At 36.7% G+C, this 60,948-nt stretch overlaps 6 protein-coding genes across 7 annotated transcripts; 5 read left to right on the top strand and 1 right to left on the bottom strand.

Annotated features, from left to right (window-relative positions):
* Window positions 1-309: 309 nt before the first annotated feature.
* Crk (Crk proto-oncogene, adaptor protein) lies at window positions 310-6,419 on the top strand. 2 transcript variants are annotated; one of them, XM_090165510.1, is made up of 8 exons: window positions 310-556; window positions 1,857-2,036; window positions 2,116-2,392; window positions 3,479-3,529; window positions 3,684-3,812; window positions 4,269-4,487; window positions 4,607-4,684; window positions 4,810-6,419. In XM_090165510.1, the coding sequence occupies exons 2-8, from the start codon at window positions 2,002-2,004 to the stop codon at window positions 4,945-4,947; spliced, it is 927 nt and encodes a 308-aa protein (XP_090021636.1). In that variant the 5' UTR covers window positions 310-556; window positions 1,857-2,001; the 3' UTR covers window positions 4,948-6,419. The 2 variants fall into 2 exon arrangements, with proteins under 2 accessions (XP_090021636.1, XP_090021635.1); XM_090165509.1 differs by having other exon boundaries at window positions 1,854-2,036.
* A 5,512-nt stretch (window positions 6,420-11,931) lies between these two features.
* LOC149957308 (thyrotroph embryonic factor-like) lies at window positions 11,932-15,110 on the bottom strand. Its single transcript, XM_090164778.1, has 3 exons — window positions 14,787-15,110; window positions 13,001-13,414; window positions 11,932-12,938 (listed from the first exon to the last, which is right to left on the bottom strand). The coding sequence occupies exons 1-3, from the start codon at window positions 14,881-14,883 to the stop codon at window positions 12,496-12,498; spliced, it is 954 nt and encodes a 317-aa protein (XP_090020904.1). The 5' UTR covers window positions 14,884-15,110; the 3' UTR covers window positions 11,932-12,495.
* A 13,093-nt stretch (window positions 15,111-28,203) lies between these two features.
* On the top strand, window positions 28,204-29,856 carry LOC149957307 (uncharacterized). The gene has a single exon (XM_090166962.1). It carries the CDS (start codon window positions 28,204-28,206, stop codon window positions 29,854-29,856), a length of 1,653 nt encoding a protein of 550 aa, XP_090023088.1.
* Window positions 29,857-29,946: 90 nt separating this feature from the next.
* Window positions 29,947-34,788, top strand: LOC149957306 (uncharacterized). The gene is made up of 2 exons (XM_090166961.1): window positions 29,947-33,531; window positions 34,396-34,788. Exons 1-2 carry the CDS (start codon window positions 29,947-29,949, stop codon window positions 34,786-34,788), a joined length of 3,978 nt encoding a protein of 1,325 aa, XP_090023087.1.
* A 7,557-nt stretch (window positions 34,789-42,345) lies between these two features.
* Window positions 42,346-50,012, top strand: LOC149957305 (uncharacterized). The gene is made up of 6 exons (XM_090164777.1): window positions 42,346-42,377; window positions 42,437-42,648; window positions 44,200-44,298; window positions 47,474-47,552; window positions 49,544-49,657; window positions 49,746-50,012. Exons 1-6 carry the CDS (start codon window positions 42,362-42,364, stop codon window positions 49,994-49,996), a joined length of 771 nt encoding a protein of 256 aa, XP_090020903.1. The 5' UTR covers window positions 42,346-42,361; the 3' UTR covers window positions 49,997-50,012.
* A 3,880-nt stretch (window positions 50,013-53,892) lies between these two features.
* CHMP2B (Charged multivesicular body protein 2b) lies at window positions 53,893-55,555 on the top strand. Its single transcript, XM_090164776.1, has 4 exons — window positions 53,893-53,935; window positions 54,002-54,338; window positions 54,811-55,067; window positions 55,155-55,555. The coding sequence occupies exons 2-4, from the start codon at window positions 54,188-54,190 to the stop codon at window positions 55,374-55,376; spliced, it is 630 nt and encodes a 209-aa protein (XP_090020902.1). The 5' UTR covers window positions 53,893-53,935; window positions 54,002-54,187; the 3' UTR covers window positions 55,377-55,555.
* Window positions 55,556-60,948: the final 5,393 nt, after the last annotated feature.

Here is a 60,948-nt window from a genome sequence, read left to right as displayed (position 1 = left end):
ATCTCACAGACAAACAGGCTAGTAACAGCTCGCGGGGAGTTCTCAGTACTTAGCCCCGTATTATTTTATATTGTCATTGGCGTGGTCCAATTACGATTTCTATGCTAAGGGCCTTTGTATAGAAATCGTAATAAATTATAATTATAAAAATTATTTTCCATTCTTAATTTTATTTCTTAAACATAAATTAACTATTTATATCTAATTAAACTAAAAAATGTTTTTGGAAAATGTTCCATGAAGTTTTATAATGGGATAGCCGATGGCATGGTTGCACTTTTTAGGAACTAGTTACGATTTCAACGCCTTCTGATGGCCAGAGAATGAGTTTCAGTGAGTAATATCAGTAATAAATGTTTTACGCAATCTCTGTTCCCTTCTTCAATGGAAATAGGCCGCAACGCCTAGCCTAGCCTAGCCTAGGCTTAATGGGATCGATGTGATCCTCCTGGACCTTATCTACCAATTTAATTCAGTATCTCTGGACTACTATTATATTAACTACTTTGTTTCATATCCCACGAATATTTTAACCTAAATGGTAAAATTTCAACAGGTAAATTGTTTTTTTCAGCTTATAGAATGTTGGTACCATTACCATATAAGCTTACATCTGTGATAACATTGATTAATGAGCCCATTTTGTCAAATTGATGGGATTTGTGCATTTTTAATTAGACGAAAAATGTTTCAAATGATCATTTAAAGGCAATAAGCATGTTATCAAAGAATCGTTTTAACACTATTTAGAGTTGCTTGTATTCAACTAGTATGCAAGTTTTGAATTTAATCTTCATTTCTACCTATTCCACAAAAACAAGTAGCAAAGCCACTAACACTGACAATTCTTTCGAGGCTGAAAGATTGACTTGTATGTAATTTAGGTATTGGTATACTACTTGCAATTATTTATTTTAACCCTGCTTAATAAGCCAATAGAACAGCTGGGCTAACCTTAAATTTAAAAAAAAATTACCAAATGAAACCAATTATTTTAAATGAAATATGCATAGAACGATGTGTTTTTGAAAATGATTGGCTGATAGAATAAGGGTAGTAAATTTTAGTGGAATTAAATTCTCTGTGACTGGTACTTACAAATTGTTAGAGCAATTGAAGCCTTTAGTAAAAATTGCTACTGAAAGCTGGAAAATTTCTTAATTTAAAATTTTGGTTGGGCATAATTGGTTAAAACAATTTTAAAAGTCTAATTAATGGCAAAATCATGCTTCAAACTACTAATTTATCTCGCCATTACCCAGACCCTAGGTAGGAGTGGTTAGAAGTCTTTGAAGTATCGTAGCCAGGGAAGGTTAGATTAAGTAAACTAGGTAGCAAAGCAAGCTGTATGGTTAGTTTTTATCAATTGATTTCCCATGAAATTAACAGCCTCTTTTTGTGATACAAGGTGTTGCAATTCCACTTAAACCAGCCTGTGATTCCCGTGGCTTGCGGGTCTATTGTAAGATTGAAAATGATTTTGCATTTGAGAAAGGAACTGAAATTTCTTTTTTTGAGATATTTAAACCAAAAGAAATCTTTGATTTTAATAACCAAAGTGTGCTTTAGGAGGAAAGTAGCTTCTGCGTGAAGTTCTTTGGTCCGAAAAATTTGGTTTCCAAAGTTTTAAATTGTGGCTAAAATTACTAAATAACCATTTAATTGATTTTTTGAAATTTTCCGTGGTTGTAAATTAGAAAACCTTCTAATACTGTAGAAGCAACGCTTAACGCAAATGAAAATGCGTACTTACATAAATTATGAAATAATTTTACAATAATTTCATTAATTTTAAAGCATTAAGTCTTATATTTTAATCAATTTTATTTTAAATTTTTTTTCTAATTTCTTAGTAGCATATCGTATTGTTCAACATGTGTCAGTGACTTAATTTTACACGAGATTCACTTAATACCTTGCTATCAGATGACAACCAAAAAAAGCCTTTCCTTGTTACATATTTATTGTTAAAGAAAGCCAAAACAAAATAAAAAATTCACAATGGCAGCAAATTTTGATCCATATGACCGGCACAGGTAAGAGATTTGAAGCGCTTTTCCAATTTATAAAAGCATCTATTCTAAGTAATGTATATTGCAATTTTATGTTTTTCAGCTGGTTTTTTGGACCTCTAACTCGCCAAGAAGCAACGGATATGTTGATGTGCGAAAATGAAGCTGGAGTATTTCTCGTTCGAAACAGCACAACAATTCAAGGGGACTTAGTACTTTGCGTTCGTGAAGATAACAAAGTCAGCCATTATATCATCAACCGAATTCAACAAGCGGAACAGACTAGGTTCAGGATTGGTGATCAAATGTTTCCTGATATTCCTTCTCTTCTTAGTTTCTACAAACTACATTATCTTGACACAACACCGCTTATAAAGCCTGTAAGTCATTATTATGTACACTAATTTTTCCTTTAATGAAAGTATTTTTCCCAAAGTAAATACCAAAAGAGTATTTATTGTCAATTTAAGACCTAGGATAAAAGGGATGGTTGAGATCCGTTTAGATTACTAATTTTTTTTGTCCTACTGCTATAAAACAATGCATAAATGATCAGATAGGCTAATACCCAAACTACCTTAAATCATTGAATAACAGCGAGTCATCTTGTAATGCAAAGAAGGGTGCCACACAATTAAACATCTCTTAATTCTCTATTATTGTTAACCTCAGTAAGGTTTTATGGAAAAGGGAAAATTAAGAACTCCAGGTCTATGGTGCTTTTGATCGAGAAGTACTCCACTTGGTCCAAACGTTTTTGCCCAGGAGTGTAATGAATAGGGTCGGTTGTTTCTGGAGGACAAACCTGAATTTGCTAACTCTCAATTGGCTTTCCTAATCTTTATATGATAGATTTTTTAGGTTTCTGAAAAAGTAATGAGTTTTTTGGCTTTGGAAATGAGAGGTATATTTCCTCTGGACTTCTACAATTTAATAATAGTCAGCTAGGCTAATACCCAAGGCACCAAGTCATTGAGCCACTTTTAATGCCTCTAAACAGGAAAGTTGTTGAAATTAGAAAGCTAAACAGCAAAATTAAAATACTTGGCACCTGAATGAGGGATTTTGTTGTACTGCTTAGATGCAATACAACTTAGGAAAGTTTTGCCCTTTGGGACACATTTCATTAACAAATCTTTATTTGCATGACAAGGGGTTTCTGAGTGGCTAGCAATTTATCTTGGCATTAGAGGCCCAAGTTTGATCCCATTTTGTGTCAAAATGCAAAACCTAGGAACCACTTTTCATTGGTTGAAGAATGACCTAAGACTAATTATGAATGTTATGTTTTTTTCCTGAAAACTAAACATTTAACCTCCTAGTATTTGACCAAAGCTAATCTAAAGAAGTCATTTGGCGCACAGTATATTAAATCCTTTCAATGTCTGAAGTACATAAATTTTAATGGTGTATTTTTAACTCAAAATTTATAATTTTTCCCTAACACGTTAACAACTTTTTTCTAGGCTAAAAAGAAATTTGAAAAAGTTCGAGCAAAATATGATTTCGATGGAAGTGTAAGTACTTATATTAAATTATTTTATTTTAAATGGGGTTCAAAATCCAGATGGTGTAATTGAGTAATGCTTTAAGTCAATTATTTGATCCCTTACCTCTAACAAAAAGTGGTTCAACAGAATATTAGAATAAATATTATTATTTCTCATCTAGGATGCTGATGACTTGCCTTTTAAGAAGGGAGACATTTTAATCGTAATAGCCAAAGATGAAGATCAGTGGTGGACAGCAAAAAATAGCTTGGGTCAAACTGGATCTATACCTGTACCTTATGTTGAAAGGGTTAGGCTTTTCTGTATTCTTTTATTAGTTAATGCAACTATTATCCATAGTTTGATAGCTTTTCATTGCCGAGATTTTAAACTGTTATTTGCGCTAGTTTGGTATATTTTTAAATATCATTTATTTTTCCAAGAAATCAAGAGTTTCACACATGTAAGTGTTAATGGTTTCAATGGAATTATGGAAAACTCTTGTTTTAATGATTGTTTAGGAATGTTTTATCCCCCTCTTTCAATAATAATTAAAAAATATCTCCCAACTCTCCATAGTAATTAAAAAGTTCCACCTAAATGAATATAAAATAGTAGTACATGAATTCTTGCCAACTACCAGCAATTTTTACTATCTAGTCGCTGCATTGAATCTCCACTATTGATAACTAAATATTGTATTATTTTAAAAACTTGATAATTGTCAATTACAAATTACATTTTTTAATTTTTGTTTTTGTTCCAGTTGGAAGATGGGGTTTCATTAGACGGTCAATCGCAAGTTAACCCACAAATTCCATCATCAAATCCCAGTCTTGTGAATAGTGGAATATGGCAACCGGGGGCTATTTCACCTCCCATATCAAATGTTTCTAGTCAAGTGACGCAGTCTCAAAATTCTTCTCCTAGGCCTCCTGCTCCGCCAACGGAGCCCATAAAATATAATACACCAACAAATATACAAGTAAGTGCAAATTAACAAGATAGCAATTACGAGTAAAAAATTTATTTAATAAATATTTAGTCATTGTGAGTAACAACAGATTATAGATTTAAATTAAATGCGCTGATTTTTCTTTACAGAGGAAATTACCAGCCATGGCAAGAGTCAAGCAAGTACGAATACCTAATGCCTATGACAAAACTGCTTTGAAATTGGAGGTCTCGTTTATTTATTTCATTTTAAATCAAAGAAAAAATAGCATGCTTTTAAACAAACATTGACTATTTGACAGTGTAGGAACCTTTACACTGTACTAGTCTAATGAAAAATATTTAAACTTTAGGTTGGAGATGTTATAAAAGTAACAAAAATGAATATCAATGGTCAATGGGAAGGAGAATTGAAAGGAAAAACTGGTCATTTTCCTTTCACACATGTTGAAGTTATCGATTCGGACAATCCCGATGAAGAAGACTCTTAATAGCTTTGTTGTTATAAATGAAATTCCAAAGGAAACCGTTCGTCTCTCTGATTTCTGGGGATGTGAACCGCTTGTGCAGTTGAACACTTAAGCACCATTCCCCAAACCGGATGCAAAAAAGTTTTCTTTTGGATTTTGAATTAAGTTAAAAAAAAACTGCATGTGATGGGGTTGTGAAACTACGCACCTTAAAAACAAAATGCTTCCAAGTACCCAAATTCTCTAATTTACCCTCCCAAATGACAAGTACAATATCGGGAGATAGTATTTAGTAAGAGAACAATTAGTTTTCAGTTTGAAAAGAAAGAATACTAGTTTGATTTCTATACCAATTTAATATATGGCTCTTTCTATTTCTCTTAATTTTTAAATAGGCTACAGATTAATTAGTTTCCGGTGCTCTCTTCAGTTAATACTAGTTTGCGGTTTTATTCAGAGTGGTTAAGGTTTTTTCTAAAGTCTTCTCATTTGATATATCGTCATTTAGCTGTGTTAAACCCTGAATGTTCTCTATTTTATTTCTATTTATTAAATTTCCATGAATTGAAATGATATTACAATAAATGTTTTTCACTGCTAAGAACTTATGTAGTTTAAATAATGATAGGTGAATCAAGTTGTGCTTTTTCCAGTATTGGAATAAATTTGGTTGTGTTAAAACTAGTACCAATTTCGAACCCTTTTAAATCCATTTTTGCAAAGTATCAGTTAATAAAGCCCTTTTTTCTGAATCTTAAAAGCTCTGAATAATAACTTAATGAAAATTTATTTTGCTGTTTAATCATCATCTTTGTCAGTTCTGTTAATAGTTGCAGTTCAGTTTAAGCATTGTGTAATAATGATTTTCAAAATCTTAGGCTTAAAATTGTCATAAATTGTTTTTTTTTGTGAATTGTTATTTTAGATGATTTAGAAAAGTTAGGCTTACAATAAATTCGTTTAAGAGCCAAAATCTTTTAAAATGTATAGGAACTATTTATAAAGAAATTAAAACTAAGAGAACTTGCTTTAAAAAAGAAATCACTTTTGTACACAGTCATTTTATGGAAATGACAAAGGAAATTCTTTGCCTTAATAGAGCACTTTAAATGTGTCTGTGATGCTCAGTGTGTGTGCATGAGTTCTATCTTCAAGTGGAACGCCTCTCTAACAGCATCTGCTGAAATGCAGACGAAAAGAGATTCTCTGATAATAATGAAAAATGGATGTGAAAATGTTTCAAAAAATATAAAAAAAATGTATATTTAATTATTGGCTTCACTGTATTTTAATTTTTATTCATAATTTGAAAGTAAAAAAATGCCAAAAAGTCAATGAAAATGAACGAAATATGAATACACTTAGTTTTGTTTATTTGTGGTGATAACATAAATTTCATGACATGATCAGGTGCTGATAAGCTGCTCAAACTTCAACATTTAACGCAGCGTTCTTGTAGTGTGCTCGCCTTTGAATTAAATTTACATCCGTAACCTTTTTTTTACATACTAGATAACACTTTTTCTCTATTGCTTAAAATTTTAATTTACCTAATTGGAGCTATATATTCAATACATGATCATTTTGAGTTAATTCTGTTACAATACCTTCTCTATCTATGATTCTTGCAAAATTTTGTTATAAGTAATGAAATAAGTAATGTACGACCAAATTGTTTTACTACAACCTTCAGTGTTATGTCAGAAAATATTGCCACTCGGTAGTGTCTCCATACGCAATATATATCAAATTTGAGATCATCTTTTAATTTATCAATGCTTAGAAAAAGCTAATTTCCAGACTATTTTTAATGTACAATGAATGGTTTTCAGATATTTGATATCTAAGTAATGCCAAAAATTTTAAAATGGACACAACCCTTAATATCTTCTTATATAATAGACTAACATAATTCCATAGAAAATATCCCAAAAATTCTATAAAGAACTCTTCACTTATAGTAGTCTGAAATCGTTTGACTTTTGAGCTTAGTAAAATTTAGTATTTATTATCAAGCTCCCTATTTGTGCCTTAGTAAAACACATTCAAAGAATTAAAAAAGTGTTATAAAGTTTATTAATTCAATGATAATGAATTGTAGGGGTTTTACTAAATAATTTTTTCTCTAGAACGAAAAATACTGTAATGGGATTTTGGCTCTTTCTGTTAAAGCACAGATGGAGCATTTGAAAATAAACATTACACATTTTCTGAAATGGATGTAAGAGGTAAAGATAATTAATGTTTAAGAGTTCAGTATACAATTTTTGAGGAAATTTCTATGGAATACATTAAGAAAACCATTTTAAATCTGATTATTTGCATTAATTATTTAGAACAGAAAAGGAAATCTGATCGGCGCAGATTATGACATAAAATTCGATATTTGAACTGACTGAAAAAAATTGTTATCACGATCAGATCACAATTAGATATTTCATTTCGGCTTAAAGCACTAGGTTCGAGGCCATTATTACCATATCTGACAAAAATTTAGGTATCAAATATCACAAAAACTGTTTATTGTACAGTGAATATAATTTTTAAAACCGGCTTTTTCTCAGAAAAGGACAAATTTCAATAAGATCTAAAATGGAATAGACAATGAATAACTTCTTTTTACAAGAAAACTGCTTTAGAAACAATTAATAGTTTGTTTTGCTATGAATGTTTTAAGTTTGGTTTTCTTTACTTCAGAGTGATAGCAGTGCCCAATTTTGAAACTTTGATCCCCTAAATCCTGCCTTTAACCATGGGAAACTCAGCCTCCGAGTTTCGTTCAAACCAGTGTAAGTAAGTTTCTTTATATTTCAATAGGTGGTTTAGTGGGCAGGGTGCATACGGTATTGAAAATAAAATGATTTTTTAGCCATTCGTATTAACATTGAAATCGAAATAACAGTTTTGGAGTGTTTTACAATATTTGACTACAAATGTGTTTTTAATATTAAGTTTGGACTTGTTTAACTTTTAAAATTCAAATAAGCTGGTAATTTTAAAAGGGCTGGACTTCAACTTTAAATAGTTATATTGCAAATTTTCGGATTGTGACTGTACTTGGAGCTGATCATGGCTTTATGCCTTAGCTCATAAAAAATTGATATGAAAATGGAAGTTTTGTTGCCAGGGTCTTTTTTCCTAAGCTAGTAGGGTATGTAAAGTTTTTACATGTTTTAAAAGTCAAATTTCAGCTGCCAAACGTTGCCAAAGCTAGCTTTTATTGATGTAAATACTACATGTTATTTTAGATCCCGAAGGATAGTGATTACACCATAAGTAACATAATATCATAAGTACGGCAATTAGCAAAGTTATCACTGAACTGATTTTCAGAACTATTGCGCAGACTAGACCTCCCAGAAAAGATTGGAGGACCAGAGACCAGACCTCCCAAACGAGACTGGAGGACCAGAGACCAGACCTCCCAAACGAGACTGGAGGACCAGAGACCAGACCTCCCAAAAGAGACTGGAGGACTAGAGACCAGACCGTCTAGAAGAGACTGGAGGACTAGAGACCAGACTGTCTAGAAGAGACTGGAGGACAAGAGACCAGACCGCCTGGAAGAGACTGGATGACTAGAGACCCGACCATCTAGAAGAGACTAGAGGACTAGAGACCAGACCGTCTAGAAGAGACTGGAGGACTAGAGACCCGACCGTCTAGAAGAGACTGGAGGACTAGAGACCCGACCATCTAGAAGAGACTGAAGGACTAGAGACCAGAGCTGACCAGACGATACTGGAGGACTAGAGACCAGAGGATACTGGAGGATAAGAGACCAGCGCTAACAGAGGATACTGGAGGATAAGAGACCAGCGCTAACAGAGGATACTGGAGGACAAGAGACCAGACCGCCTGGAAGAGACTGGATGACTAGAGACCCGACCATCTAGAAGAGACTAGAGGACTAGAGACCAGACCGTCTAGAAGAGACTGGAGGACTAGAGACCCGACCGTCTAGAAGAGACTGGAGGACTAGAGACCCGACCATCTAGAAGAGACTGGAGGACTAGAGACCAGAGCTGACCAGACGATACTGGAGGACTAGAGACCAGAGGATACTGGAGGATAAGAGACCAGCGCTAACAGAGGATACTGGAGGATAAGAGACCAGCGCTAACAGAGGATACTGGAGGATAAGAGACCAGCGCTAACAGAGGATACTGGAGGACTAGAGACCAAACATCCCAGAGGAGACTGGAGTACTCTATACAAGAGACCAGACCTCCCAGAGGTGACTGGAGAACTTTATACGAGAGACCAGACCTCCCAGAGGAAACTGGAATACTTTATATGAGAGACCAGACCTGCCAGAGGACTGGAGTACTATATATGAGAGACCAGATCTTCCAGTGGATGCTATAGGGCTGGAAACTGGAGACCAAAAGTTTTGCGAAATTTAAAGGAAGTAAAAATTCACATCAGATCTACCATGGTGGAGGTACGACTGAACATTAATAAGCAGGTCCGGACTGGGACCTAAAACCGGCCTGGGCATTTTGGAAACGTCGGCCCCTACTTCCTACAAAAACACTAGATTGTCATGCTGGCTAGACACCGGCCCATCGGGCATTTGGCCGATCTGCCCTATGGCCAGTCCGGGCCTGTTAATGAGTGTTGAAAGAAACTTAAAAGAACTTTTATAGGATGATGTCATTAAAGATTTTTCCCAAAAGAAACACTAGAGAGTAGCTAAGCTTATTAAACATAAATTGTTTTCAAACTTGATTGCTTTGATATTGCACCACTGATTTTAATTGAATCCAAGGTAAGGTTATTGTTATATCATGCCCATTTAAAATAGATTTTATTTTGCCAAATTCAAAAAACTATACACCCAAATTTTACTTCATTGTCAAAAAGGTCTGTCCATTAATTATCTAATGCTACTAATTAATATTTTGTACTCTATACTATAGGGTTTACGAGTATCACAGGGCGAACCCCAAAATGTAAAAAAGTTAATTTAGGCCTTTCCATTTCAGCATTGCTTGATGATAGACACTTCTGGTTACAATAAATAATTTTATACACCAATCTACACTATAGGTATTAGTATTTTTGTACCTTCACTTGAATCAATGAGCAGCTATTCCTTATAAGGTAAATAGCTGGGTTTCAAATTTCAATTTCTAAAATATCAAAAAACAGGTTAAATCTAAAATGGAATAACCCAAAATAACTTGATTTTCAATGCTTAACTTTGGCAAAATATGTTTTTTAGATACAGAATTTTAAGAAATCAGTTGAACCATGGTAAAATCACTGATTGAAACTTCCATGAACTGACGCACTAACCAACACAGAAACATTTGGCACTTTTATGACAAAATGGAAAACCAATTGAAAAATCATATACAATAAATACAGGAAAGGATTTGATACAATATTTACCAAAATGTTTGTAGGCAAGGTAGAATTTTTACTGTATGCATGGTTGAGCAATAGCCTATTAGCAAAAAACCTCACTAACTTAAGTTTTAAATGTGGTTAGTTTAGAGGCCAATATAAAATATTGTGAAGGCACTTTTAGTGTTTACATATCTTTCAAATGAGACTACTGATTCTTGGTGCCAGTCCTAAAGTGTTTGTTGCACTTAATTTAGAAATAAAATATAATGCATATAGGTTTTCCACTTTAAAGATTTTGAAATAAGTCCAAGTGCAAAACGTTCATGCCAATGATATTTGAAAAAACAAAATTAATTTTTTTCACGGAAACCTATTTTTCCAAACTAGTAAGTTCATAATTTTACAAAACAGTAAGTTGAGAGATTTGCAAGTTAAAAATATTCCTTTTTAAATTACTTAAGGACTTATTTAGTCATTTACTAAGTTGCATAATTTGAAATTAGTTGTTTAATAATTTGAAATTATGCAAATTACTAAATTAGTACTTTTGTACATTACCAAATTTCCTTTTTTGTAAATTCATACATTACTAATTTTTTTAATTACTAAATTAATTATTGTCGCAAATTAAACTTCAAAAGAAAAAATATTTTTTCAATTTTAGGAAAATGAATTTCTAAATTAATTTTTTGTGTATTAATTTACGGCTCGATCTAAATTAAATTTAGTCGTTAAACTCAATTTAAAAAGCTGCAATTCAAAACCTTCAACATAAAGTCATCATAAAACAATGATAATATACATTTTGCCATTAATGTGTACTGGGCACTGTGAGGCCCGAGGCATTTTTCTAGATTTCCTATACATAAAGCAGCCAATGAAATGGGTAAATCTGTCATGGAATTGCCTCGTCAGTTGGTGCAAAATTTTCAAATTTGATACCAACCTGATTCGTAACCAGAAATCCAAAAAAAAATTAAATTAATCATCCATCAAACGATGAGTCACGAGCCATGTTCTTCCACTCCTACAATTTACAATCTTAAGCCTAATATTGGGGTTTAAAAACATGCTTAGGAGTAAAACAAGGAGACTATAGGCGAGTTGAAAATACAACTTAGGAATAATTAATAAAACAAATTTAAAATTAAGTTATGAAAGCATTTTGTCTTTGAATGGGCAGTCATGTTAGACTGACCTTTCACTCATTTTAAATTGAAATGATTTGTGATAAAATTGATAAAACTTAATTTTACCTAATTACTTTAACTTAATCGCGTGTTATTTGTTCTCATTCTTCAGGCCAATGATGAGTCTTCGTCAATCCTGCTAATATTAGGGTTACTTATTGAAATACCAATGTGAGCCAGTGCAAAATGTTTAGATATTGAAATCTGTACATTCTTAATGTCATGCAAGCATTGTTAATTTCATGCGAGCATTGTTTATCTCATGGGAGCAATACTAACTTAAAAACAACCTTGAAGGAGCACTAAAAACTATTTTGACCTGTTATTGAATTCAGATAAATTATTACATGGGCAGTATTGCAAGAAGAATTCTCGTGTTATATGTGAAATTGGTTAATAAAACTACAAACAAATTTTAATATATATTTATAAACAATCAAAAGGAAAAAATATCGTAAAATTTATAACATGATTGGCTAAAAAACAACTGCCATAAAAATAGTATAATTTGAGCGCAGTAAAATACAAACTAGCTAGAATTCCTCTGTAAGTTATAACAAATGATATGATAAATGTTTTAGATTTTACATATTTCTCTCATTTAGAATGGTAACCATAACATACAAACTGAGGTAGGGAATTTTATACTTTCCATATTTATATGGTATAGCACAATGAAAATAACAGGTGACTTTCATTAATTAGGATTTTAACGATAAATTGAATATCACCAAAGATCATGTCAATTACAACGGTTTAGTAAATTAAAATCTTAAACTTTTCTTTAGAACGCAGCATATGGGAACTAGGTATCTTTACATAAGGTTTTAGGGTAGAATCCAATCTTTTCTATGACAAAAAAATTGTATATTTTAATTACCTTACACAAAATTAAGGCCTACTAATTATTAAAATGCTTAGGCAATGTGAATTTCACACACTTCTGATCAACTTAATGGTCTCTTTAGATCAGTCTTTTATAATGATACTTATAAAAAGAATGTACCTATTATAAAATCAAGAATCAGGACTGATGTTCATATTTCCGTATTTTTTTCTTTAACATCATATTGTCATGTCGCAGCTTTGAAACTTCTTCTTTAAGAGCAGAATTTTCCTTTTCTAAATAAGACGCCCTGAGTACAATTTGATTTTCTTTAACTCTCCGTGCTTCGCGAGACCTTTTAGCTGCCATATTATTTTTGCGCCGTCGTGCCCAATATTTGTCATCCTTAAATTCTTCCGGTACAAATTGCTTTTTAGACTTTTTGATCATCGGCTGGGGTTTTAATTCATCGTCAGAGAAAGAGTGATTTGTTGGGTCAAAGTTCTGTCCTGGGACACTCGCTAATGCCAGTTCATTGGGATTGACTTTGAAATCCAATTCCAAATCAATGCCCGTTTTAGTATCACATTTTTTTTGAAGACTTGAAGCACTGGTATCTTTTGGAGTTGTGTTTTTAGTATCTAAGCAAATAATAGATCCTGTATTGTCTGGAATTGAAATAAAATGAACTACTCAAACTTACTTTGACTTAAGCTCTCATTTGAGGCACTAGAAATTGAGACTGGAGATCCGAGGCAAGAGCTCAGACTATAACTGCAATGATCAATGGTACCTGAAACTATTTTACTGGAGGGGTTATCTCTGTTATCACAATTATCTGGCTCTGATTGAGAGATGTCATGTTGAGCTCCCTGGTTTAGTTTCTCATCGACTAAATTTGTTGGTTTACTGTTAAAAGTAGTTTTGAAACGGTTTAAAGTTTCACTGTCAGCAATTCCGTTATCTTGTAAAAACTCATCCAAATCGAGATATTCTAGTTTGAAATCGGAAAGAGTTTTATCCCATAAATTAGGACCAAGAAAAGCTGAAGTAGCATCAAAATCTTCATTATCATCGATATCTTTGTCATCCTTATCAGCAGAGTTTATAGACCGAACTGGAATTAAAAATCAATAATTTCAAATTGTAATGCACAAAGAAATTAAAAGCAAAAAATACTGTGACTAATTCATATGCCATACAACAACAGGGTCAGTTATGGAACTCTTGATCTTTACCACCAAGAGGAACAGCTCATCATTAACTAACACAACCATTTTGGGACACATTTTGTGTTATGTAGCATTTTGTTTACATTTTACATTATGTTAGGATCTATTACGTTTGAGTTCATTGGACATTACACACATTTTTTATTCAGGATAATTACTTTTTGAAAGGGGTTCCAAAGTCTGCATAAATAAATGGAATAGTGTTAAATTTAAGCTATTCTGCTCCATGTAATCCGAGATACAAACCCGGGTTCCTACCTCCCTAAAAGTCAAGGAAAATAAGTGTTTGTATTATGTAAACCCCTGGCAGGTTATGAGGAAAACTTTTCTTTGATGAATTCCATTTTAACCTTTTCTAGGTCTACTGGTTTGACAACTGCCCTGATTCAGTGACTGACATCGTTACGGCTTTCACACCCTCTGTCCAGTTTTTGCAGTGATAATGCCTGAATCATACCCATACACCTGTAAATGCCCTAGACAGCTAGGCCTTGATGACTAAGGCAAAATGGCATTACACAGTTCAAATTTTGTTTTAGCAGTTTCTAGTGTAAGTTACATTCACGAGATGTATTATCATTAACGTATTATAGTTTCAATTACTTGTGCCCCACCCCAACCAAAATCCTGGCTATGCCACTGGATAGCAGTGGGCATTAAAGTGCATTTCGAAAATTTTGAAATCGTTTTATCAATTTTGAATCAAAATGGATAAAACGATGTAAACATCCAATAGTTCCTACAGGCTTTCCCAATTTTTGTACTGCAGGGTACATTTTAAGCCACCCCTTGGTAAATGGAACTCCAATAAATTCTCAAATCCAATAACCATATATGTCACTAATGACCACTATTATTTAGAAATGGTAACTGCATAAGCTATGCTAACAGCCAGTTTGCAAATGATTTGTCAGGTTTTTTCAGAAATTACGAGGGGTCGGACACATGCCATTATTTTGTACGGGATTTCGGGATTTCGTAGAGATTTTGGCGATTTTATCATTACTTTTAGAAGTGATTTTCGGATTTGAATGTTAATTTACCATAGAGATAGTTAAAAGATTTTGCGATTTTAGAAAAAGTGTACGGGATTTTGGTAAATGTCCGACCCCTCGAGAAATTATCAACTGCAAACTTAGCCATTGTTAAAAATAGCCGAAATGTTTATCAACGTGAAATATTATTATGAAAGCACAGTAAGCGTTAAGGGATAACAGAACTAAACACAAAATTTCTATACTCATAATTATTGCTTACCAGACATAGGATTTCTCAACTCATTTATGTCGATTAGCTCCCGGATATTAACACCAGAATAGTTCACTTCTGTATTTCGGGTTTGTTTGTCATCCATTTTTAATTCAGAGCTTGAGCATTCAGTGTATAAGTTAAAGATTACAATTTCGTTTAAAATTACCCTTTCGTTCTAGCAACAACTTGTATGCAAACAAATTTATTTTTGTAACAATCAGTCACGTTTGTTAGCTGTAGCTTCGGCCCGAAACCATAGACAGTTCGGCGGGCAGACTAATCAGTTCCCTTTTTTACGAACCTTGGGCAGAGTCGGCAGACTTAGACTAGTTTTTTTTTGTGTGATATGTACAAGGTGATGACCATAGAAATCGGATAACAAACTAGAACGCTTAATCGAATGGCTGGCAGTCCACCGATTAGATTCTTAGCTAAAACGTCGCGCGCACGAAGCTAATTTTATCTAGTGATCAGATCTACTTTGAGGGCAACGCAAGCTCAGTGGCAAAAAAAAGAACAAGTCGGCCCAGGCCGAAATATTAGTTCCACATCAGTGTATTCGAATGGGCAAAGCTATACACCCTTAGTAGACACAGGTAGGCAAACGAATACAAAGCTTTTGAGGCTTTGTAATTTCTTATCGTTGGATATATAAATTGCCACCCTAAGTGAAAGGGTGGATGCCGCCCACCATCAGGAGACCCGGGTGGGCAAACTAATATAAAAACTGTTGAGCCCATGTGATTTCCTATAGTGAGATATACTATTTACCATCCTATGTTAAAGAGAGGCCACCGCCCACCCTCAGGATACATGGGTGGGCAACAGTGCTTCCACTTCCAAAAGATCATTTTACCCAGACATAAGCTGAAAAATACCCACTTTTACCCTTTCCAAATTTCCAAAATACCCTTAAAATTCCCACAAGAATCAAACAATAAAATACCCACTTATACCCATTTTTAATTGAAAAATACCATTAAAATTCCCATAAAAAACACCGATTTAAAAAATGTAGTTTAATTATCACAGTTTTTTTCTTTAATTTTTACAAAGAAAAAGACACTAATATTAATGGTAGGTATGCAATTCGCTATATTAGGGACGAAAACAATATTTTTGTCTGCTCCAATCGGCAAAGCTGACAACAGAGAAAGAACCTAAAAAGGTCTCGACATAAGCAAAACCAGTTTTTTACTTACGGCCAACTTAGTTACACTTTGTCAAAAAGGGAAATTATATTTCATGGTAGATTATTTTCAAAATTTTTAAATACCCTTAAATTTCCCATGAAATGTTCAAAATACCCTCATTTTACCCATTACCCTCAATCTCGAAAAAAAATCCCTCTTGAGGTCCATTTTACGCGAAAAAGGGTAAAATACCCTCAAAGTGGAAGCACTAGTGGGCAAACCAATTCATAAGCTGTTGAGGTCATTTATTGACTTAACTTGCAAGGTAATTTGACAAAAAGCTATATTTTAAATTTCGATCTATTTGTGGTAGAGCTATAAACGGGTAGTCTTTACGTGAACTTGTAAGTTAATATACCTAAGTTTTGCGAATGGTATACGGCAAAGATTATCGTAATAAAAATTTACCTTAATAGATATAAAACTACATATGCCCGAATGCCCCTAGTTTTTGGATGAGTATGGGAGTCCAATAATTAATAATGGCGGTACGTAAGTGTGTGAAGGGAAATAGAGTCTTCAATGCTTTAACTTTTTAAGCGTACGCGTGTTCTTAATAATATAATACCTTCTCCCGATAGTGACTTCAATTTATAATTGTTTCTCTATGGTTCTATTGCTTTTATTACCCAAAAGGAAGTTCGTCAGTGTGGATTGAACTCGTAGTTTGTCTTGAACCTTTTGTTTGGTGTAACGAGTGATGAAGTTTTTTAATGTCTCTTGTTGATTTATTTGAATAAGAAAATAAGTATATCATTGTGGGGCTTTTAGAGCATTTATAAGTACATATGGGGAAGAGGGCATTTAAAATTTTCGAGCTCGTTTATTCGAGTACTCACTTTCGAGCGACGCATCTTAAGCGAGTATGCCCACCTACCACTGCTCACCACCCGAACATTTAAAATTTTCGAGCTCGTTTATTCGAGTACTCACTTTCGAGCGACGCATCTTAAGCGAGTATGCCCACCTACCACTGCTCACCACCCGAACATTTAAAATTTTTTAGCTCGTTTATTCGAGTACTCACTTTCGAGCGAGGCATCCTAAGCGAGTATGCCCACCTACCACTGCTCACCACCCGAACATTTAAAATTTTCGAGCTCGTTTATTCGAGTACTCACTTTCGAGCGAGGCATCTTAAGCGAGTATGCCCACCTACCACTGCTCACCACCCGAACATTTAAAATTTTCGAGCTCGTTTATTCGAGTACTCACTTTCGAGCGAGGCATCTTAAGCGAGTGTGCCCACCTACCACTGCTCACCACCCGAACATATAAAATTTTCGAGCTCGTTTATTCGAGTACTCACTTTCGAGCGAGGCATCTTAAGCGAGTGTGCCCACCACCCACCACCCGACGCGAAGTTTGAGGTTCACTTGACCTTAAATTTCGGAAAATATACGTAAAATAAGGCGTAAAAACGGACGAGAATTTCGACAACTTAACTAGCCAACTCCCCCCGCGCCGCTAAAACTAACGAGAATACAGTAGAAGTTCCGAACAAATTTTGGTAAGTTTCCAGTGGCCGAGAGCGTAAAGGGGTCATTGTTCGGAGTTTTTGACTGTGAGTTCGAATCCCGGTTTCGCCAAAACTTCAAATTATTTTCGCAGCGCCATCTGCCGTGTCGTTGCTTTCCACACCAAACAAACAAACAAACAAACAAACACACAACACTTAACGACAATCCGTCCATAGCAATAGTCCCACTTCGATATATATATATCTCGATGTGGAACTAAAAACCACCATGCTTTTTACCTCTCCGAGGGGATTATGTCCCCTAGGAGGGGTTATACAATCACCGTGTCTGTGTGTGTGTGTGTGTGTCTGTCTGTGTGTGTGTAATGTGTACGCGTTCACAATTTTGGTGCAAAGCGTAATCACTGCGTACGCAGTTTCTTTGATTCTAAAGTGTGGCAAAACTGCCGTGACGGTGAGCGTTAACGGATGTTAGTTGCGTTTTGAGTTTTTTGGTATTTTGTTCGTCAACGCTCACTGCCACGACAGATGAGACTTAGTAGTCATTTTCGTTATGTTGCTATTGTAATGTTAATGTATATTGTGCATTTGTGACGTGTTGTGCTTTTGTGATGTTTGTGTTGCGATTATAATGTTCATGTATATAGTGCTTTTGTGATGTTTGTGTTGCGATTATATTGTTCATGTATATAGTGCATTTGTGACGTGTTGTGTTTCGTATGTATTCTACTTTCCAACGTCTATGTATTGACTTTTCGAACAGACCGAATGCTGAGGGTTACGATAAATGTCTAAACGTCCATAAGGCAGGGTTTCCACCAAATGTTCACGGTATACGTCCTATTATCAATTTGCGAACCCGGGTCTGCTGCGCGAAGAGATTTTCTCTAACACCTCAGCCACCGACGCTTGTTGAGCTTCGGTGTTTTTCAAAAACAGCTTTGGCGAATGTTTTTATGCTGTTATAAAGTTATTAGCGTCAATTTATTTTACAACATTTTATACATTGTTAAAATATATTTAACTTACAATTAATTAATTATTTTATCTTAATTTTAATCTAAATTATGAACGCGTCAAGGAATCGAACCCGGGTCCTTCGGGTAGGAAACGGACATCCTACCGTTGAGCCATTGACTCTCAAGTGACTGTAATGAAAATACAAAATGTCATAGGCAAACTTTTGAAGGAAAAATAGCGATTAAAAAAAGGCCGGTAAAAGTTCAAATCTAAATTTGCTTTTTATATTTGGATGTGGATCTAATAAAATGTTAGGCCTGGGAAAGGACTTATTTTACCTCTGTTGACCTTTGTTTAATGATCCAGATAACGATTTGATTTATTTTCCATTTTTTTATATGATTGTTTTTTTTTCCAGCTATTCTATTAAATTGTAAAGCGAATTTATTATTTATTATTTTTTTAAACGTATTTAATTTTTCCGCGAAATAACTGATTTTTGCAGAAACATTCTATTTGGCTACTTCGTTATTTTTCCAGTTATCTAATCGACTTAAAATTTGTGATATAATTTTATTTTAGCGGCGAATTATTAATGGTAAGATGTTTTTATTGAAGTTGGCTTGATTTTCAAGTATTTGAATTCATGTGCTGCTTGATTGCGGTGAAGAGTCACGCTGCGGCGATGATGGAGGAACTGAGCTTTGGCGTCGTTGAGCGTGGTAACGACCAGAAAAGTTGTTTGTGTGTGCTCGAAAGGTATCTTAGACTGGACGATCTCCATGGACTTGTTTCTGGGCTTGAAGATCTCGTCGGCCTTGCGAGCAGAATGGATAGATATCGACTACCAGCCAACGTTGTATCATCTTGTATTTCTCGATCAGTATCTTGATTCCTGGTATCATGTTTAATTAGTGTTGTAAGTCGGAAAATTTTCTGCTCGGAAAATTTTCCGGAAAATAACTGAGACCCTTTTTCCGGAAAATATCTCGTATTTTTCCGCAAAAAATTAGTTAACGATTTTCACTCGAAAATCTGCCTTGTGGCCCCGTCAAAAATGTCCCTCTGTACTCTCGAGCGACAGGGGCTAAACTAGGAAGCCCTGATTCTTACAATAATAATTGATATTTTAGGCTCCTAAATAAAATGATGATATTTTACCGCGTCTAGTAATTCGGAAATAAATTATGGGACGAGTCTTGATTTGATCTTTATACAGGTCCGTTGGAAGGATAGGGAACTGAGAGGCAGTTAAAAATAGATCCTGAAAAATTTCGATGTAGCCTTAGCTGCCGTCCTCGAAAATTACCGTGCCACATACGGAAATAAAAGAAACTGTTCTAAATTGGATCAGTTTGTGCGTTAGTGATGACTTCTTACTAACGAAGTAGTTGATTGGTCAGTTTGTGCGTTAGTGATGACTTCTTACTAGCGAAGTAGTTGATTGGTGAGTTTGAAAATTTTGGTAAAAGTGACATAATTACCAAAAGTGTGTCAATCTGTCCTATGTTTTAATGAATGTTACGAGCGAAGTAAAAGTTAAGAGGGGAGAACGGAGGGTATGCCAAGATATTTTTGTGGATTATAAATAAAATATTTAATTTTGACATCTATATTTTATTTCATTTAGTAAGTAACTGTTACGACGCTATCGCTACGGTGTACACGGTAGATCGGTTTTAGCCTCGCTCCACGTTTTATACGGAGTAGTGTTGCACCATTGAATTACCGACTCATAATATTACAACGATATTTAGAGAATCACCATAAGTAACAAACATAATTAATTAGCAGCAATGGGATAAAGATCTCGTAAATTTATCGTGGTAAAATATATAACCCTTACATTAAATTTTTAGACTTTTGGCCTGTTGGCTCATTTCTGTTTTTGTTGTGGATATTTGGATATCTACGATTTCTAACGCAGTCAATGATTTCCTGGAAATTGGATGGTATTGGTCTTTTTCATGCGGTATGTGTCACCTAGGAGCAACAAACACAAGGAGAACGCAGCTAGCCTTTAAACACGCTAACGAAGGGTTGTGTACGAATTTCATTGGATGAACGTCACGAGCCTTTACGCTGAACGTTTTATGGGCGGGGGGGGGGGAAGACAATTTCCGAATTTTCCCTTCCGACGGCAGCAGGCGCTAAGGCATCTAGCCAATGAAAAACGTACACAAGAAAATCCACGACTTTGGACGGGTTGCGTTCTCCTTGTGTTTGTTGCTCCTAGGTGTCACAACGTCAACTGGAAGTCTACGAGTGTTGAAATAAAATGGGCGTTAAAGATGCGGCAAGTATTTTGTAAGCGATAAAAATACAAATACCATCTGTAGATATTTCTTTCATTAAAATTTGCTTCGTATTATATTCAACTGATAAACATATACTGTAAAAAGGGTTAAATTCAATCGTGCATTGTTTTAGTAAGTCTAACTCGCTGATGTAACTACTTAATTTATAATATTCTGAATAAATTAAACTCGGTTGTTTCGTCTCAATAATTTAAATTAAAATTAAAACTTTATACCGGGCAGGGATTGAACCGAGAATACGTTTTTCGTAAATAACTCTGAATTGCGGAGACATCTTTGGGGGTCGTGTCGAGATATTATTACCACTAGGGACCATTCTTCCGAGGAGAGGTATATTTTGGCTTGCCAACTTGTTAAACCCCTACACCCCCACTCGGTACTGGTGAGACCACGCAAAGTTTACCGTAAATTTCGCACTTTGCATACATAGTCACACAAATGCCAGCTCACTTGCGTTGCCTTTTAATATGCAAATAACCATTTACAGGTGTTGTTGATTAATTAGTGGTCTTTTCCACTTTATTTAACGGTTTTAGCTGTAAGTACAAAGCGAGGGAACTCAGAATGTGGTTTTCAGATTCATATTTAGAAAGGTAACTACAGCACTTCTTTGTTATATTACGAGATGATAGATTATCTTTTGAATAATTGTTGTAACTTATCTTTATTAGTAAAAAAATAGTTTACTGTATTTAGGGCTAGTTAGGAAGGCTTAGGCTTAGCCTTTGCTATCTGATTCTGTCACTCTTGTAAGCTAATGTTATGCAATTATATTTTACCTAGCTAGCTCATGTCAATTTTGCTTGTATCCAAAAGTTCAATTTTTCTTCGCTGTTTGTTTAGGAATTTTACATTGGTCGCATAGGCCTAACTATTTATAATACTTAGTTTATAGTAGGTTTTCAGTTTGCTTCTGTTAAAATTAGATGTACTTTTGTTTAGAGAGACTGTCTTTGCTAAAGTTATTAACGAAGTATATTTTTGCTGGCTCTGAGGTCTACATTTACACAATGTATATACTAATTTAAAGTATTAAATATAATTTATTATAAGTTTGATTAGCTCGCGTTCTACATGTCGAACAGTCTCATCGGTGTCGTGTTTTCTTTTCAAAGCATTGATACTGGTCTTGTGTGGAGCCCCTTTTAGTCAACGAATTAAAGGGGCTCCAAAGTTCGGTGGCAAAATGTGTGTAAAGTCTGTAAAGTGCGGAATTTACGATTGACTCTGCCCGCCTCTGCCAAGGCCGAGTGAGGGGTTGGGGGGAAGGAAAAATATGCTCAATTTTCTTCTTTTTTTTTGCCACCGAACTTTGGAGCCCCTTTGAGGCGCAAAATTGTAAGACGCGTTTCGGGTACAACGTTAAAACCGCGAATACGACACAACGATTGCTCGTATGTAAAATGTTTATAGAACATTTTTTGTAGGAAATAGCCGGGCCCTAATGTTCGTAATTAGGTTTATAGCCGTAAATACAATACTAACGTAGATATACGTAATAAACCATTACTGTGCACGGGTTTCCCCCATAACCATTGCAAGTAAAACTATTTCTAACAGTAACCTGTGAAAAGATACGTTTTTGTTTGAGTAATTACACCTTAAATATTTATTTACGCAATTTTGAACCATTCTTCATTTAAAAAAAACTAGCTTTCCATGATTTGAAAGAAATGCGTTTTCTTGTGCGTTCTTAGCGATTGGAAGTTATGGTAAAAAGAAAACTATTTCGAACACTAACCTGTGAAAAGATATGTTTTCTTTTGTGTATTTACTCTTACAAGATTTAATTACGCAATTTTGAGCCATTGTTCAACTTTAATTAAACATAAGTCGCTTTAAAGATGTCAAAAAAAGCCGCGTTAGCGTCGAGATAAAGTCGGCCATTTATTTAATCTTAGGCGAAATAGAGTGTTAGTTCACCAGTACGGCATGGGCCAAAGGTAGGGTTCTTTAAAAGTTCTAATCAGACCACGCGACAAAATTTCAAAAATCGTTCTTGTTTGTTATCCGATTTTTATGGTGATGAAAATTATCTGGCCTAATCTCTTTCTTGTTCCAAGGTCACGTTTTTCTGCAGCAGCTCCCGAACCGCCCCACTACCAGCAGGATTTTTTATAAAAGATCATGATTCGTGATATTTGTCATGACTTCCTCCCTTTAAAAATCAGCACACCTAAAATTTCCCTAATTTTTTTCATTTTCCGTTGTAAAGATTTCCATAGATTCGGTAAATTTAACTTTAGTTCCGGCATTTAAAGTCGGTAGATGACTTGGACCTTGGGTATTAGGCCAGATGATTATTATTATTATTACTTGAATGAATTGAAAGATTGAATTTGAAAATACATTGGGCTAATTAGTTCCCCCGAGAAAAGTCTATCCCTCAAGAAAAAAACAGTAGGAGTCCAATAGGAAATATGTTATTGGGAACTTATTAGGAACCAACTGGGAATTTGGACTGTTTATTCCTATTGGTTTTAGAATTGGAAACCTATTTGGATGAATCCAAGTAATATGCTGCTGTAACCTATAGAGAACTAACATTCCGTAGTTTAAGATGTATAAGGAACAAGATGGGAGAATTATCTCAGTAGGAACCTGTTGAAGAAAAATTACGATTTCAATTTTTTATACGCGGTTAACCTTCGGAGATATTGTTTTATATATATATCTCCATTACGTTTGTTTATACTACCGATAACGTTATTATTATTTAATTTTAGTATAAATACTCACAACATTATTATGTAGTGTGTGAGTATCAGCTTAGTTCTAGTTCATAACCAGGTCTCATTTTGTAAATATGTTCTTTTAACTAATGTCGCTATAATAAACTTTTATTTATTATGACTTGAGTTTGATCATTCTATCTATGCAAGAGAGCTCCGCTACAAAATTGCAACAGGTTATGGGCCCAGCACGCTTCCACTGCGCCAACTCTTCTGGGATGACCATCTTAAACTCCAAGTCCTATATCCAGTCCTCAGTATCCTGTTTTCCTGGTAACAATGATTTACAGTCTATCTCGTCAGGACGTCGACAAGTTGTCTGGACCAGAAAACTGGAGGAGCTGGAAGCGACAAGTCACTGATATTCTAGTTATGAAGGATGTCTTTGAAATCGTTATTGGTGAATGGACTGAACCAACGCTGACTGTATCTCCAACATCCGCTGAAACACTTGAATATTCAGTTCAGAGGAAGAAGTACCAAGTTGCTTTCAGTACCGCCCGAAGCATTATTTGGTCTACTCTGTCCACCAAGGTTCAGAATATAACGACCAACTGCGATACTCCAAGTGAAATATGGAACTAGCTGCTCGAGATCTACGAGCAGAAATCGTCGAACCGCCTCCGGAAGCTGCTAGCGCAGATCATGAGAACAACAAAATCAACAGACATCGATATGTCCACCCATCTAGCACAGATGCGTTCCTTGTGGGCTGACATTCTGACGGCCACCAACAAGGAAAAGAAAATATCGTTTGATGAGTGCATTCTCATCGCTTGCATTTTCGAGTCGTTACCCCAAGATGAATATCAAGAATTCAGCATGCTGTGAGACACGCTAGCAGAGGAGAAACAGACCGTGGCAGAATTGGAACGTTTACTGATTGGCCGATCTACTCGAGACATGAACAGTTTCGAAGAATCGTCAGGACTCTTAGCACGTCGAGCCGGAGCACAAGGTTCAAACAACTCTGAAGGACGAACCTCAAGACGCAAATCTCGACCAAAATGCTATAATTGCAATAAACACGGCCATTATGCGAAGAACTGCCCAGAACCAAGGAAACCATCGAAGAACAAGCAACGATGGAGGTACTGGCAGAGGAGGTAAAAGCGGATGTCTATTTGCTGCAAATGGCCTGGTTGCTCGAACGGCGGCAAAGGACGTTTGGTATTTTGATTCAGGAGTAACGCAACATATAACGAATGATGCCACGAAGTTTATTCGGTTCCGTAGATTTGAGACACCGGAAGCACTCCAGGTTGGAAACAAAGCTGAGATGTCCGCTGAGGGGGAAGGTGATATTCGAGTAAGATTTATCTTCGGGAAGACGGTTCACGACGACGGCATCCATTATGTCTGGTATATACATGGTTTCGCCTGCAACGTTTTTTCATTGAAGAAAGCCATATTACGTAACAAAAATCTCAAATTCAAAGCTTCAGCGACTTCATGTGGTCTATACGAAAAAAAGAAGAACAAACTCAAGCTTCGTTTACCTGGGAAAGTAGAAAGCCTATATCGTTTGGATGTTACGGCTGATCAACCATCAGACTTCGTTCATCTTGCATCTGATGTCAAAAATAACCTAAACGCAGATCTTAAAGTTTGGCATGAGCGCCTAGGTCATCAAGATAAACGCCATGTAGCCGAGACACTGAAGAGGCTTGGCTATCACGTTATTGAGCAAGAGCCGAATAGACAATGCGAAGGATGTATGTACGGCAAGATCACTCGACATAGTTTTGGAACCCGTCTGGACAAGGCTGAAAAACCTGGTGAACGTATCCACTCTGATCTCTGGGGACCGTCACCGACACCGTCGATGCAAGGGAAGAAATTTTATCTCCTCTTCAAGGATGAATATTCCGGCATTCTAGTCGTTTATTTCCTGACAAAGAAGTCTGAGGTGGTTGACCGTTTCAAAGAGTTCCTTGCTCTGTGCAAGAATCACGATCATACCGTCCGGGAACTGGTCACGGACAATGATACCGAGTACGTCAACGAAGAGTTCCGTCGCATCACGACAACTGAAGTTGGTCTCAAACATCGCACTTCAATGCCGTATGCTCCTGGGAAAAATGGTGTTGCTGAGAGGGAAAACCGTACGATAATGGAATCTGTTCGAGCGATGCTTCTTTCAAAACCTGGGTTGCCTCTTAAACTCTGGGCTGAAGCCGTGAACACAACGACGCACGTCCTCAATCGTACAGCGCCGACACGCACTCCGGATAGGACCCCATACGAACTGTGGCCCGGGAAAGCTAATCCTTCCATTAAACACTTCCGGGTGTTTGGTACCGAATGCTTTGTCCACATTCCAAAAAAACAAACGGAAAAAGCTGTCAAAGAAAGCGTACAAGCGTTTTCTTGTGGGTTACGAAGACAATGCTGATGGCTACAGAGTCTATGTACCAGAGCTGGATGATGTTCTGCGATCTCGAGATGTGAGATTCAGTCCGGAGAAATGCGTGTTGGATACTACCATTCCAGTACCAGAAGACGAGTTCAGTTGGGGCGAGCTGTTATCTGAAGAATCGGACAGCGGAGACGCAGATTCCACACTAGTTGATGTAATTGACGACGTGACCACACCCGTGAAACCTCGAGATGACTTGGAAACCAGACCGATCAAATCACGGGATGATGTGAGAAACAGACCAGTCAAACCGCTCACCACAACGGATGGTCCTGTTCTTAGAGATCGCTCAACCCTTAAGAAGACACAGCCTTGTAATGCTTGTCTTCCGATAAATAAAGTCAGAAGAAAATAGGGGAAGTACGTATCTGTAGCTTTGAGCCATAGAAGTCGTCGTGTGACCCACGAAAATGCCTTTTTACGCATAATAAACCAAACTGAAAAAGTAGTTCCACTTTTGTTTTGATTCAACTCGGCTATAAACGACGAAAGCAAATACGCCTTAGCTCAATTAGCAGAGAATGAGAAGGACATTATGTTACAATTGTTCTATTTAAGAAAAATTGACTTTTTAAACGATGTATTCATCCGCGATTTCCCGCCAAACCGTTTTGGCGCGAAAATTCGTGAAAAGTGACGCCTTTCCAAAGCTGACTAGAAGCGTACTTCCCCCTATTTTCTTCTGATAAAGTATTCTTGGCTTGCAACGTGTTACCACAGTCTGCGAAGGTAGCACGTTTAACTTCTGGCGATGGCAGAAGAATTGGCATCCATGAAAAAGCACGGAGTCTATGAGGTCGTTGATCCGTCACGTGGTTATAAAAGTCGTGGGAAATCGATGGGTATTTCGTATCAAGACCAGAGAAGATGGAACCACCACGAAGTATAAAGCTCGGCTTGTAGCGAAAGGTTTTTCGCAGGTTGAAGGAATTGATTACGACGAGACTTTCGCTCCTGTTGCGCGGTTTGAGACAGTCCGATTATTCCCTAATGTCGTCGCCCAGAAACGGCTCCACCTACGGCAGTTTGACGTAAAGACAGCTTTCATTTATGGAAACTTAACAGAAGACATCTATATGCAGCAACCTGAAGGCTTCGATGACGGAAGTGGTCAAATGTGGCGCCTACGTAAAAGCCTGTATGGCTTAAAACAGTCTCCACGTTGCTGGAATGAACGGGTTGACAGAGTATTGCGAGACTTCGGTTTCAGACGTTCTGAAAGCGATCATTGCCTCTACGTCTATTCCGAAGGCGATGTATACCTGACCCTTGTACTCTACGTAGATGATGGACTCATAGCTGGAAATACCATCGAAGCCGTAGATGAGTTTTTACGTCAACTTGGTGAGAAGTTCGAAATCACATCGGGCCCTGCGTCAACATATCTTGGACTCAAGATCGAGTTTACGAAAGATGGTTCAATCTTCTTGCACCAAAGCGCCTACCTGGAGAAAGTTCTTGAAAGGTTCACCATGACTCATTGCAAACCTGTTACTACGCCTGCAATTAAACAAGACACCTGTGAAAACTCACATTTCAAATTCTTTTTTTTAATATGTTATGTATAATAAAAATAAATGTAAAATAAAAATTGAGCATGTAAATTAAAACTAAACGTTAAAAATGTAAAATTAAAATACCATCACATGTAAATTTAAATGTAAAATTTCCAAAATACATCAAACTTAACAGTGAACCAAACTTTAAAAACAAGATAGACTTTTGGTATTAAAAACCGTTGTAATTTAAAATTTACTCTATTGTAAGGAGAAAACGCTGGCGACGGACAGTCGGAGAAAAAGGATTATCTTTTCGGCCGGGTTTCAACCGTCCACATTCCTTTGACCTGACTCATATCCTCGCCGGACTGTCCGTAGCTAGCGTTTCCTCTATAAACGTTGTAAATGGAAAATTTAGCTATCAGGGCAGTGATTGGTCGAACCCTTTCACTACCTTGCGAAATTTGTATTTTGAAGAGAGGAAAGTTGGAGGTTCACTGGGCAGTTGCTACTTGGGCTCCGCTAAGAAAGGACCCCAAGAAACTCCATAAAATAAAATAAGTGTTCCGAGCAAACAGTCTCATCTTTAAAAATAAAATAAGTTAGCTACTACATTTTTCAGTCGGTGTGGTAGTAAGAAGAAATAAGTCTCTCCCCAAGAGCGCGAACCTGAAAACTTACAATTAAAAAACAAAATAAATTAGGCGGGTTTCTTCATGGTGCCGAAACCCGGGAATCAATTAACGGTAATTAAGAACAGTTAATTATCAAGTCGCGAAATAAGAATTTAAACGAAAGAATAACCGAGAAACAAAGCGAATCATGGCTGACGAAGCCACTCGAGGAAACGAAATAAAGAAGCTGAAGGCGCTGAGAACGCCAGTCAGGGCGAATACAACCTACGCTGTTAATACCCTGACATCATTGCTGAATGCCATACCGGCCGATTTGAATATCGAAGAGGTGGAAGATCAACTTACCATCATCGAACTAAAAGAAGCGATGTTATTGAAGCTGGACACCCAAATCTACGACCTGATGACCGGAGATGACATCGAACTGTCGAAGGAGTGCGAAATGGTGGAGAAATATAACCAAGAAATTCTCGTCGCGAGAGCAAAGGCGAAGAGGAAACTTCGAGACGCCGGAGTCATCCCCGACGACGCCCGCAGCAACACGAGTTCTTCCGGGACATCGAACAGTGATGTTTTGAACTTAATTAGCGCGGTGAACTGTGAATCCAAATTACCAACTCTCGTGATATCAAAGTTTAGTGGTGACCGCACCCAATTTAAGGGTTTTTGGAGCCAATTTGAAACCATGGTTGCATCGAAAAAAGGGTTAAGTAAGACTCAATTGTTTTTTTACTTAAAATCATATTTAGAAGGTGAAGCTCTTCGAGAAATTTCCGGTTTGCATCCTTCTGATGCCAATTATGACGCAGCCGTTAGAATGTTAAAATTAAGATTCGATAGGGATGATATGATCGCGAAAGATCATTTGCGCCAATTACATATGTTAAGCCCAATTTCTAGCTCATGCAGTTATTTGGTTGCGTTAAGAAAATTTCACGACGAATGCCAAACTAACATTCGTAGTTTAAAATCGTTAGGGTATGATACCGCAAAAAATGGGGTGTTTCTTTGCCTTAAATTAGAAGAATGCCTCCCGAAAGATATTCGCTTAGAATATACAAAACAAAGAGGGTTAGCGGGAGACTTGAATATAGACTCGTTTATTGAGTTTCTACGAAAGGAATTAGAATACAGAGAAGCGTGTGATTTTATGGGCCCCCAAAAATCTGTTAAAGAAAGTGAGCCTTCGCGGGAAAAACAGAAGCCATTTCATAAGGCCCCCACGATGGACGTTAGATCAAGGTCTGGTTCGAATATGCCTAGTAGACTTAATCCCAGCGCGTCTGTTTTCGCCGCCAACGCTAGAGTTAAAAATATTTTTTGCATCTTTTGCAAAGAAACGTCGCACCCAACGTTCAATTGTAGGAATTTCAGCTTAGAAGATAAGAAGCGCATGGTAAATGACGCGAACCGGTGCTTTATTTGCACGCGCTTCGGACACGACGTAAAGGACTGTCCATCACCCTATTATTTATGTAAAATATGTACTAGGAAGCGTAATATCGCATTATGTCCAGAAAATGAGGCTAATAAGGCAAAAATCAAATCAAAAGAAATTAACAAGGAAAAACAAGAAGTCGCGAAAGACGAAAAAGTAAAGGTGGGAAACAATCTAGTAACCTGCGGCCAAACAGTTCTGCTACAGACTGCCAGAGCATTAGCCAGAAACCCCAACAGCGGTAAGGGGGAAGAAATAAGATGTCTGTTAGATCCGGGAAGCCAAGCTAGCTTCGTAAAGGAAGATATATCGCAAAGATTAAATTTGCCGGTAGTAGGAATCTGTCCAGTCGAAATAACAAACTTTGGGAATCAAACTCCGATCGAAGCTGTCAGAAGATGAGTGAAAATAAGCCTAGAAAACGCTTCAAACCCGAGCGAAAAGATAGAAATCACAGCCGTCGAAGTTCCTTACGTCTGCGAGGCAGTAACCATGTCACGATGCAAATATATTGAAAGATTAATGGAAGGCAGAGGGTTCCAAATAGCCGACAAATCAGTTTCAGGACACTCTGAGGATCTGAGCGTAGGAATTTTGATAGGAGGCGATAGTTATTGGGAATTCGCCACGGGCAAAACAGAGCGGCTTTCAAAGTCTTTAGTCGCCGTAGAAACGACCCTAGGCTGGGCCGTGCAAGGACCGGCACGGATCGGAGAGATAGCCGTCGGTACGTACGCCGTTAGCGTATTGCGAGTAAGCGTAGATAGCTTGACAATATCAAAGGCCTTGGAGTCATTCTGGAGCCTAGAAGGAATGGGCATCCACGAGGAGGCGCGAACTGATCCCACAGCGGACGATTTTATGAAGAAATTTAAAAGCGAAATAAAGATAGCCAACGGAAGATACAGCGTTAACTTCCCGTGGATCACGGATAAAAGTAAACTTCCAGATAACTTGACAGTAGCGAAGAAAAAAATGGACGGGCTAGTACGAAGATTCAAAAGGGAACCGCAACTCTATGAAGAGTACAAAGCGGTGATTGAAGGTCAACTCTCCGAAGGAATAGTAGAAAGGGTCGAGCGTCCCGAATTAGCGCCACAGGGAACTTATTACATCCCGCATCAAGCGGTGGTCAGGCAATCGAGCTCCACTACAAAGTTAAGAGTAGTTTTTGACGCTTCATCGAATGTCAAGGGTTGCCCTTCTCTAAACGATTGCCTGTCGAACGGCCCAAATCTTAATCCGCACCTGCTGACCTTGCTCCTAAAATTTCGAGGGCATCGAGTAGCGGTGACTGCTGACATAGAGAAAGCCTTCTTACAGGTGGCTTTGGAGCCAGAAGACAGAGATTCAACGCGGTTCCTGTGGACAATAGAAGATAAGGACGGCAAAATTTGTGAAAATACGCATCAAGTTTTAAGAATGGCTAGAATACCGTTTGGAGTAAAATCATCGCCATGCTTATTAGCGGCCACAATAAAAACTCATTTAGAAAAATACAAAACAAGCTACCCACAAACCTACGAAGTATTAAACGAGCAGCTCTACGTAGACGATCTGCTGGGAGGTGAAGAAGACGTTCAAGGAGCGTACGAGCTGTCAGAAAATTGCTCTAAAATAATCAGGGAAGCGAAAATGCACCTACGCAAATGGCAAACAAATTCATCGGATTTAAGAAGATTATGGGCGGAAACGACCGCGAGAAAAGGCACGATTGACAAGTTCGATGGAGAAGCCAAACCTGTAAAACAAAAGGTTTTAGGCCTAATCTGGAATCCGGAAACGGATGAATTATCCGTAGATTTTTCAAAACTACTAACCGTTGTAGAAGCTAATCAAAAAACGAAAAGATTTCTCTTAAGCACTCTCGCGCAAATTTTCGACCCTGTAGGAATTCTCACACCATATACCATCAGGGCGAAAATAATGTTCCAGAAACTTTGGAAATGTCAAGAAGATTTGAAAAAACAAAAGAAAATACTCGCGTGGGATGACAGTCTTCCGGAAGAAGTTAGTAAAGAGTTCAGCTCCTGGTGCGAAGAGATGGGTGACATCAAAGAAATAAAAATACCGAGATGCATTTACCAAAATCGTCAGTCGGAAGGAGTAATTGAAAAGGAGCTACACTGTTTTACAGACGCGAGTATAAAGGCATACTCCGCAGTAGTATATTTACGATACGTCACCGACCATGATGAAACTAGAATCGCTTTCGTTGCGTCAAAAACGAGGGTGTGTCCAACCAAGGAGCTTTCGCTGCCAAGGTTGGAGCTGATGGGTTGCCTCCTAGGCGCTAGGTTAGTCGCGAACATAAAACAAATATTCAAAAGGGAGAATCTGGCGATCAAGATGTGGTCAGATTCGAAAATAGCGATATACTGGATTAATAAACCCCCAAAGGAAAACAAGCCTTTCGTCCAAAATCGCGCCGTGGAGATAAACAAGCTGGTAGACCCCGAAAACTGGTCGCACTGCCCGGGCTCGCAAAATCCCGCTGATATTCCTTCGCGCGGAGCCAAGGCCAAACAAATACAAGAGGATCACCTATGGTTCCACGGACCCCCCTGGTTGGCCGAAGGAAGGGAACAATGGCCTCGCGAGAAAATAAGCGAAAATGAAATAGCCGAACTCGACGAAGTTCAGCGCGAAAAAAGAAAGTCTGTTTTGACGGTTCAAGTAAAGGACTCTATCGGCATACAAAGAGTCGTGGATTTAAAAAGATATAGCAGCTTTAATCAGGCATTAAGGGTAATATCATATCTCTATCGTGTCGCGGGCAAGGCCAAAACGAAGAAAATGGAGAAGGGAGAAATCAGCGCGGATGAAATGAACCACGCTGAAACAAGATTAATTAAAGACATCCAACTTGAAGATTACGGAAAAGAAATGAAAGCGCTACAAGAAGAGAAAGCTCTACCGAAAGATTCAAGCATAGCTACTTTAAAGCCAAAATTGAACGAAGAAGGAGTCTTATGTCTAGGCGGCAGATTAGATGAAGGTTGTTTTAGTTACGAGCGTAAACACCCAATCATAATCAATAGAAATCAGGAATTAGCCAGACATTTAATGACGAGAAGTCACGAAGAAATGAAACATTGCGGAATTCAGGCTACCGCGAGCCAGTCACGCGAAAGATATTGGATAACTGCGGGGAGGCAGTTGGCTCGAAATATAGTGAGGTATTGTCATCGCTGCAAAAGACACAACGCCAAGCCCCACGAAGCCCCTACTGGGCTGCTTCCAAAAGATAGAATTACGGAAGCCGACGCGTTCACTGCCGTAGGAGTGGATTTCGCCGGTCCCTTGTTAGTTAAAATGGGAAAAGAAGAGGTAAAGGCCTACGTTTGTTTGTTTACCTGCAACGTAACGAGAGCGTGTCATTTGGAACTGGTTCCATCGCTGACGACCTACGAATTCCTAATGGCATTTCGACGTCTGATTGCGCGGCGGGGGTGCCCCTCAGTCGTGTATTCGGACAATGCAAAAACTTTTAAAAGAGCGAAACAAGACTTAAACTCCATGTGGGAAAATATCAACGACAAACAAGTGAGCCAATTTTTTGGAAATAAAGGAATAAGGTGGAAATTCATTGTAGAAAAGGCGCCGTGGGCAGGCGGATATTACGAAAGAATGGTCAAAACTACAAAAAACATCTTAAGAAAAATTCTAGGAAAGGCTTCACTATCATATCAAGAAATGGAAACGGTCCTCCTTGAAACCGAAGCGGTAATAAACTCCAGACCCATCACGTATCTCTACAACGATCACCAAGAGCCCGAGCCATTATCACCCGCTCACTTCTTAACAGGTAGAAGATTAACCAGTCTCCCGCCCCAAAAGTTAAATATCGCGAAGCTTCCCAAAACGCAAACCGAATTCGCTAGGAGGGTACGGTATAGGGAAACCTTAATGCAAAGATTATGGCAAAGATGGAGGCAAGAGTATATTTTAGAATTAAAAACGGCCCATCACGTACAATTAGCTAAACAAAACCAAAAAATTCGTGTGGGTGATGTTATGATCGTCCACGAGGAGAAAATTCCAAAACATATGTGGAAACTAGGAGTTATTGAAGAGGTAAATGAGGGACGAGATGGGGAAATAAGATCTTGCTTAATAAAATTAGGAAAAAATACCAGAATAAGGCGTCCAGTGCAACACCTCTACGCGTTAGAGATTAATAGATTTTGTAATAATGAAAATGTTTAAAGTTTTTTTTTTAATTTTCTCGGAAAATACTACGTATTTTCGCGGGGAGTGTGAAAACTCACATTTCAAATTCTTTTTTTTAATATGTTATGTATAATAAAAATAAATGTAAAATAAAAATTGAGCATGTAAATTAAAACTAAACGTTAAAAATGTAAAATTAAAATACCATCACATGTAAATTTAAATGTAAAATTTCCAAAATACATCAAACTTAACAGTGAACCAAACTTTAAAAACAAGATAGACTTTTGGTATTAAAAACCGTTGTAATTTAAAATTTACTCTATTGTAAGGAGAAAACGCTGGCGACGGACAGTCGGAGAAAAAGGATTATCTTTTCGGCCGGGTTTCAACCGTCCACATTCCTTTGACCTGACTCATATCCTCGCCGGACTGTCCGTAGCTAGCGTTTCCTCTATAAACGTTGTAAATGGAAAATTTAGCTATCAGGGCAGTGATTGGTCGAACCCTTTCACTACCTTGCGAAATTTGTATTTTGAAGAGAGGAAAGTTGGAGGTTCACTGGGCAGTTGCTACTTGGGCTCCGCTAAGAAAGGACCCCAAGAAACTCCATAAAATAAAATAAGTGTTCCGAGCAAACAGTCTCATCTTTAAAAATAAAATAAGTTAGCTACTACATTTTTCAGTCGGTGTGGTAGTAAGAAGAAATAAGTCTCTCCCCAAGAGCGCGAACCTGAAAACTTACAATTAAAAAACAAAATAAATTAGGCGGGTTTCTTCAACACCAGTATCGAAGGCCAAGAACCTTTCCAGACGACATCTCAATACGCATCAGCTATTGGGAGCCTACGATATGCAGCTTCAGGAACGAGACCTGATATTGAGTATTCTGTTAACCAAGCATCGCAAGCCATGGCATCACCTAGCGTTGCAGATTGGAATGCGGTTAAACGTATATTCCGATATTTACGAGGAACTTCAACTCTGGGTCTGTTTTTCAACAGTAATAACAGTTCCACCACGATACCCTATGGCGATATGGATTATGGAGGTTGTCTAAAGACCGGAAGGTCAACTTCAGGTGTCCTTTGTCTCGTCAACACCAGTCACGTGGTCCAGCCGAAAGCAGCAGTCAGTTGCTTTATCAACGACAGAATCTGAACTGATGGCAGCCACTGAAGCAGCCAAAGACTCATATGGATTCAGGATATCAAAGCCTTGATTGGAATTGCTGAAAAAGTTGAAATACCTGCCCTTCGAATAGACAACGCTGGTACGATAAAACTCATTCGAAATCCCGAGTTTCATCGCAGAACCAAACATATTCATATATATATATATATATATATATATATATATATATATATATATATATATATATATATATATATATATATATATATATATATATATTGAATTGAATAACGGTTTATTGTGCCACAAAACAGTATAGAAAATACCAACAAGTTGTAACACATGTAAACTTAAGATAACCTAATACACAGATAAAAATAAAATAAAAATGGTGATACAGAGTAAAAGGTGCCTATGTAGGCCAGAGTCTTAAAAATTATATTACATATGTCTGAGACAATGAGAACTAAAAACGTTTACAATTTTACGTTTTTGTTTTGGATTATCTTTGAATCAAATATATCGTTGAGGGCTCCATAGCTATTATAATTTTTGATAATACGACTGGTGGATTTGCTACATAGTTTAGTTACATAAAAAATACTATTCTTTCTAGTTGTACGACTCGAACAGTTTAGAGAGAATTTTTCTAAAATTTCTGGACAGTCTAGTTTATTTTGAATGATCCGATTTAACAATTTTATGTCATTTTTTATGAAACACGTGGTAACAAGGTCAAGATTGTTTTTAATTAAAAAATCATTATAATTAAAGTTTAGCCCAGATAATGAGATGTAAAGGTAATAAAACTTCTTTTGAATATTTTCTAATGTTTTCACAGTACTGTCACAAGCATTAGTATAAAGAACACAACCATACAACATCGTCGACTTAACTAGGGACTTATATAAAGTCATAAGACATTTGGAGGAATTGAGTAAGCGAGATATTTTATACGAACATCCTAAAATTTTATGACACCTTACAAGAACCCTTTCAATATGGTCGTTATAGAGTAGTTTATAATCAAAATTAAAACCCAAGTCCTTTATTTTACAATCGCGCTTTAAAATTACGTCATTTAATTCATACGGAAATAAAATAGGATTCGTTTTTCTCGAAAATGACAAGACAATAGTTTTCTTCTCGTTAATTGGGATGTTGTTTACAATGCACCATTTATTTAAATTTTCCAGGTCTTTTTGAAGGTTTAAACAGTCGGTTGTCGTTTTAATATTTTTAAAAAGTTTGTGATCGTCTGCGAATTGTAGTAAATTCGACTTTTCTATAATAGAAGGAATGTCGAATGTATAAATGTTAAAAAACAACGGTCCCAAGGAGGACCCCTGAGGAATACCACACGAAGCTTTATAATTTACGTTAGTTATTTCATGACGTCACCGTTACATTTTAAATAATTAGTACGACAGGAAAGATAGCTCCTGCACCAATCTAGTAAATATCCTGATATGCCGTGATAATGCAATTTCTGTAACAATCGTGGGTGCGACACTCGGTCAAAAGCCTTAGAAAGATCCACAAAAATAGTGTCAACTTGACCTCGGGACGATACTATTGGTTCGATGTAGTTGGTGAAAGATAATAGGTTAGTATCCACAGACCTCCCCTTTACGAATCCGTGTTGGCAGACCGGCATAAAAACTTTAAACCAATTATATATATATATATATATATATATATATATATATATCCATTACGTTTGTTTATACTACCGATAACGTTATTATTATTTAATCATAATTTTAGTATAAATACTCACAACATTATTATGTAGTGTGTGAGTATCAGCTTAGTTCTAATTCATAACCAGGTCTCATTTTGTAAATATGTTCTTTTACCTAATGTCGCTATAATAAACTTTTATTTATTATGACTTGAGTTTGATCATTCAATCTATGCAAGAGAGCTCCGCTACAAAATTGCAACAGAACCCAAATCGAAAATTATTCTTATTAGTACAGTGGCGTAGCTAGCATGGGTGGCACCCGGTGCGGATATCATGGTGTGCTACTAATTACTAGTCAACGTGTAAAAAGGTTTTTAGAATTTCTCTAGTTTCTGTAAGTTTTTATTTTTTTCACGGTCGGGTGTCACCCCCAAACGGCCTAAAACGGGTGGCACCCGGGGGACGTTCAGCAGCGCTCATCGGACTCACCGATTATAGCAATCGCTGACATCGGTTTCCTAATGTACGCTTTTTCGCGTTTCCGGTTTTGACGTCACGATGGTCATCGGTTGCTCACCGATGTCATCGGCTTCAAGAGCCGGTTTTTCCGATGACTGCCTTCATTACTGATGTAAAACTACTATAAATTCAACGCAATTTTGATGACTGAATAAAAGCGTTCAACAACTTACGACGTCATTATGACGAAAAAGCTCATCGGTGGAAAATATAAATCTATCGGTTTTTTCCGTTGACTATTACTGCCTACGAAACTGCATTAGTATAAAGTATTTGTATTATTGCTTTAACTATAACATAGCAATAAGGATGACATGCTTGAGGCCCAGGCTTATACATGTAGAAATTTAAAATAATTATTGAATCTGATCACAAAATATTCTATTGCTAATAGCAAGAATGTATTTATTTATATTTAGGTAGAATGTCTATGACTACGGTTACATGGGGCTCTGAACGTCGACGTTCCGAAAAGGGGAGCGGTTACATGATCGACGTTTCAAAAAATACTTCGGATTTTTCCCTCCAAAACAGGGTATTTTGGCGCCCCTTAAAAATATGCTTTACTCGCGTTTTATTAGTATATAATTTTAGGTAAGTTTCTATTGCTATTCAATTATAAAATAATACATTATTAAATATAAATATATCAAGTATTTCATATAATAATAATATATAAAATGACATCTTTCATACGTTGATTAATTTATTATATATATTAATTATAAATTATGTTTATTATATTTTCAGTATAATTTAAAAAGTTTCATAAATTATAAATTGGAATTTGTAGTTAGTAAATTGTTTCGAATTGTTTGAAATTATTTATAAATTAATAGGAAATAAAATTAAGTAAATAAAAACTCAAATGAAAACGAATTTATTTCGGAATAGTCGGATATGTGGTAGGAAAAATCCCTACTAGCCAAGGGAACGTCGTCGTTGAAGGGTTACATGCAGCGCCGAACGTCGACGTAAGGCGTTAAGTCGACCGTTCGAGGTAGTTTTCGTTAAGTCGACGTTCCCTTACGTCGACATTCACAGCCCCATGTAACCGTGGTCTATGTCGAGACGGTTTTTAGCCTTTCTCTCAATCCACCCGTTGGTCCCCCCCCCCCCCCCCCCCAGTACGCTCCTCCGCTTAAAATAAAACGAATAGTCCCGGTATTTCATTGGCTGCTTAAAATTTACGTCACCTAACGCGATGGAAATCAAACGCCGGTGACGTTTTGTCTTTCCCCCGCGCGAGATGGGGGAAAGGCGTTCAACGTGCCCGGCGATTGTCGCAACATAATCATTCTTGATAATAGCTAGGAATATGAAAACTCGGTTAGCTTGACTCATCCTAGAGAATAGCGGTTAACAGTAAATTCTATGTTCCGATAAAATATTTAATTATTTAATCTAAAGAAAGCGTTAGTTTTTAATAACTAAGGTTGCCTAAATAATAGGAAAATAAAACTCGCTACCAAATTTTTGAATTAGAATAATTCTGATCATGGAACAAACTTAACGACTAACGCTAATTAGTTTTATGTTCTGATCAAGACGGTAAAAAAATGGGGGAGGGAACACCGGATTGGTTCAGTGATGGGCACAGGTCCTCTCATTGTGAGCGCTTTTGTTATTTTGAGCGAAATTGAGCGGCAAATATTTTTTAAAGAGCACGAAACGAAAATGAGAGGAGCCTCAATTTCAGCGCTCAAAACAGAACGAAAAGAGAGGGGCGCTTATTTTGCCACTCAAAAAAGAGCGGAAACAGAGGAGCGCTAATTTTACCGCTCAAAACTGCCTGAGCGTGAGCGGATATTATGCTAGCGAGTGCGAGCGGTGAGTGGGCTGAGTGGCTATTTGACGAAAATGCCTAACACTTGATTGGTTGGTATTTGAGCATGCGTAGAGACCGATTTTTGACTGTCATCGAGTATTAAATAACTTAATCATGATTCATAAAGAATAGTAAAAACAACTTTAATTACACAGTAAAAACTTTAATAAGATTTAAAATTTTAACAACGACTAGTTTCGCTCTCTTTGAGAGGCATCATCAGGTCTAATTTCAGCAGCAGTTAGAAATGTATGAATTTAGCTCGGGTCACATGTCATGGGGTGGGTCAAAAAAAAATCGCGATACCAAAGTTCAGCTATTATTGCACTCGGGCCGTTATCTCTATTGAGGCTACATTCATATTTTTGTTTTTTAACAATTTGAAGTGATTCCAATAAGTTAAGTTTAAAGACATTATTTTGTAGATTGATAAGCTTGGGTTTGTCTAATGATAAATTATGTTTCGGGAATTCAACGGAATGAGCCGCTAGGGCTGAAGAGTGGACTTTTTTGTTTTTGATGTCGTTTTTGTGTTCGTTAAACCTTTTATATAGGTTGCGTTTACTTTGTCCTGTGTAGCTTTTTCCACAGGAGCAATCGATTTCGTAAACTCCAAATTTGTCGGATAATGCAGTTTTGTCTTTGAGGGAATTTAAACAGTTTAGGATTTTATTGATTGGTTTAAATACTGGTTTTATGTTATTATTGCCGAGGGGCTGATCACTCCGCGTAATCGGTGTACAGAGCCGTACCTTTGACTGTACTAATGGGACTACCCGTATTATTGAACTCCCTGCCTTTGGCAGTGGTAATCTAAGCGTAGTCCGGTGTACAGACTTTCTAAGAGTGGTTAGCCCCTCGATTATTGCTGAACACATTACCTATTAGGTGGCTAAGATTGTTAGTGAAGGGAAGGACTACATAATTCGGTTTGGTGTTGTCTATTTTTAGTTTAGTATTACAAGTAATTTTGTTGCGGTTTATGATTCTATTGAACCCTCAATTTAGTTGGGCGATCGGCACGCTCCTGTTCTCCGCTATTGCTCATATTTATTTCTGAGTCTAGTGTATTTGGATCTGAGCAAATGTTTACGGCTCGTGTCATAAAGGTGTAGAAGGCGGTTATTTTTTGGTTGACGGGGTGACAAGATTTCCAATGGGGTGGCATGGAGACGGAGAATGGTTTAGGATATACGGTGGTAGAGATTATATTAGAGTTTTTTGAGATTAGTACGTCGAGGAATGGTATAGAGTTGTTGACTTCAGTTTCTACCGTAAACTGGATATTATGGTCAACGCTGTTTAGAAATGTCATAAACTCATTCAACGCCTCCCTACCATGAATCCATTTGGAGAGGATGTCATCGACGTAGCGTTTCCAGAATTCAATGCTAAAGGGGGAGTTATGTAGCTAAATTCATTAATTTCTAACTGCTGCTGAAATTAGACCTGATGATGCCTCTGAAAGAGAGCGAAACTAGTCGTTGTTAAAATTTTAAATCTTATTAAAGTTTTTACTGTGTAATTAAAGTTGTTTTTACTATTCTTTATGACCATATACACAGGTGTTTTTCCTTTTTAATTAATCATGATTCCTCGTGGAGCACGTAGCGCCATCTAAGTAAACTAACAGTTATACTTCAGAAATAAAAGCTTTAAAAAATGATTGTTTAACTGTAAATTCACCTATAACTTGGAATTCGTTTAATTAAAATGCAAATTATTAATTGAGATCAATCATAATTGACGTGAAAAAATGGTAGAAATGACTACAGTGACAACTAAAGGGGCTCCAAAGTTCGGTGGCAAAATGTGTGTAAATTCAGTAAAGTGCGAAATTTACGATTGACTCTGCCCGCCTCTGTGAAGGCCGAGTGAGGGGTTGGGGGAAGGAAAAACATGCTCAATTTTCTTTTTTTTTTGCCACCGAACTTTGGAGCCCCTTTAAACAAATTACGGACAAGTGTTATACATATGACATTAATGTTACTAATGATAATAGCATAAGTTGAAAATATTGTTGTATAAGTATGACATTTCTCATTTTTCATATACAAATTGTTAATCATTATTTTGTTTCGAAGTGATTTATAAGGAATTTGAGTATTTAACATCTCTGTCACCAAGTTTGACAGAAGCATTAAACATTTTGAGAAAAACGATACTTGGAAAATTTAGTTTATTAATAAGGAAGAACACCGACCAATGAAATGAAGTTTCCCAGCTTGCCCAACTCGTATTCTATGGGCATCTTGGTGGTAGTGTGCTTTCGGTACCAGGGTTCGAATCCTTAAGTCTTCAGTGAAAATTTTCATATCTCTTTTTTACACACAATCCAAGGATTTTTGTCCTTGGATTTGTGTGTATTGGTTTCACGTACATAACAGTGTCGCCGATGCCGCCATGTCGTACATAACTCTTTACCAGCTAAGCTTATAAATTTCAACGATATCTAGTTCAATGTTACACTTAAAGGCCGCGGTATCCCGATATTTTTTTTAATCTGAGCCCAAGAAATTAATAATTTTTCCATTTAAGTGTTTTTTAACGATTTTCGACTTTAAAAATTAAGACCTAATTCGTTGAAAATTATATTTTTAGTTAGTACTGATCATTTCTGAACTACGAGTTCGGTTTCATTAGTGAATTTTAATTTTAAGAGAGATTTCTGGCAAATTCCCGGAACCTCATAATCCACGTACGCACTATTCGGTGTGTTTAAAAATTAATTTTAATAAACGTGTTCCCGTTTCGCTGCCTCATTTCCACAACCAGGTAACTCGAAAGATTCATTTTCGATAAAATTCCTTTTGGTCTTATTAAGTTGATGTACAAGATGATTGAAAATTTGTTAAAATTTAAATATAATATTTAAAATATAGTTATAACATCGAGGGGATTGTGTGCACTTAAATGTCCTTTGTTTGTAAACCTTGTTTATTTTTATTTTTAACTGCGTGTATATGAAATATTTTTTAAAAGCGTTAAAGTAAAGTTTTATAACATTTTATTTTTGTAAATAAAACTCATAATTATTGTAAATCTTTAGTTCAATTAAAATTTGAGTGGAATTGTTTAATATTTTACTTTATTTGATAAAAAATTGAGTTGAATTGTTTAATATTTTACTTTATTTGATAAAAAATTGAGTTGAATTGTTTAATATTTTACTTTATTTGATAAAAAATTGAGTTGAATTGTTTAATATTTTACTTTATTTGATAAAAAATTGAGTTGAATTGGTAAATATTTGAATTGAATTGGTAAATATTGTATTGTTATAAAGTTGAGTTTAATTGTTAAAAAGTATTATTGTCTTGCATTTATTTTTGGATTAGAATGTAAGTCCTAAAGGGTTTTCATTATAAGTGCTATGTTACTTATGATATTACAAATAAGAGCGAATATGACCTATTTACGTATACATTTATATACGTATATATTTATGATATAGATGAGAACTGAGAACAGCTGCTATTTCTTATATTCGACTAAGATAAGATTGCCGATATTTGCTACTTGGAAATTTTCATTCAAAACTGTTCAAAATGCCGAAATCGGACGTAATGCGGAATTTTCAAGGTTTGTTTCAATTAATGTTCAGTTACGCTTTGAAATAAAAAGAAATCTTTGTTTTGCAGCTTTTCTCATCGCATTTTATTTGATCCACTATTGTCAATCGAAATTGGACGAAACTTTTGTTCGTAAAGCGGAAGAACCGTCTGGTAGAATGATTCTCTCTCTGTCGGATGGCAAAACCGTCGTCACCGCAATGTTTTCTCCGGAAAAGGTGCTCGTGGACTGCGATGTCGTCAAGGATAACTCGACAGTTTCGAAAGAATTTTTAAGAGAGGTTCGTATTAAGCGTCATACAAGGGTTGTTGATTTTTCGATTTAAAAAAAAATATTTCATTTACACTGGTTTTTCCACACAATCCGAGGGGATTTGTGTGTATGAGTTTCACGCATGGTGGTCGCCACCGCCGCCGCCGCCGGTGTTCACATGATTTCTCGCGGTAGGTTAGAGGTAACATGACGCATGATACGTGAGATCGGGACCAGTGTCGCACCCAGGATTCTATTCTGGGGGGGGGGGGGTGGCGACGTGTATTAAAAATAGTTAATACATCGGGGGATTGTGTATACTTAAATGTCTATGACATCTTGTTTATTTTAGGATTTTATTTTTAATAGAGATTTTGGATTTCAATAAAGATTTGAATAGCGTTTTGATTTTAAGAGGGATTTTTATTTTAATATGGATTTTTGATAGTAATAGATATTTTTGATTTTAAAAGATATTTTTAATTTTAAAAGATATTTTTAATTTTTATAGATATTATTGATTTTAATAGATATATTTCATTTTAATAGATATTTTTGATTTTAATAGATATATTTGATTTTAATAGATATTTTTTATTTTAATGCATTTTGGATATTAATAGATATTTTTGATTTTAATACATTTTGGATATTAATAGATATTTTTGATTTTAATGCATTTTGGATATTAATATATATTTTTGATTTTAATGCATTTTGGATATTAATAGATATTTTTGATTTTAATGCATTTTGGATATTAATAGATATTTTTGATTTTAATGCATTTTGGACATTAATAGATATTTTTTATTTTAATGGATTTTGGTTATTAATAGATTTTCTTGATCTATAAGTTGATTTAAATCAATTAATGTACGATTTAAAAATTGCATTTATTGATTGAAATCAAACTGATTTAAAGCAGACAACCTTAATTTAAGGGGCACCAAATGTATTTTCGTTGATTTGTTAAGTGAATTTCATTGATCTCCGGGACGCCGGAAATAAGCCCGCCCGTTAAAGTGATCCTTATGAAATAGCATTGTCCGTAAGTTGTGAAATCATTGTTGTTGCTTGGACGCTAAAATTTAAAAAATAACTAGTAAACAACCGCAGACGACGGATCATCTACTGATCAGTAAATGAATTAAGTTTAATAATGTTAAATGACAACAAGGGTGGCCTGCGGAAAATTAAAAGACAGATCTGCTCAAACGGCGACATGGGGAAAGTTCTCTGGTGCCGCTGTCGTAGAGCATCAAGGGTACTATCTTCACATTCCAGTTACAGATTGAGCAGGTTCTGCCCCGTAGTGTCCCCGATGCCACTTTTATTTCGCTTTAAACGTCGACCACTTTAAGTCACAGCATCATACGGTCACAGCTAATATTGATTTTCGAGTGCAGCTGGTCTGTCTTCAAGGAATTTATAAATAATATTTAAGTTTGACAGGAACGGACTGGTGATATTTTAGTCATGGGTGGGCTGTAAAGACTTGAGGTTCCCACCTGCCAACCTAGCCATTACGCCCTTGAATTTTGTATGAAGTATTTTATAAAATGAAATTTATTATTAGGTGCTTTCGAATCAGATTCCTCCGAAAGTGAAAATTTCCTCGGCAAATTTGGATGTCAAGAAGCTGGCAAGGAAGTGCAACAAATTTCAAAGAGATATAGTAAGTTTTCTAAATATGGGTATCAGAAATGGGGTACTCTGGGTCAGGGTCAAGGTTCCTAAAACATAATCATTCGAAGCTCTTCTTCCCTGACCGCCTCCATTTTATCTCAGAATTGTTGTTCATCAAAACTTCCGTTGCTGTGACACTGACCTCGAAGCACCAGCGAGTAAGAAATTAAAGGGGCTCCAAAGTTCGGTGGCAAAGAAAAGAAAATTGAGCATGCTTTTCATTCCCCCAACACTAGCTCACTCGGCCTTGGCAGAGGCGGGCAGAGTCAATCGTAAATTTCACACTTTACTGACTTTACGCACATTTTGCCACCGAACTTTAGAGCCACTTTAACTACCACGTTAAATTTCTAGATCGAAAATGAATTTATTTATTTAAGACGATCCAATGGCACCATAGTCTAGTTTTCCCTCGTCGCGAGAAGGTCGAAGGTAAAACTTCACTCGCCTCTGTTTCAACACGGACAATATGCAGGGGCGTATTAACCATTAGGCAGAGTAGGCACGTGCCTAGGGCGGCATTTTTCTAGGGGCGCCAAAACTTTGATAAAGACAATGCCAATAGGCTTCTTGCGTAGTTTAAAATTTGGTCATAAGTATCGCCGCCTACCAATCGAATTTTAAATTAAATAAATGAAAGCTGTCTGCTCGTTCAAAATTAGCTCTGCATAATAGATGAAAGTTTATCTGGAAAACCTATAAATTCAAAAGTTGCCTGATATTTCTTCACATATTTAGTTTACGGATATTAAGGCAGATGGCGCTATATTTCCTAAGCTAGAAACCTATAGGCGCCAAAGTTTTTTGTGCATAGAGGTGCCGAAAGGGTTAATCCGCCCCTGCCCACATGGTAGAAGTATCCATGGCTGAAAAAATAAACGTGACGTAGGATTTTGTTGAACACTTTTTTACCCTTTTTGTAGGCCGTTAAAATTAAATATTTACTTTCCCAGGATAGAGGAAGTTTTATCATATATCAAAATTTAAGGCATGTTTTACTCTTCCTGAGTACCATGTAAAAATTAGAACCCATGAATAACACTGGGTAGAACTGAAATAAATGAGAAGTACTTTCTATTTTTCTTAAACAGTGCTTCAGAAAGCTGTGGTGCTTCAGCTTAGTGTGACGTAAACGTAATTCAGTAATTACACTCGAAGTTACCGTTTCCGGTGCTCAATATCAAAGGCATTGAAGCTATTATAGTACAGTAGATTTTGAATGATCGTTCTGAAGTAAAAATATCTTAGAGGAAGGGGTAGTATGTTGCCTGACACAAAATTTACTGCAAGGGAATAATCTCAGTGGCGTAGCTAAGACAACCTAACCCCCCCCCCCCGGAAACCTTTTCTGGGTTTTGGTCGGTATCTAGCCTATTATTTTATGGGAATTTAGGGGGGCCTTGCAGCTCTGTGGCCCTCCTGCATTGCGGGGTCTGCCAGTCCCTTATAAACGCTACTGAGGAATATAACTTACAACTCGACCATCCCCATTCATAATAACATAATCTATTATTAAATAAAGAACACGGCAACCCCGTTCTTAAATATGTAATCAAAGACTAACGTTTTTCCTATGCAAATTAGCAAATCTAGTTTTCTTTGTTGAGCTATAATTTTAAAATGGCAACTGCGCCATCTGGTGATCAGTATCTAGAATCCTAGAATCTGTCGCGGACGTAATCGATTTCACTTCAATCGACAAAGTAAATCATGTTACATAAATTCCAAATTATCGAGTTGAAAAGTTGCTCCGAGAGCGTTCTCGATTCGTTGATTAGTCACCATCAGGAAATCCGATTCGTGGGATCTCAGAAAAAGCTCGATAGCGGTAAATGCAACAAGACAAAATAGGCACTTAAATAAAACATCTTCAAGGAATTCTCCAAGAAGTAATATTTCCGAGAGTCAGGACCTGAAGGTACTGTTTATATAGTGCTTGTGGAAATAATGGAAACTTTTCACCTGTACGGTATGCAACAATTAAAGGGGCTCCAAAGTTCGGTGGCAAAAAAAAAGAAAATTGAGCATGCTTTTCCTTCCCCCCAACCCCTCACTCGGCCTTGGCAGAGGCGGGCAGAGTTAACCGTAAATTTTGCACTTTACTGACTTTATACACATTTTGCCACCGAACTTTGGAGCCCCTTTAAGTGTTTCCTTTTAACCAGGTAGCTTTTTTACCTATAAAGGCTTAGGAAAAAACCCAGCTTTCTGTTTACAACTGAAAAGTTTTCATTATTTCAACAATTACCTTAAAAACAGAAACTTCCAGGTTCTGGCTTTGGGAAGTAATAGTTCTTGGCGATTTCCTTGAAGTGGTTTTCTTTTTGAAGCGCATAGGGTGACGCTTGATTTCGAACTATGTTTTCTTCTACAAATGGTAAGTTGGTTTTCCAATGAGGATTTTATACCGCGCTAAAACATTATTCTCCTTGGTGTAACAACGTGGTTCAATTTCGCTCTCATTCTCAATGTTTTGGAAAACTATTTGGCAGTTGAATATTTTCAATTTTGGAGGTTGAAAGATTAGGACTTTGACGCGGTATATCTCTGCCACTAGTCTCACACATTTGGCCCTATATCCAGTCTCCCTTAACAATTTCCCAATCATAACACCCTGACCGAATATTTATCTTTATTTTATGATATTTCTTTTGCATGATTGCCTGCTGCTTTTTTGTAGGAAGGATCCGCTTTGTCGGTAAGGTCGAAAACTTCACTATCCTCGGCCATTTCCACGACAAAGAATGCATGGATTTAGTTATCGCATAAGAATTAAGAACCGCGGCAAATATGGTTCTGCTTTTTTATACAGAGATAGCTATGGCAAATAGCGCATGCGCAGTCGTTCTTTTTATCTATAAGATAATTTACACCCCTGCATGGCCACTTGCGTTGACCTTTAATATGTCAAAAAAAAGCTATGTGAATAAAAGGAAACACTTGTTGCATACATGTACCGTACAGGTGAAAATGTTCCATTATTTCAACAAGCACTATATAAACAGTAACTTGGCAATTTCCTTGAAGATGTTTTATTGAAGATCCTATAACCAACCGCTTTAATAGTCCCACCTAACAATAATTTTGTTTACTAGATCAATAACTATTTTATTTATATACTTCGAAAAACAGTTTTCACTCACGCGATTTCAATTTATTTTTAGCTTAGAAAACGGGAATCTGAACTAAACGAACACGAAAAACTATCCAAAGTTCTTTTTTCATTAAATTCTCTACCCAAAGGTAAGCGATTTAAATAGGTCGCATTTAATTTTTCTATTATGACTGGAAGTTTATAATTAATTCCTTTCCAGTAGAAGTATCTAACCGTACGTTTTCCTCGTAACATCCTCTAGATTTGCAAGTCTATAAAAACAGGGTCAATCAATTCGCCATTTTTCGTTTTCTCAGTATGAGTGATAAGCAAATCAAATATAAAATGACGGTGTAATCAAAGATAATAACATCGTACCCTAGATTCTAAATAACAGTCTTGCACGTAGTCAATAGCGTTTAACCACTTCCTGGTGGAACGCTGAAAAAATTTAATCCAAAGTTACGATAGTAACCAACTATAGATAAGACTCCGACCAACTTTGATGACGTGCTTTTCGCGCCACAGCGCGTCATCATAGCTGCCCATGATAATACGATAGCAGGTATTTCTGAGGTCACGTGTAGGAAGGGGTAAACGCTTCGTTACAAAACGGTCAATCGGAAAGCTCTCAAAAATTCGAATCTTTGGTCTAATCATGAATTTGTAAAATATTTCAGACTAGCATACGACAGGAAGATCTACGCGAGGGGCTAACCACTCTTAGAAAATCTGTACACCGGATTACGCTTAGATTACCACTGCCAACGGCAGGGACTTCAAAGATTACGCGTAATCCCATTAGTACAGTCAAAGGTACGGCTCTGTACACCGATTACGCGGAGTGATCAGCCCCTCGGATCTACGTTCTTTTTAAGCTAACAAAATAAATAAGTCCATTTTGGTGAATAAGTGACGGACGTGTAACTAATCGTAGAAACAGTTCCCAATTATTTAGCAAAAAACTTTAGTATTCACAACGTCGTAGCTAGGGGCTGGCCAGGCGAGTGGCTGCAAGGGGGGCAATATTCAAAGGGGCGCACATTGCAGACCCACAGCGTGTACGCCGCTTTAATTAATTACACTTTCAAAGTTATTGTGTCGTTTCTCTACCTAGAAAATAAGTATTGGGGGGCGCAAAATTCAAATCTTGCCAGAGGCGCTCAGTAGCATCATTTAATCTACCGTAAACTAGACTAAATTAACCAGAATAGTATTAAAACTAGGTCTGGCCATCGATTCGCTAAAAAAAATCATTCACGCGAGAAAGATTTCAAAATTAAAACATTATATATTTTTAAGAGCAGTGTTTAGGGGCAATTTTGAGTTAAAATAATTACATTCCTAGCTATGTTCTATAATTTTTCCATGATAATGAACCAATGGGACACGTACTGCGGGAGCAAATAAAAACGACATTAAGCAGTCAATATAGAATTGGGATCCGATGATACGCTTAGGGTGGTACATATTTGACTTGCCCGCCTCGAAGGCGATTTATTATAAAATCCTGTAATTATTTTGAGATGGAACGCTGGGAGTGTGGTGAACTCCTGTAACACCATAAGGTTGAAAGGCAAACAAGACTATGGGCCTCTGGTGCACGACCAGCTAGCTCTAATGATTGGTGGTCATGGTTCCGCCACGGGTTTTCGGTCACCATCTATCCCATAGTGGATTCACACATGTCGAGAATGTACGAGCGAACTGAATTGTGCGACCCAATCTGCAGAGCCGTGCCGATAGGGCAGGTGTCAAAATCACCTAGGCCTCTACAAAATCAGGCTCACAAGCCTGGTTTTTAAGGGCCCTCTACGATGTCGACCTTTCGCTAGTGCCCCCTCCTTTGGGATTTCAGTCATAAGGACTCGAGCTTCTTAATTGGTATTAACTTGTGAGAAATTTGCTAAAATGTATAATTTAATGTGTGAATGTTACCCTTTATAATGAGAGTAAAGGGCCACCTGTTTAAAAGGCATTATAAGGGGCTAGATGACTTGGGCCTAAGATGGTGCCTTGGGTATTAGCCTAGCTGATTATTATTAAGAGTAAAGAATTTATAAAAAAATTCAAACAGCAGTGTGATTATTTAAAATACTGGTGAAAATTAAAGGAATTATTTTAAATTCATTTTTGTTAGGTACTCGATGGTGCACCAGAAAGGTTCGTCCATCGCAATTTGAAAGACTGGGAGAGGATTCACAAATTGATTCTTGTTGCAAAATTCTTCATAAGTGTAATAATTCAATTCCCGGTGAGCGTAACTGTATTTAAAACCTTTCTATAACTCTTTTTCAAATAGGTATCAAATCCATGTTTCAAATATTTTATTTTTTCGCTAGCATTGTCTTTTAGAGACGGCACTATGAATTTCTATCCCTGGGTAGTGCCATCCTGCGAATGTCTTGAAGAATTCAAAATTTGCAGTGGTTCAGATGCAGCAAAAGATTCATTCTCTTACACGTATTTAAATATCTTAGAAATGCCGTGCCTGGAGAGAAACGTTATAGAAGATTGCGCTGAGTTTGATGAATGGGGCTTAGAATGCGTCCGGACAGAAAATATTCAAAAAGCAACTTTCAAATATAAATAAAATGGAAATTAATGTTTGTCTTTTTTTCCTTGGGGTATTAGGGTTTTCCCCTGAAACCTCAGTTTTTATCATAAGTCTATAATTTTACTTCACCTGCTAAACCTATTTACTGAAAGCTATCCATGGAGAATTTGACCGAGAGCATGATCATTTGCCGTAATCAATGTACACACTGGTTGAAATGGTTACGGTATTAAAGAATTAAATAGATAATTTTTATAATCTGCTGAACCTCAACGGTCGTGGGATCAGATAATCAGTCTCTTTGAAGCAAAAACCCTCAGTTTTAATATTTTTTTACTTTTTTCCTAATAAAAAGATGGAAAGAAAGATACTAGAAACTAGTTCGGGGAACCGGTGGAACCATCTCGCGGAACACTGGTGTTTCGTGGTACATTGTTTGAAAACAATTGCAACAACTGCTCCGAAACTGCTTTTAACTCCGACTCGGATCAAATATAATTTCATCGTGATGTCATTATTCGCGTGAGAGCGATTTTTCAATAAGATACACTATCCATTGGGCTGCTCCGAGCGCTCTCGGATCGCCCCGAAAAAAATAAATGTATTCAGTGGGGAAACAAGGAGCAGCTCCGAGACTCATTTACGTCTTCCTTTGCGCTGTTAATTGCTCCCTCACGGATTGATTCGTGCTGCGACATTTTCAGATTGCCCTGATTGCCAATGGAGTACGAACTTTACACTTTTCCTCTTCGGAAAATAGCAGACGATACGCACCTCAGTTAAAAATTTGTATTTCGTTGGGAGCTACTCTATCTTTTATTTCTGTCACCTCGGAGCTAAAACTGTGATGTCGCCGTCAAATGAAAAACGCTATTCACAACCGAAACGAGTCTATGTGGCGACGTCGCGCCTATGATCTAGCGTCTGCTACAAACGGATAAAAAAGTCATAAGAATGTTTTTTTTTTAAATAAAATTATCAAATTATAAGCAAACGATAAAAAATTATATTAAAGAGATAGTGACAGAATTTTTGGCCCATATTTAATTTTTACAAAATATATGAATATGCGTTGATAATAATTGTGGAAATAATGATTTTAATTAAATATTACGCATTCACTATTATATTTCAGTTCATAAATGGATGGGTAGGCTTTCTTTGACGTCACAAATGAGTTTTGAAATCTTTTTTCTCAGCTCGCGCGTGAGTAGGACGCTTTAGCCGGCTTGACTTCTCGTGAAAGTATGACGTAGAGACTGGGTAGAGTTTCAAGGAAGCCAACATAACCCAAAATTATAAATTGAATTTTCATACTTAAATAATTTTTTGAAGTACTATAACATATATATTTTAGGAATAAGGACCTAAAACGCTATCTTATGAAGAACACTAAATTAAAAAATTAATTTTTTCCTTAGCTGACACTATCTCTTTAAAATGTAAGTATCATTATTTATAAAGTCAAATTTGTGAATAATGAGGATTAACTAATAGCGTCTGCTTCAGCCGCTACCTATCTAGGTTTCAATGGCGAACCAAGGGGGCGTAGTGATAGGTTTCGGTCGCGAATAGTTTTTCAAGTATAATTTTGGGCTAATTAGATAACTAGCTAATTAGCAGTGTACACTAGTTAGGGGTAATTCGGGTTTCGTACGTTCCAAAGGTGGTATATTTTCGGACCTACCAATACAGTTGGGCCAATGGTACGTACAGACGGCGGTATTATGTCGGTTCAACCATTATATCACGGGGAAATATAAGGTTGGCCCAAAGTCCAACTTAACTGTTGGCAGAATTTCAAACTGACCATTTTCTGGATAGTCGGCCAGAGTGATATCTGAACCATCGGGTGGAAAATTGACCGATAAGTAGGGTGACTTTGCACCTTCGATGTTGGTGCGACCATGGAACAAATTAGCGTTAATTTGTTCCATGGTGTGACGCTTTTGTGCTGCTGAGGCACTGTCACAGATTATTCTAAATCTGACCATATTCCGACAACAAATGGATTTTTTAAAAAGGTCGAATTTTGGTAGGCTACCGGCCAGGACCATTAACTAACTTTCCTACCACTTCGCAACCAATTTCGGACACGCTTGTGCTTCTGGGGATAGTACATAGGATTACTAGAACTGTTATAGACTTGTATAGATGGCGTTACTATTGCAGCGTTTTGTTTTGTAATTATCCAGGAAAATAACTTTCAGCCGCGCACAGAGGATCAATAAAACTGCAAACCACCTAAGTCCAGGGTATAATAAATATTTTATTAAAGTCTATTATGTTCATCATTAAAGTGTGTTTAATGAAAGACAGAACAAGAACACTCAAGGACTTCGTGTCCTAGAGCAGCATAGAAATGATCATGTAAGGTAGAATGAATCCGTATAAGGGAAAAATATCTATAATGCTGTTGCAGAACTCGAGGAATCGTTCAGGAAATAACAATTTGTTCTTATTTTTCATTCTTGTTCGCGTTTCTTAAGATAAATTTTTCGATAAAGTAAAGTACGTGACGTTTAAGAATTGGTCTATTGATCTGCACTTGTAACCGTTTTATCAATAGGCAAATTACATTGGTGACGTCGTGAGTTTCGAATTGAAAGCAAAACAACCCATTTACCACCGAGAAATTTCTCGTACTTCAAGCATTTTATAAAAAAATATATACGTATAATCATATGTAACATAATTACTCATAAGTATGCCTCTGTATAATATTTCCATTGAAAAAAATTCAATGAGACCTTGTTTCACGCGGAACATACATTGAGCGGACCCAAAAATGCAAAAATGCTTATAAACCTTGCGCTATTGAAAAGGTTACCATGGAAATGAAATCATGTGATCGCGAGGCACGAGCTAAACTTGACATGGGCAAAGCTAGAAACGCGCGAGGAATTCTCACTAATTTCCGTTTCCCATCAGTAAAGTTGATGACACATATTTCGTCACGGAGTTGTAAGTGACGCAATTTACGTCATATCCTGTGAACAAGGTTTCATTAACGAAAATGCTTTTATGACATACTTATGAGTGATTATGTTACATAGGTCACAGAGAAACTTGCTTCAGGTGCTGCCATAGACTGCAGCATTCTAGCTAGGAATATGAAGTCTAGATTCTAGTGAATAAGTGAACTATAATATTTCTATGGTGAGCAGTCCCAGTGGCCCGACATACAAATCGGAGAAATAACTATAACTATTTTTATAATATTTTGGTGCGCGCCGATTAGAACCGTCCGTTTATCATGTGCTTTTCATTGGTTGGCATACGACAGTAACGCCATCTCCACGGAGCCTAACTAAAAACTATCTCTCCCAAAATTCCAAAATTAAATGGCGGTCTCAAGCTCGTCGCTAGACGCTTTTTATTGGAACTCGAGATGGCGGTATTTTGATATTTTGAAACGCGCTTTTTTATTAAAAGTTGAGCAAGGATTCAAAGTTGTGTTACTTAATCTTGTAAACGTAATTACTCAAACAAAAATATATCTTTTCACAGGTTAGTGTTAGAAATTCTAAATAAAACAACTTGGTTACGCCACTGTTATGTAATGCGAGTTATATTCGTTGAACTCTGATGTTAGGGGAAATGAAAAAGTCGCTGATGAATCAATAACGCTTTTCCATAATTATTTATATGGGTGTCTACATTATATATAAAAAAGGCCTGAACATTTAAGAAAATGATCTTCTAAGGTACGACAAAGATGGCTATTCTTTCGTCATCAGCCAAACAAAAAGCACGGTCAAAGCTACAGATTCTAACCGGCGCGCTTCCCTCTTTTCGAATGAGCGTTTTAGTTATCAGATTTCTATGGAGCCCTAATAGTCAAACACGCCCTAAAGGAATAAGGAAATATCTATCGGATATCTGGCAGAGCCGTTTACAGCCACCTGACCTGAGAGTCCTCAATTATCGAACTTGCTGTCTGCTTGAGTGTTAACGAAGTTTATAAAAATTTTCGTAAGATATTTTTTAACTTAAATCTTAATTATTATTTTAATATAATAATTAATTTTTACCAAATAGCAAAGCAACATATTTTTTGCAGTTTTCGACTTAAGGATTAGATTGAGTTCCTAATATGTACTTTTATTTCAATTAACAAAGTACCACCCCCTATAAATTAAACGTTAAGCCTTTGTCTCGGTTGTTGTTTTATGGGAACAACTAACGGTAGTTACATTAAATTAAAGTTACTATATTAGCTGAAAAATGTTTGGTAAAAAGCCTTCTGTACAAGACCAACTGCGTCAACAGTCTAAAGATCTCAGGAAAACACAAAGAGACTTAGAAAGAGATAGGAGGGAGCTAGAGCGCCAGGAGAAGCAGCTAGAATTGGAAATTAAAAAGGCAGCGAAACAAGGTATTTGGTTAATGTTTTAGGAATTTGACTTACATCAGCTAGGCTAATACCCAAGGCACCACCTTTGGCCTAAGTCATCTAGTGACTTTTAATGCCTTTAAATAGGAGGGTGGTGACAAGTCCTTCATGCCACGCGAACCAACAGCACTGCTCCCTACACTATTACTGTTAACCTTAACAAGTTTTTATGGGAAAGGGAATTGCTTTAGCTTCCCTATATGGCAAACAAATATGGGTGCAGCCATTCCAAGACAGCTTACAAATAGAAAACAAGTATTTGGTCTTTAGAAAAGAATTGCCAGCTAACTGTTTTCTGTTTTTTGCATACTATTTCAACCCCTACATTTTGTGGTTGAGGCTATGTTATAACTTTAGGTGGAGTTGCATAATTGGTTTATTATTATAAGTAGTTAGCCTTTTAAGCAAAATATTGTTGTGCGTGAAGTTTTATGCAAATTATATGATAATTTAGGAGACAAACAAGTATGCACTGTCTTGGCCAAACAGTTAATACAAGTCAGGAAACAAAAAGGAAGGTCTTTAACTGCAAGCTCCAAAGTAATGTCCATTGGTACTCAATCCAAAACGATTAATGCTAATGTGAAGCTGGCTGGAGCAATGGCTGCGACATCTAAGACAATGGGTGCTATGAACAAGCAAATTAATCCTGAACAAATAATGAAAACTATGCAAGAGTTCGAGAAAGAAAATACTAAAATGGAAATGAAGGTAAAACATTTCTATTTAGGTTCTTATTAGTCAAACACATGCTAAAAGGAAACCATAGTTCTAAATGTTATTTTCATGTTTTTGTAGGAGGAAATTATGGAGGACACATTGAATTCCGTTTTTGAAGAAAGTGGAGATGAAGAGGAACAAGATCAAATTGTGACACAAGTTCTCGATGAAATAGGAATTGAACTCACTGGAAAAATGTCGAAAGCCCCAACAAGTCACTTGGGTGACAAATTGCCTGGAGCAAAACAAACTTACACTGATGATGAAATTGAGAAAAAACTTGCGGCCTTAAAAACTTGAATAATTATATTTATATTTTCTTTGTAAATCCAATACCAGGTCGCTTAAAAACCAAGTTCCTTAAAACTTTTAAAAATACTTTCCAGCTAAGACAAATATAATTTCAAAAATTAATTTTGCTTTTTTCTGTTCTTCATGTATGAAATTAGAAGATACTAAAATTTTCAGTACACTGTTAATTTGCTTGGAATTTGTCTCTTGCCAGACTTTTCTAGCTGTAAAATACTTAAGTCTTGGAACTATCGTCCAATTTTCATTCAGTAATTAAAATTAATGTATAAAGTTATTTACATAAAGAATTTTATTCCAATATTTGTGGCATTAATAAATGTTATAAAACACGCCCTGATGCAATAACTAACTTCCTTATCTTTAAACAGATTTAACAGAAACTGTTTGTTACTTCGTCATTTCCCAAGATTGTGGTGTAAATCCAACGTTGTATTGGAAAATCTTGTTTACAAATTTATATCAGCATTGCCAAAACTTATTTCCTTCGATGGCAGAGGTTAAAGGGAATGTGAACTGCATATTTCATGAAGGTTCAATAATTTCACATTTCTACCACTAAGTGATTGTCGCTGGTTTATCAATTTAGTTTACACTCCCTTTAAGTTTTACTTAACTAGCTTCTAAAAGATTGTAAACATAAAGCCTATAGGAGAAGCAAACTGCTGAAGAGTTGGCGGTGTACAGTGGTAGGCAGGCTGCTGGAACCCCGCCATCTTTATGCGGTTAAAATCTAAGGATAAATTATATTTGGGGGGTTGAAGTCCATTTAAAATACGTCATTCGGTCGCATTTACAGAGTTACACTTTGATGACGTTTTTGTAATCGACTTACGACCCCTCATCATACCTCCCTTGAAAGTCCTTTTAAGTACTTCAATCAATGGAAGATTAATGAAAATCGGCACCTATGCTTAAGATTACTTCGGCTGTACAAAGGTAAAACGAACTATAGGCATGTTGGTCATTTTGAGGTATCGGAATCTAAAGAATCTTCTATATAGCTCAAAATATAAAAATAATTTTCACAAAATAATGAAATTATTGGCCACTGGATTCAATGGTGTTTAATTAATTTTTATCTCCAGCTGACGGGATTTTAATTAAAACAGATTAGTCGGTTTTTTATCTATTTTTGAAAAAAGGATTGTGGAAAAACAGACTATTTTCGGATATAGTTCGTTTTTAATATATTTTTCTTGTGAGTGGTTAGACGAACTATATTTTGATTTAGGCCATTTTTCTAGTCGCTTTTTTGGAACAATTTTAGTAAAACCACAAGTCTATAATATTGTTCCATAAGTTTGTCATTTTGGGGAATATTTTACTGAGAGCTAGTAACGGAGTGACGCCATCACAAGAAGAAAATCTCCCCCTAGCGAGGCGCTTTCAAAGTCTACGAGTGACCCGTTAGTAAGCGGACGCAAAACGGCGACGAAGCCCGTAATGCGGTCTGTCTTGTGAATAGCCAGCACCGTAACCAGGATTTGATTTCAGGGTGGGCACGCAATGGAAACAAATAAAAAAAAATAAAAAATTGTACATACAACCATACGGTCCAGGGTGGGCACGGCCCGACCGCCCCCCCCCTGGTTACGGCCCTGTGAATAGCTCTCAGTAAAACTTTTGCATGTGAAGAATAGTAAGTGCCACACTTATGTCAAAATATTATACACTTATGGTAAAACGAACTATATTATTTTATGGAATGTTCTTAAATTGGATATTTTATGCGCTTAGCTGTAAAAATCACCATATTTCTATAGGATGTTTTAATGGTAGCATTTAGATAGTTTTATTTAGAAGGATATGGTAAAACAAACTATATTTGTTTTTTAAATATTTTTTACCAAGGACGTGTTTAAGGGAAATCTTATAAATCTTTGAGTTTTTCTGAAATGTATGAACAGTTTGGGATTTTTACAAATCTTTTGGAGATTTGTTATTAAAGTCATACGTAATTCAAAAAACGGAAATTAAACCCCACCTCCAAATAAAACCATTATTCAAGAAAAAATCTAGTGTAAATAGCAAAATAATATCGAATGAAAGTGTGGAAAATTTGTTTTTGTAGTTAATCAAAAATTAAAAGTTATCAAAAAATCATTTGAATAAAGCTCAAAATTTTTTATTGTAAAATATCCAATTCTAAGCTTCGCCTTCGCCCATATCTCCAATAGTAACTGCATTGGATTCGGAAAGAGATTTTCAAAATGCAATCGTATGATTCGGCCGAATGGGAATTCGGTCGTATGGGAATTGACCGAATGTATAGTAGTTGTATGTATTGTATCTTTTATATATTTATATAAAAATGTATCCCTAACATTATACAATACGTAACATAATTACTCATAAGTATGCCTCTGTATAACATTTACGTATAAAAAATTTCAATGAGACTTTGTTTCACACGGAACATACAATAAGTGGACCCACAAATGCAAAAATTCTTATAATTATTGCGCTATTGAAAAGGTTACCATGACAACAAAATCACGTAATCGCGTGGCACGGGCAAAAATACATGGATTTTTAAAGTTAGAAACGCGCGAGAAATACTTCACTAACTTTCGTTCCCCATTAGTAAAGCTGATGACGCGTTTTTCGTCACGGAGTCAGAAATGACGTGATTTGCATCATATCCCGTAAACAAGGTTTCCTTAAAGAAAATGCTTTTATGGCATATACTAATAAGCGATTATGTTACATATGATTTTTCGGTCGATTGGAATTCGGTTCAATGTTTCATTCGGACGAATGGGATTCAGTCCAATGGTATACAATCAAATGGGAACAGGCAATTTTAGAGAAGATTCCTAATGATAAAGACTAATAGATTTTTATACCCCCGTACCCTAATGACAATGAAAATAAACCAGTTACCTTGAACTTAGACGGAAATCAGCGTATTTGTAGTAAGCATTTCCTATTGAGCGATTATGTGATAACGCCTACTTCTAGAAAACGGCTTTCACCAGAAGCTCTTCCTTCACAATTTGATGGCATTTCCGTGATAAAGAAAACAAAATGTCTCTCTGCACCTACAGGACTAAAGCCAGTAGTTTCTGATATAGTAAAAAGCCCAAATACTTGCAAACGCCGAACACCCCTGAGCCCAGTGATAAGTACTTAAGGCTTAGGATTAAACAAAATTTTAACTTTGAAAATTCCCGCTTCTTATTTTTCCCATATTACCGCCATCTGTTGGATTTGAAAAAACCGTAATGCCGTCCTCTCGATTTTCTATGGCCTGTATTACCGACGGCTATGCTCGCACGTTCTTGACCTTACGAACGGCCTCTAAAATTGTAATACGTGGAGCGTGCAAGTTAGGAGCTGGCAGCTCCCAGCTAGGAGCAACAAACACAAGGAGAACGCAGGTTACGCAGCTAGCTTTTAAACACGCTTACGCAATTTTGTGTACAAATTTCATTGGACGAACCTTTATGCTGAGCTTTTTACGGAAAGGGGGAAGACAATTTCCGAATTTTTCCCTTCCGACGGCAGCAGGCGCTAAAGCATCTAACCAATGACAAATGTACACAAGAAAATGCACGACTTCTGACGGGTTGGGATCTCCTTGTGTGGAGTGCTGTCTTTGTTGCTTTTAGGTGCAAGAAGCTTGCCACCTCTAGGGCGAATGTTTTTCCGCGCGGCCGAGCCACTCCTGCCTACTACATTATTCGATCCGTTATGGTAGACGTCATCTACTTTTGGGTCAAGACTAAAAAAGGTGTCCCTAAAGACTTCACGAGTAATTTAAATTTTGGTTAAAAACATCGCCCTTCGCCTGAAGACCGCGTTTTAAATATAAACCGTGAAAGCTGTCTGCTCATTCAAAAGAAACTCTTTACATATTTGAAAGTAGTCTGCTACTTTCTAACGCAATTAGTTGACAGCAAAAGTGACATAATTACCAAAAGTGTGTCAATCGGACCTATTTCTTAATGAAAGTTACGAGCGAAATACAAATTGGGAGGGATGAAGGGAAAGTATGCCTTGGGGAGGGAAGGAAGTTAAAACCAACAAATAATGCCTCGTAGTGAGGAACGGAGGAACTAAGTAGCACTGGTCAAAGTTAGTGTATTTTTTGATTTTTCGTCGTTCTGTGGAGATGCTATCGCCATCTACCTACGATATAATTCCATAGACTAAAAATAGATCCCGAAAGGCGACAATAAATAGTCTTTTATGTGGTCGATCTCGAGTCGAGCATTCATTAAACTTTTAGCATACGAAAGTACATGGTTTGTCACACTTTTGGTAATTATATCACTTTTGTTGACAGGTATTAACGCAGACGGAGGTGTTTTTTACTAACTCGAAGCCTCGTCGTAAGCTCCTATAACGGCTGTGCCTACTCCAACTAATGGGTAAAACGCCTTGCGGCCCTAATTGGAACGAGAAACGATTCCTTGACGAGACTGCATTTTTGGAAAGTGAAAATTATACTTTTGACAACCTCCTAGAGTCAAAAAGGTATCTATAATTTCCCCCGGGATTTTTCAGTGGCAGTTTTTAAACTTATTTTTTTATTTTGCTTTTCCACAATACACGAAACCAGAAGCGTATAAAACCATGCTAAAAGTCGTTAACAACAATTTAGTTATAAATTATTCGCGACCGAAACGGGTCTAGGTGGCGTAATGGCGCTAGCTTCTCCGAGGTAGCACTTAAGATTTAGCGTCTGCTAGAGACAAATTAAAAAGTCATTTAAGAAGTTTTTTTTTGAATAAACTTATCAAAATATAAAATTATATTAAAATACAAGTATCATTACAGTAAAATTTACGAATAACGAAGAGTAAAACATAATAGCGTCTGCTGTAGCCTCTACCTATCTAGGTTTCAATGGCAAAACAAAGGTCAATTAGAGCTCTGAAGATGGGATTAACAATAAATTATCATTTTTAAAGCAATAATTAGCGCAGTCTTAGCGTAAACTATTGTCTAATTAAATGACCCACGTTCAACTCAACTCCCAACAGCGTCGGACTGAATATTTTGATTACATAATAATGGCACTGTGAACATTAGTGGCGCCAAGATATATTTTTCGTTGTGGATTAATAATTTTTTCACGGTAGTGAGACGCCAGTGTTTTTGGATGTGCCCCTAGATAATAAGTTAAGTATTCTAAAGACTACCACGTGGCACAGACGCCGCCAGTTACTGTGATATCACAGGATGCGAGAGTTCTGTTTCATAAGTGGCTAATTTTTCCTCGCGCCATCTCATAAATAGGATCGAACTCTTCGCTATTCAAATGGTTTTGTATTACGCGTCGGTCAACCTCCAAGCTAGGCGCTTTGGTTATTTGCCCGGATTCAAAAAGCGCTCTGATGCAGCTCCACTCTACGGACCCGCGTACGTCTAGGACTCTGCCGGCCAATCTAGTAGGCGTCCTCAGTGCTGTACCATGGACCAGCGGCGTACCCAGGGGGGAACATGCCCCCCCAAAACGTATGGTCGTACGTACAAATATTTTTATTTTTTTACTTTACTGCCAGGGACTAGTTAATTACTCCATGGGTGTACAGACGTCATTGTGGCCACCTTG

This window comes from Leiobunum rupestre, chromosome 2 (assembly GCF_980474605.1).
Source record: "Leiobunum rupestre chromosome 2, qqLeiRupe1.1.hap1, whole genome shotgun sequence".
Classification (NCBI taxonomy): domain Eukaryota; kingdom Metazoa; phylum Arthropoda; class Arachnida; order Opiliones; family Sclerosomatidae; genus Leiobunum; species Leiobunum rupestre.
The sequence above is the reverse complement of the archived record's forward strand: the minus strand, read 5'-3'. Positions and strand labels throughout refer to the sequence as shown.

Excerpts from the sequence above, each read along its gene's own strand:
- LOC149957305 (XM_090164777.1), top strand. Across the intron at positions 47,553-49,543 it reads ATTAAATTCTCTACCCAAAG|GTACTCGATGGTGCACCAGA; the intron begins GTAAGCGATTTA and ends CATTTTTGTTAG. Across the intron at positions 49,658-49,745 it reads GTGTAATAATTCAATTCCCG|CATTGTCTTTTAGAGACGGC; the intron begins GTGAGCGTAACT and ends TTTTTTCGCTAG.
- LOC149957306 (XM_090166961.1), top strand. The coding sequence starts at position 29,947 with ATGTCACGATGCAAATATATTGAAAGATTAATGGAAGGCAGAGGGTTC. Across the intron at positions 33,532-34,395 it reads AACTAGGAGTTATTGAAGAG|GCGGGTTTCTTCAACACCAG; the intron begins GTAAATGAGGGA and ends AAAATAAATTAG.
- CHMP2B (XM_090164776.1), top strand. The coding sequence starts at position 54,188 with ATGTTTGGTAAAAAGCCTTCTGTACAAGACCAACTGCGTCAACAGTCT. Across the intron at positions 54,339-54,810 it reads TAAAAAGGCAGCGAAACAAG|GAGACAAACAAGTATGCACT; the intron begins GTATTTGGTTAA and ends ATGATAATTTAG. Across the intron at positions 55,068-55,154 it reads ATACTAAAATGGAAATGAAG|GAGGAAATTATGGAGGACAC; the intron begins GTAAAACATTTC and ends ATGTTTTTGTAG.
- LOC149957307 (XM_090166962.1), top strand. The coding sequence starts at position 28,204 with ATGGCTGACGAAGCCACTCGAGGAAACGAAATAAAGAAGCTGAAGGCG.
- LOC149957308 (XM_090164778.1), bottom strand. The coding sequence starts at position 14,883 with ATGGATGACAAACAAACCCGAAATACAGAAGTGAACTATTCTGGTGTT. Across the intron at positions 13,415-14,786 it reads GTTGAGAAATCCTATGTCTG|TTCGGTCTATAAACTCTGCT; the intron begins GTAAGCAATAAT and ends TTTTAATTCCAG. Across the intron at positions 12,939-13,000 it reads AAATGAGAGCTTAAGTCAAA|ATACTAAAAACACAACTCCA; the intron begins GTAAGTTTGAGT and ends TTATTTGCTTAG.
- Crk (XM_090165510.1), top strand. The coding sequence starts at position 2,002 with ATGGCAGCAAATTTTGATCCATATGACCGGCACAG. Across the intron at positions 2,037-2,115 it reads GATCCATATGACCGGCACAG|CTGGTTTTTTGGACCTCTAA; the intron begins GTAAGAGATTTG and ends TATGTTTTTCAG. Across the intron at positions 3,530-3,683 it reads AATATGATTTCGATGGAAGT|GATGCTGATGACTTGCCTTT; the intron begins GTAAGTACTTAT and ends TTTCTCATCTAG.